The 72,089-nt window shown below is 40.9% G+C and overlaps 1 protein-coding gene across 1 annotated transcript; it reads left to right on the top strand.

Annotated features, from left to right (window-relative positions):
• The first annotated feature begins 43,175 nt into the window (after positions 1-43,175).
• On the top strand, positions 43,176-60,645 carry IDS (iduronate 2-sulfatase). The gene is made up of 9 exons (XM_031945276.1): positions 43,176-43,435; positions 43,865-44,001; positions 45,346-45,523; positions 49,100-49,188; positions 52,301-52,501; positions 53,737-53,907; positions 56,908-57,034; positions 58,514-58,687; positions 60,118-60,645. Exons 1-9 carry the CDS (start codon positions 43,285-43,287, stop codon positions 60,567-60,569), a joined length of 1,680 nt encoding a protein of 559 aa, XP_031801136.1. The 5' UTR covers positions 43,176-43,284; the 3' UTR covers positions 60,570-60,645.
• Positions 60,646-72,089: the final 11,444 nt, after the last annotated feature.

Here is a 72,089-nt window from a genome sequence, read left to right as displayed (position 1 = left end):
TATTAAAAAAACCCTCTATGTATTTGAGTTTTCAAAACACTGACCAAGGATTCTCGGGAAGTCACTTCATTTCCTCTGAAAGAAAAGTTTCACAAAATATTTGTCAAATAAGTCTGCTTTTTCCCCCCTGTAAAACAAGCCACGTGGTTTAGACGGCTCTGGATTGGGAATGAAGAAGGTGATGGTCCCACCTGCAGCATCTGGAACTCTTAAATCTGCAACTAGAAGAATGGGACTGTCTCAGCTTAGTGACTTAGACAGAATGCAGGGTAGAGGGGAAGGAACACTTTGTTATCTGAATCATCGGGCTTGCTACTCTAAGGGTGTCCTGAGGGCCACCACGGCACACCAAAAGTCTGCTGGGAAAATCCATAAGGACCATCACAGCACACCAAGCCTCTGCTGCGAAAATCATGAGCGCACAGAAACTCTCCCGTGTGAAGACTGTTCCCAGTCAGGCTTATTTGGTTCAGTTCCTCTTTGCAGAGTCCAGCCAGTTTTGCTCAAAGGCAAGAGGGTTGGGTCCTGACATAGCCACAGGCCACAGTCGCAGCTTTCCCTTCTTGTTAACCACTCTGTCTAAAAATGGAAAGGACTGGGTATTTACTCTTAATGAAGTCAATCTGCTTTTTGGAGTGTTTCTGCTAGCTTTCCTTTGTGATGGTGTCAGTGCTGACAGAGGCTGTTCCGAGCAGACCACACGGGGAGTACTTTATTCATTTTGGAGGGCTACATTTTAGGAAGGTCAGAGACAAATGTTCAGAGGAGGGTGATGGGACTGGAGGCCATTCCATGCAGAGATCTTTTAAGGAAACTGGAGTTTTTAGCTTAGAGAAATGAAAATGTGGGGGACATAATAGCTAACTTCAAGTAGTTGAAGGCCTGTTATTGTGTATGACACAAAAAGCCCAGGACTTGGAGTCAGGAAACCCAAGTTTGAACACCAGCTTTAATTTTTACTAGCTGTGTGACCTCCGACAGATGTCTCTCCGAGATAAGTTTCCTCATCTGTAAAATGTGAATAATGATACTTGTGTTTTGTTGTTGTTTTATAGGTCAGTCATTTTTCAGTCGTGACTGACCTTTTGCGACCTCACTGGGGTTTTCTTGGCAGAGATACTGGAGTGATCTACCATTTCCTTCTCCAGCTCATTTTACAGATGAGGAAATTGAGGCAGGCAGGGTGAAGTGACTCATCCAGGGTCACAAAGCTGGATTGAACTCAGGAAGATGAGTTTTCCTGACTCTAGGCTCCTGGCTCCAGAGCTCCGTCCACTATGGCATCACTTAGTGGCTCTTTGTTTGAACTACCTGTCTCATGGGGCTATTTGAGGAAATCAGTTTGTAAATTTTAATATTTTGAGTGGCTTTGATTTCATAGACCTGAGAATTCTCTTTACTCACGCAGATCACAACCAGTCTACAAGTAAGTAGATAAGCTTTGGAGTAAAGATTCTTAACCTAAGGTTCCCTGGGCCCCTGTGGATATGGCTTTCAGGCAGTCTGTGAACTTGGAAAGGAAAAAAAAAACATTACATCTTTCATCTCACTAATCTCTAGCCAAAATCTAACATTTTCTTCGATCATGAAAGTAGACAACACATTATTCTTAAAAGGGATTCATAAGCTTCATCAGACTTCTAAAAGAGTTGATGACATAAGAAAGCTTAATCGTCCCTGCCTCTGAGAATTGGCTAAGGCTCCGAAATGATAAATATAATACATCTCAGAGAGCTACATGTAATAAACTTCACAAGCAGTTTTTCAACTTAGATTTTCCTGATTCCAAGTCCTAAGTTCTATCCATTAAACCATGCTGCTACATAAATGTGAAATATTATTATGTCTTCAGGGGAAAGATGGAAGTTTCAGAGACCAATTGAAATTTGATAAAAGCAAAGTCTTCCTTATGGTTAGGGACTGAAGGAGCCACCCACTGTAGGAGGGGTAGTGAGTTTCCCCTCACTGGAGGTTTTTAAACAAAGGTTACGGGATGGTTTGACAGGTATGGCATAGGGAGGATTCTCAGTCAGGTACCGGTTGGTTGAGTTTGTCCCTGAGCTTCCTTCCTGCTCTGAGAGTCTGTGATTCTAAGGAATATGTTTCTCCACTTTCTGTATGGAAAGAAAGAAGTTTTCTGCTGAATTTTGGTTCTCTTTGATCTATTTATCTATTCATATCTTTTGCTGCTCCTCAGGCAAAAAATTTCAAAAGATGAATAGGAATAACGCAAGCTACAGATGATGTTCCAATTATAGTTTGTGTAATTTTCCGTCATTTTTTATTACTAGTACCTTTTATCTTTCCTGATTTATTTCTTCTTCTTTTATTTCATTATCAGATTATTGTTTCATATTTCTTCTTGCTGTCTTTCTCAGCTACATCCTGCCAGCTCTCTATCCTAAGATTGCCTTTGAATTCTTATTTTTGCTAATATGGTAAGGGATAGGGATAAGGGATAGACCTGTTATTTCATTGGTATAGGACAGAACTTTTTTAAACTAAAGCTTTTTATATTCAAAATATATACAAGGAGGCAGCTAGGTAGCATGGTTGTTAGAGCACCAGCCCTGAAGTCAACCGGACTGGTCAAATCTGGTCTCAGACACTTAACACTTCCTGGCTGTGTGACTCTGGACAAGTCACTTAACCCCAGTTGCTCAGGAAGAAATATATATATATATATATATATATATATACACACACACACACACACACACACACACACACACACACACCCCTCAATCTACTTTCTGCTCTGGACAGAGTAACCAATTGAGAAACAGTATGGTGACATGGCTTTCAAGCAAGTCTTAGAATCTGGAAGTACTAGATTCAAGTACCACTTTGAGACATGTTGGCTCTGTGACCGCTGTCCCCCTAGATGGCAAGCAATCCAAAATATGTTAAACATAGACACTTATTCTATACATATTTCTACAATCATCATGCCACACAAGAAAAATCAGACCAAAAAAGGGGAAAAATGAGAAAGAAAACAAAATGCAAGCAAACAACAACAGAAAGAGTGAGAATGCTATGTTGTGAACCATACCCAGTTCCCACAGTCCTCTCTCTGGGGTGTAGCTGGCTCTCTTCATCACAAGATCATTGCAACTGGTCTGAATCATCTCATGGTTGAAGAGGGCCACGTCCAACAGAATTAGCCATAGTATAATCTTCTTGTTAATGTGTACGATGTCCTCCTGGTTCTACTCAATTCATTGAGCTTCAGTTCGTGTAAGTCTCTCCGGGCCTTTCTGAAATCATCCTGTTGGTCATTTCTTACAGAAAAATAATATTCCATAACATTCATGTACAACAACATGTTCAGCCATTCCCCAATTGATGGGCATCCCCTCAGTTTCCAATTTCTTGCCACCACAAAGAGGGCTGCCACAAACACTTTTGCACAGGTGGGTCCCTTTCCCCAAGCCACAACTTCTTAACCTTTTTCTACTCACTACCCCTTTTCATCTGAGAAATTTTTATGTGACGCCAGGCATATAGGTATATAAAATAAGTGTACAAATTAAATATTTCCTGATAATAAAACTAATAAACCCCACATTCAGTGAAGAGACTCCATATGAGGTTATGCCCCACAGTTTGAGAAGCTGGGGTAGAGGAACGCTCACGTGAGGGAATTCCCTATGTCAGCATCTTCTCTACCTCTTAGAATCTTAAGCCAGAGCACTGAGAAGTTAGGATACTTGGCAGGGTCGCACAGCCAGAATCTGTCTTCCTTTTCACTGTACAATGCTGCCTCTAGAAGAAGGATAACAGTAGTTTCCTCCATCTCCATCTCTCCTGCATGTAACTATTGAATAGGGAGGGGGGCAGGAAAGGGGAGGGGGACATTTCTTGCGCCCATCAAACACTTTGCTGCTATTTCTCAAGTCATTGGGAGATTTGACAATTCAAGTCAAGAGGATTAAGTGTTCCAAATGCAGTCTCTGAACAGATGAGAATTTCAGAGCTAGAAGGGATCTTAGAGCTCATCTTGTCCACCTTCTCATTTTACAGCCATGGAAACTGAGACCCAGAGAGGTGGGAGTCTGAACCAAGACAAACAAGGAGCCAGTTGCTTTAAGTGGCCCAAGTGCACTTTACTTCCTCTCCCTTCCTCTGATGGTAAAGTTGCAATGAGTTTGTGAAAGGCCTGGAATTCAAGCCTCATGGATGAAGAGAGAGAAAAATCTGTCCTAGTTAATTCACAAATTCCAGAATAGACTTTGGAAACCAGCAGCAGCTGACTCGTTTGTCACCCGGTCCACAACTTTCTTATAACGGAACAGAGACCTCCCCTCGTGGTGCTTGTGCCTAGGAGTCCTGAGAGAGGGGAGGGCAGCTCTAGCCCTCATTGCTGAGGCTTCAAATCACAAAGAAATTCTCACCCTTCTTTAAGATGCTTTCCCATCGCCCAATGTTCCCTCTAACTGATGGTGCCGTCAGCCCGACCTCCTTGGGCAGTGTCTGCCTGGCTGCCCTCCCGAGCTTTTTATTAAGAAAGTTACCTCTACATCAGCTCCTCAAATGGAGGGGCCATTTGAATACATGTAGCAATAGGGAGTTTTTCTTCCTTTTTAAAAGATCCCAGTAGTTATTGCAAGACCCGAATCCATTTTTCCTTTTTCTCAGGTTTCAGCAGCCATTCAGTTCTCTCAGAGAAGACCAGCTCAATAGGGAAGACTCAGAACCAGAAAAAGATAACATCAATGTTTAATTAATTAATTAACTGACTTTCCTAGAGTGTGACTATGATTGACCCTCGTATCTCCATTTAGTTTTGGGTCATGGCATTTTGGAGGAGTCCTTTTTATGACTTGAACACCTAGTGGGTAGATAACGACAGCATTCTAAATGCACAGTCTTAATCCCTTCCCCGGGCAAGGGGAATGGGGATGATTCACCCACTGGGGAATAAAAACTTCACTCACTCTTTTGCTATAGTGGCAACCTGACTGCTACTCTTAGGGCAATCCAAGCACGTACGGCTCCTCCATGGCAGGCAAGGATAAACAGATCTCTCGGTCCCATTTGACCCAAAGGTCCTGTCATTTGATTATGACAATATCAAAAAAAAACCCCATAGTATGTTTGATAAGGAGGTTTGATTTTAAAGTCTTGAAATACTATAGTCCCAGAATAATAAATACTCCATCTGATATTAAATGGTTTGTTCCTAAAAGATCAAGGCATCCTTCAACATACTAAGCGTTGGATGGTGAACATATGCAGCGAATGTGGAGTAATCTATCCACTATCTTGTTGTCTCATAATGCTGTTCTTAATTAACTTTATTGAAAACGCAGCTCTTAATAACTGGACATCGAGTAGATATATTGTCTTGTTGTTGTCTGGACGTTAGACCATCTTTCTCGTCGTATGTTTATGTTTGTGATTCTGGGTTGGCCAAATAAAGTTGTTTAGAGCAGGGTGCCTGACTTTGGATAAAATATTGCCTGGAATGTTTTTGTGTTTCATGGGATAACGAGGACTGTGGGTCATAAATTATTGCAAGCTTTCAAAATATGTTTGCTCTCCAAAGGAGAGGGGAGCATCAGGCCCCAGTCCTGGGTGGTCCCAGGCAATTCTCACATCCCCTTGGACCTGCTGGCATTTCCAGGCTGAACTGGTCCTCGACATCAGGGCTCTTTCTCTTTGTCTCTTGGCATCCCCCAATGGCTGGTCCTGGTAAAGCAGCCCTCGATTTCTTCAGCTCAGTAACGCTACAGGCTATCTCCAAAGTCTTATTGCAGTTTGCAGTTTTACTAGCTTTTAAGCTTTCATAGTAAAATTTCAGGGTCACTGTAGTGACCTTATGGTCTACACTTGACCTATTTCTTTCTGCCCCCCCCAAATTTCCACTTCTCCTACCTTCTTTCCTATTTTCTCTCCCCCTAACCTTTTTCGGCACAGATGACAGGAAGCAACAACTCCTGCTTTAATTCAAGAGTTCTTTAGACTTGCAGGAAGTTGACTCTGCCTTTGAATCCGAGTGCCCTGCTCCCCATACTCGTGTCTTAAGGTTCTACTCACTCCACTTAAGTCGTGACCCCACTTACCTTCTTTAGGAATATGGTTTTCATGCTATTTCATAGAATAATGACCAAAATCACATGAAAACTCAGAGATCATTTGGATCAAGGGCAGTTCTCATTCTGATATTTAATGTGGTCCAGTGTCCTGTCAAAGAGCCCACTGTGTTTATGCACCACCTCCCTAAGCACTCTGCCGCACTCCTACCTACAGCAAAGGCACAGGGGAGAAATGAGCATCTTTGTAGCCATCGAACACGGTCCTGGTATTTCTGAAGTTATTGGAAGGTCTGTCTTAAGCCACATTTCAAAGCAGCAGGAGTAAATATTCAAAATGCAGCCTCTGAACAAATATTTGCCTCATGAAACCTCCTTTTCTCCACTGCTGAAGTCCAGTCTAAAATTGTCTCCAAAGTCAACGTCCTTGACATTTCAAGGCACACATTGCTTCAGGCCATGAGCAGACCAAATAATAACACAGATTCAAAAGGCAGCCCCACATTCTATCAGCCTCTGGCTCTGCAGGAACTCCCTGAACTGCAAACAGCAAGGCAGATAACAAATGACAAGTGGAGATGTGCTTGGATAACCAGGTGTTTCTTGTCGTGGCAGTTTGCTTTCAGAGACCACAAATCAGTTATTTTCAAATTATTTATGAATAAATTAAGATCTGTTGTAAGTCCAAGGGAACAATATTTTTATTTTATTATTTTTACATCTTGTAAGACTTTGAACGCATAATATATCCTTTTTCCTGGCAATCATTTGTTTTACACAATTTGGTGTCAAGGTCACAAGATTCTTTTTTTCCCATAAGGTTCTATGTGTCTATAATTTATTTAAAAATTTTTAATAATAGCTTTTTTCCCCCAAAATATACACAAAGATAGTTTTCAACATTCACCCTTGCAAAACCTTGTGTTCCATATTTTTCTCCATCTCTTCCTCCATCCCCTCCCATAGACAATAAGCAATCTAATATAGGTTAAATATATGCAATTTTTCTAAACATATTTCCACATTTATCATGCTGCATAACAAAAATCAGATCAAAAAGGGAGAAAATGAGAGAGAGAAAAAACAAGCAAACAAGCAACAACAAAAACGGTGAAATTACTGTGTGGTGATCCATATTCATTCCCCATAGTCCTCTCTCTAGATACAGATGGCTCTCTCCATCACAAGTCTATTGGAATTGGCCTGAATCACCTCCTTGTTTTTTTAATAAAGCTTTTTTTTTATTTTCAAAACATAGGCATGGATCATTTCACAACACTGACCCTTGCATAGCCTTGTGTTTCACATTTTCTCCTCCTTCCCCCACCCCTTCCCCTAGATGTCAAGCAATTCAGTATACGTTAAACACATTAAAATATATATTAAATCCAATATGTATAAACATATTTATACAATTCTCTTGCTGCACAAGAGAAATCAGATCAAAAAAAGAAAGTAAATGAGTAAGGAAAAAAATGCAAGTGAACAACAACAAAAAGAGTGAGAGTGTTGTGTTCTGATCCACATTTCATTCCCACAATCTTCTCTCTGGGTATCAATGGCTCTCTTCATCACAAGATCCTTGGAACTGGCTTCAGTCATAACATTGTTGGAGTCACGTTCATCAAAATTGATCATAGTATAATATTGTTATTGCCGTGTACAATGATCTCCTGGTCCTCTTCTTTTCACTTAATATCAGTTCATGATAGTCTCTCCAGGCCTTTCTGAAACCATCCTCCTGATCATTTCATATAGAACAATAATATTCTCTAACATTCATATACCATAACTTATTTTTTGGTTGGTCATCATATAATCTTCTTGTTGCCATGTATGATGTTCTGTTGGTTCTACTCACTTCACTCAGCATCAGTTTATGTCTCTCCAGATTTTTCTGAAATCATCATGCTCATTATTTCTTCTAGAATAATATTCCATAACATTCATATACCATCATTTGTTCAGCATCCTAACTGATGGGCATCCGCTCAGTTTCCAGTTTCTTGCCGTTACAAAGAGGGCCGCCACAAACATTTTTGCCCATGTGGTTGCTTTCCCCTTTTTTATGATCTCTTTGGGATACAGACACAGTAGAAACACTGCTGGATCAAAGGGTCTGCAGTTTTATAGTCCTTTGGGAACAGTTCCAAATTGCTCTCCAGAATGGTTGGATCCGTTCACTGTTCCACCAACAATGTATCAGTGTCCCAGTTTTCCCATATCCCCTCCAACATATATCCTTATCTTTTCCTGTCATCTTAGCCAATCTGAGAGATGTGAAGTGGTACCCCAGAGTTGTCTTAATTTGCATCTCTCTAATCAAGAGTGATTTAGGGCATTTTTTTCCATATGAGTAGAAATGGCTTTAATTTTTTCATTTGAAAGTTGTCTGTTCATGTTCTTTGACCATTTATCAGTTGGAGAATGGCTTGTATTCTTATAAATTTGAGTCAGTTTATAAATTTTAGAAATGAGCCTTTATCAGAGCCCTTGGATGTAAATTCCCTCCCCCTCTAGTTTTCTGCTTCCCTTCTAATCTCAGCTGCATTAGTTTTGTTTGTACAAAACCCTTTACATTTAATATAATCAAAATTATCCGTTTTGCATTTTGTGATGTGCTCTAGTTCTTTTTGGCCATAAATTCCTTCCTTCTACATAGATCTGAGAGGTAGACTATCCCTTGAGAAGAGGATTGTTAAAAAAGCATTGGCGAGCATATTGAGATATTGAGGTGTTTATGATCCTCTCAGAAGCATCTCTCTTGATAAGAACAGGTGGGGTATGAATTTGATCATCCTTGTAGTGAAAACCTTTCACTTTGTGGTGACTTTTCCTGCTCATTTACCAGTGTTCTCTCTCTCTTCTTCTGCCCATTCAGTAGGAAATACTGGAAACTTGGACTCAAGGGATCATATGGCCTAAGTTCAAATTCTGCATCTACTATTTATTATTTGACTTTGGGCAAATCATTTCAACTTTAAGTCTTAGTTTTCCTCTCTCTAAAGATAAGGATTAGGACTTAAGGACTGGAGCTAGGGAGCTCCCAGATGAGAAGACTCCCTGTTACTATTTCATGTTTGGGCCTTCTCAGAAACTTAGAGTCTTGAAAAATTTATTAAGAGCAAAAGAAGGGTTAAGTTCTTGCCCCGAGGCACACGGCCAGTATAAGTTAGAGGCAGGGCTTCCAGGGCTTCTTGGTTCTTGGGGGCAGTGAGAAGTAGCTCAGTGGATAGAGCACTGGGTCTGGAGTCAGAAAGATGAGTTCAAATCCAGGCTCAGACACTTCCTAGCTGGGGAATTCTGAGCAAGCCACTTAATCTCTGCTTCTCTGACCAAATGCATCCACTGGAGAAGGACATGGCAAACCACTTCACGATCCTTGCCAAGAAAACCCCAAATTAGATCCCGGAGGTCGGACACAACTGCCTGTCACTGCCCCATCTCATTTAAAATGCAGATAGTGTTGCTTGTATGGTTCTGAATATCAAATGGGACGTGTGTGTGTGCGTGTGCACATGTGTACGTGGAAGATGTTTTCTAACCTTAAAGCACTATACACATGTAGGCCGTTATTCTCATTAACAGTGCCCTTGATACAGTTTTTGGGGACAAGGTTGAGGAGGAGGAAGATAACAACTGTAATTTCTTTTCTTGCCTCCTTAATTCCTGAGGAGAAACACAGACTGCATTTGGTATCATTAGTTGAAGTGAAGATAAAACTCCACAGATGCTGTGCTTGAGTTACTATATCAGTCAGATGACCCCGAACAGTAATAATAACAAGACAACAACAATAATAGTTGCCATTTACATAGATGATTAAGCTTGGTGGAAATGATCCTATCTGGTTTCTATAAGGACCCCCTGAGTTAAGTTTGTGTGCTGTTGTGCCTTTGAGAGTGCAGGAGCACCTACACACCCTAATGAGGTCTCAGAGGAGAATTTCAGTGCCGGGGATGGTGGGAGGGAAACCATTGCTATGGGAAGGAGGAACCTCGAGCTGGCTAAGCTCCTATCCATCTGAAGTTCCCTAATCAAGGACAGATCCAGGGGCTTCTGCATAAATCTTGGGATGATACGTTAATTGTTGCAGTTTGGTTTTATATTGTAAGAATTTCTGGAAAGACTCCCCTCCTTCTCCCTGGAAGTGAATCTCCCCGTGTAATAAAGAAAAGAAATTAAGCAAAAACACTGACAAGAGTGACCTTGGCTGATAAGACGATACAGTATTGTATCCCATCAATCTCTTGCTTCTCTTCTGAAGAAACAGGATGTTCTCTGGGACCATTCCTCCTTTTTCAGTGAATTAAATATTGTCTCTGTCCCTTGGCACTCATCTTTCTCCCATGCTTGGAATAGACGCCCTTGCCGTCTTAACCCCGTAGAGACCCTCCCCTCCTTGTAGATTCTGCTTTTGCCGGGGCCCCCGACTCCTAGTGCTCTTCCTGCAAATGACTTTGTGTTTACATATTTGCGTGGATTCACCTTGTATTTCTATTCTTCCATGTACTTTTCTCCCTCTTTAAAATATCAGCTCCTCAGGAGTAGGGCTGGATTCATTCTTTGTGCTCACATACCTGGCTCACAGCAGGCGTTTGAGGAGTACCTGTTGGTCGGTCGATTGCTTTTCTGTATCATGTGGTTTTTTTAATCGCGTGTTAAGGGTTCTAAGGTTGTTGAGGGCCAGCATTTTGGCAACACGATGTATATGTTCCTCTGCTAAGGCTTCCCATAATGCCTCATTATGGGGTGGAGGCGACCCTGAGGTTTGAAGGCCAGGTCAGTGGGACGAGAGCTCTGGCAGGTCCCGCCGTAGCGGAAAGACACTGACCGTGGCCCCGACACAGGACGGAGTCTGTTTTCTGAGCATCGGCCCCATTGTGTACATCATGTACGTTTATCACCATGGTTTGACCACTTGGGGATGAATTCCTTGGCTGCCGGGATCCGTGAAACTAAGAACAAGGCCAGATGACTTTCAGTATTCCCCAGCCCCCGGGGGTGATGGAAAAGGGGCAGGAGGTACAAATCAGCACATAGTTTTTAGACAACCTAGGAGATTGCTGGCTCATTAAACGTGAGATTCTTATCCACTGACCAATGAGCAGACACACCAGTAATGGGCCTGGATCATGTCACTTTTGACGTTCTTGTTAGGAGTGAAAGCAGGAGAGAGGAGGATGTTAAAGCCAAAGGGAAGAATGATGATGGAAACTGCCTGGAAAGGCAAAGAACTAAGTGGATGGAGCTGGTTTGATCTAAGATCCAGAGACCACCACAAAGTTTCGATCCATGGGGTTCTTGGTCATCTCATACACCCCTGCTCATGGGTTTTAGCAAAAAGACTCTGGGCAATGACTGAAGTTGATGTAGCCATGTTGGTTACAAAGGATGGAGATGTAGAGAAATGGTATAGAAACTCAGGCCTCTCCAAGGAATGATAATAATAATTATATATTATATTGTATAACATATAATATAATATAAGAATAAGAACATTTCTACAGTACCTCCTATGTGCGAGAATGGCATTAGGTGCTCTACAATAATTTTTTTTAGTAAACCTTTTTATATTTATTTATTTATTTATATATATTTTATTTTATTATTATTTATATAATATTAAATATATTAAATGGAATAATATTTTAATATATATATATATATATATATATATATATATATATATATATTTATTTTTTTTTTTGCTGAGGCAATTGGGGTTAAGTGCCCAGGGTCTCACAACTAGGAAGTCTGAGATCAGATTTGAACTCAGGTCCTCCTGACTTCAGGGCTGGTGCTGTATTCATTGCACCACCTAGCTGCCCAAATCTTTTTATTTTTCAAAACATATTCATGGAGAATTCTTCAACATTAGCCCTTGCAAAATATTGTGTTCCAATTTCTCCCCCTTTCCCCATGCCAACCCCTAGGTAGCGAGTAGTCCAATATATGTTAAGCATGCTAGAAATATATGTTAAATCCAATGTATGTATATATATTTATGCAATTAGCCTGCCGCACAAGAAAAAAAAAGAGAAGCAAAATAGCAAACAACAAAAAAAGTGAAAATGCTATGCTGTGATCCATATTCAGTTCCCACAGGCCTCTCTCTGGGTGTAGATGGTTCTCTTCCTCCCAAGACCATTGGAACTGGTCTGAATCATCTCACTGTTGAGAAGAGCCACGTCCATCAGAACTGATCATCATATAATATTGATGTTGCTGTGTACAATGATTTCCTGGTTCTGCTCATTTCACTCAGTGTCAGTTCATGTAAATCTCTCCAGGCCCCTCTGAAATCATCCTGCTGATCATTTCTTATAGAACAACAATATTCCATAACATTCATATACTATAACTTGTTCAGCCATTCTCCAGGCATCCATTCAATTTTCAGTTTCTAGCCACTACAAAGAGGGCTGCCACAAACATTCTTGCACATGCAGGTCCCTTTCCCTTCTTTAGTGTCTCTTTGGGATATAAGCCCAGTAGTAGCACTGCTAGGTCAAAGGGCATGCACAGTGTGATAACTTTTGGGGCATAATTCCAGATGGTTCTCCAGAATGGTTGGATCTGTTCACAACTCCACCCAGCATCCCAGTTTTCCCGCATTCCCCCCAATATACATCATTATTTTTTCCTGTCATTCTAGCCAATCTGAGAGGTGTGTAGTGGGCATCTCAGAGTTATCTTAATTTGCATTTCTCTGATCAATAGTGATTTGTGCTGTAAATTATTATTTTACTTAATCCCCACACCAGCCCTGTCAGGTGCTATTATTATCTCCATTTTACAGATGGAGAAACTAAGTGACCTTCCCAGGGCCACACAGCTAGTGAGTATCTGAGGCTAGGTTTGAACTATGACCTGTACTTTGCTCCTCAGTGACTTCGCCAGAAAAGGAAAAGGCGAGGATGGGCCCCAAATGCACACGTGTCAGAACACTTGGTTTAGGAAAACGGCCTGAGAGAAGTCTGAGCCTTGTGGCCTCCACAGAAGCCTTATGCCTTTACCCCATGAGTTTTCATACAAAACTCCAATAGCTGTCAATCAGTGGCTGTGAAAAAGCCCCCAAGGTGCCTCAGCCAGCCGGCTCTCACTTGGCAAGCCCACAGCAAGGGTGGTCAAGGACGGCACCGGTTTCTAATATAAAGTCAACTGTAAGGACGATGGATGATGGCGGGCAATATGACTCCAGAAGGCAGAGAGGAGTGGAGGTAAACCCAGTTTAAAGAGCTCTCGCTAAGCAAAGTCATCCCAATGGCGCTTGAGAAAGGACAGGGAAACAACACAACAAACCAAGGAAAAATGGAAAAGGCCTGTGAGGGTGATTATAGCAAAACTGTGCCTCCATCAAGGACAGTGGAACCAGCAGACTGGACTGTAAGATGGACTTACAGGAAAAGTAGAGCTAAAGAGAAGACAAGAAGGATAAGGAAAGATTGGATCAACAGCATTAAGGAGATGTGTGCTGGAGATGACCCAATTGTGAGGGCCCCGAAGGAGCAGTTCACATGATATCTAAAGGAATCAAAAGCATGGAGACGATCTCTGACTGATACATCACATCCCAAAAAAGGTGTCTGAAGGAATAGTCAGCTAAAAGCCCATGGACCCATTGACACACAATCATGAGACCCATCTCTCAATTAATTGAGGAACTAGTAGGGAACAGGAAGGCTTTTGCAAGTGATATTGAAGTCATGGATTCTCTCTTTCTTTTTCTGTCTGTCTTTTTTTGCAATTGATATCAAAATGTAGAGAATATAAGATCCCACTGTGTTTATGTTTATTTTACCAAGATATTTAATATAGTAGAGCAAAAACAAATGAATGATTCTTTCAACAAAGCGTCTGCCATCCATACCTCTACTTCACTCAAGATTCTTTGAAAGATATAACAAGAGAAATGAGTCTGTCCAAAGACTCCTCTGATCATAAATATTAGGTGAGGCAGAAAACTGTGAGCCAAAGGTGTTCACTCCTGTGACAGAGGGGATCTAGGACAGAGTTCAAGATGAAGAAAGTTTTCCTGTGGATGCCAAGGTTCTGCAGATTCTCCTGTTTGGGCTGACATTGTCCTAACTGCACCAGTCTCCAGAAGCTTGTGGGACATCCATAGAGACCCACAACCACTCTAGAGGGGATTGGCTTGACCAAGTGGATGACAACTTGGCTAGCCAGCACATAGAGCTTGTCCATCAGTATGTACACTTGGAATAGTGAGTACAAATGGAGAAGCCCAGAGTCAGGAGGAGCAAGAGAACAAACTGAATTGTCTTCAGAAAATTGCAAAGCTCCTTTAATCACCCCAATGTTTTTTGGAAAAAAGATCCCCCTTTCCTTGTCCATTACACCACCCTGCCTCTCACTGCCCCCCTCATTTGAAATGAAGATAACAATAGTGTCACTTCTGTTGTTCACAATGCATTTGTGTGTGTACAAGTGTGTGCACAGCATATACTTTTTAACCATAAAGCACTAAAAAATGTCAGCTGCTATTCTCCTCAGTAGTGACCTTGACACAGTTTGAGGGGACCAGGCTGAGAAGGAGGAGGAGGAGGTGGAAGATAACAACCAGTTTCTTTTCTTGGTTCCTTAATTCCTGATTAGAAACATAAACTGTGCTCAGTATCCTTAACTGAAGCTAAAAATGCATTGTTTCTGTGCCCGAGTTATAATGTAATCCAGTTGACTACAGACAGTAACAACAATAACAGTTTCCATTTACATAGATTATCAAGGTTTGAACAAATGATCTCATTTGGCTCCCACGAGAACGCTCTGAGTTAAGCGTGGCAGGCATTTTGATGAGCATTTTTACAAATGAGTAAATTGAGGTACAGAGCAAAGCAGGTGATATGGGGCCAGGTTCTTTGGCTCCAAGCCTTGTGATAATTCGATAGAAGATTGGCAGCAGACGTCACTCTCGGGAGCACTTCTCTGACTGCCCCAGTTCGACTCCAGTAGCCTTTGCTCAATCCCCAGAGCTTGCAGGGAATATCTTTCAAGATGCTGCAGCACCTTGCCTTACCTGCAACCCCTAAAGGTGTAGCCTTTCCCCGAGGTTACAAAAAACCTTTCTCGTTGCTCTCTGGATTAATGCGAAGCTGGCATCTGGTCTCTGCTTCCATAGAAATCCAAATCCTTGTCTGATATGGTATTTGGGGAGTTTTGAATGCCTATGTTTAGTAGATGCCTTTTTCCTTTTTTTATTATAGCTTTTTATTGACAAAACCTATGCATGGGGAATTTTCCAACACTGACCCTTGCAAAAACTTCTCTTCCAACTTTTCCCCTCCTTCCCCCCATCCCCTCCCCAGATGGCAGACAGTCCCATACATGGTAAATATGTTAAATACAATATAGGTATACATATTTATACACTTGTAAGTGCTTTTTCTTAAGGAACAAACACTATCTAGCATGGTGAAAGAGCTTCCAGTAAGGACTTCACAACTATTGCAATGACTGGGAACAATTCACTTAATATCTATGAGCCACAGCTTTCTCATCTGTTAAATGGGAATGTCTAAGTCAAGGAGATGTTGTGGGAGAAGTCCTTTAGAAGGACATTCTTATATCTAAATCTAAATCTACCTTAGCAGTAAGCACTGTTTTGCTGCCTATGCTTATAGTACTAGTAACTTAAAGCTAAAAGAGAGTGGAGAACTTTTTTAATCGGTGGAAGCATATGGTGGTGGACTGAGAGAGAAAGACTTGAGTTCAAATCCAGGTTCAGATACTTCCTCGCTGTGTGACAGTGGGCAAGTCACTTTACTTCTTTCTGCCTCGGGTTCTTCAACTGTAAAATGGGAATAGCACCGACCTTGCAAAGTAATTCTGAGGATTAAATGAAATGCTAAAGCACCTTGTGAACCTTAAAGTACTATAGAAATGTTAGTTCTTATTTTAGTCTACTCCATTATTTAGAGGATTGATTAATTTGGCCAAGGTCACAAGTGTTGGAATCCTTACAAAGTGTTAACTCATTAGAATTGATAGAGACAATAATTACCTAATTTAGCATGGTTCAGAATTATTGATCTGATCCTACAAGGAGATGCTATGGGCCAGAGCTTGAAACTAGGTAGTAAGTGGAATTGATGGAAGCAATGCTTGTGTGCTTGGGTTGGCACCTTTAAGAGTTTACACATTAGAGGTCACACATCAGAGCTCACACATTGGGGTTCACAAGTACGGGAGATACACAAAGTTAACTTTGTAACTCTGTGAATTCACACCTCCCATAATCCCACTCTCGGAGGAGAAGTCAACCTTTTACACCAAGCATAAAAAGAGGTTCAGTCAGTCAGCCAGAAGTCAGTTCGGAACATTGCCAGGAGTCGAAGTTGAGCTAGAGGCAGAAGCTGGCAGAGGCAAAAGACTAGCAATGAGAGCTCTTGGAACCAGGCAGAGAGATAGGCCTCTAAGAAAATTAACAGAGCTATTTTGGAGGAAGCAATAAAAGATCTGAACTTTTACCAGATGGATGAGATTTTGGGTGATTATTTACTTGTAACTGAAACTAAGGCTGCCTCCAGAGAACCTCCCCTGAGAAACCTGCTCCCAGAGAACCATTATATTATAAAAAAGAACACCACACACAAGGATTGAGAAAAAAGTCTTCAACTCCAAATTTAGCACTATTATTCTCGTACCTTACAGAGTTCTGATGAATGAATGAATGAATGACTTGTCTGTAATTCAGCCAATGATTCCACTTGAGAAAGTTTCTTCAATACATATAAAAGACCCTGTGCTAGGACTCCAGAGATAATAAATGACTTGTATTTTCCATCAAGGAGCTAATATCTCAATAATGCTGGAAAATATGGAGTAGGTCACTATCAAGTTGGAAGTCCTTAAAAATTGTTGTATGTGGCACATCAGCCAAACTCCCCCGGTGGAAAGGTTAAAGGAGGGCCCCATTATTGCTTCTTCTTAGCCGAGAATTACTTCTCATTACAAAGAGGGACCTTAGCAATCATCTACGCTAGCTCTTACTTGAGGGACGAAGAAGTTGATGAAATTATTTGTCTAACATTCCACAATGACAAATGTTGGGATGGAACCCCGGCTAGTCCCAGCTCTTTTCCTTCTCCTGTGCAGTTTTTCATCATTTGGGACAAATAATAACATCCAACAAGTAGTCGTTCAAACAGTGCCTTGGAAAAAGAACTAGCTTTACCAAAGACTAGTTGTGTGATCTTGGTCAAGTCACTTCCCTGCTCTGCATTCCCATTTTCCTCCTAGATTAGAAGTGGAGCTTGGATTAGATAATTAGCTTTAAACCAAGGATCCTGTCGGACTCCTACTGTGCACAAGGCTCAATGGTAGGTATTGCAGCTTCAAGACAGTGTCTGTTCTGAAAGAGCTTATTATATACTGAGTTCATTACAAAAATGATTTCTTATCCTGCCAAACATTACTCTACTAAGTCCTGTCTAAATTTATCTTGCCCGATGTACCGTTTGGGAAGCAGCTGATATAAGCCGGGCTGCCATCAGCCCCCTAACTTACTAGGCTTGGGGCTTTTGTTCAGTAAGGTAAACTCCTGTTCCATTTTATAACATGGTTGAAAGCATCCAATTTTAAGTATGCATAATAATGAAAAATGAGTGCCAAATTATAATACCAACTCACTAGGGTATCCAAATGAATTGCAGTATCAATAGTAATAGCTTTCGCTAAGTAGAAATGGAAAACGAAATAGCAGGTTCAAAATGAGGCGCGTACTTCTCGACAGGCTCTTAGGTTCAACAACAGTTCCTTCACAATGGAGCGTGCCCTTGTGGACCAGGCATTTTGTATTATGCGGGCTTTGGATGTTGACACAGAAATCTTCCTGCAGAGTTTTGCTCCAGAAAATTCATAGCAATGAATGACTGGCTGGTACAGTGGAGAACTCTTTGCTACAAGTGGGGAATCAGGCTTTGTGCATTTTGGATTTCATTATCTCTGATTGGGAAATTTCATGCTCAATGTGCAAAGCTCAGTCTTCTCAGCTCTTACACCCACAGCTTTAATAAAAGCTGATCATCAAGTACCAAGCGGGAGATATGCAGAAGGGATTGGGTTCAAAGGATGCCTTCTCAGATGCAGTAAATGAATGAGTCAAAACTATAGATTGCTTCATTGGCACGAAGCACTTCATAGCTCACATCCTTGACCTGCTTTAGGACTTGGAAATGATTGGGAACAAGAAAAAGGGCCTTAAAGACGTTCCAGGTAGAAAAGTTTTTAACAATTTCCTGGCAAGATTTGCCTACTGCAAGGAGTCTGAAAAAGGGTTCCATCAGCCTTTCCGTTTACCTGCAATCAACCTAAAAAGCCAAGTTCAAGTGCTCAGGGAAATATGTCCAAGACCAGGATAAACCATCGTATCTCTCCCTCAAAGCCCACTGTCCTTTTCCAGAAAACAGCTGAGAACTTTTTTAAAAATCTGAAGACACCCACTAGATTTGTGAAAATGTTCCAATGGAAAGGCAACAGTAAGGGATGCAAAACAAATTTTGGTGCTGAGCAAAATCGGGGTTTTCCTTCAGTCCTTTATTTTCAGAAACTCCTTCAAAACCCTTCACCACCAGTTGTGAACGAATCCAACCATTCTGGAGAGTAGTTTGGAACTATGCTCAAAAAGTTATCAAACTGTGCATACCCTTTGATCCAGCAGTATTACTACTGGGCTTATACCCCAAAGAAATTATAAAGAATGGAAAGGGACCTGTATGTGCACGAATGTTTGTGGCAGCCCTTTTTGTAGTGGCTAAAAACTGGAAACTGAATGGATGCCCATCAGTGGGAGAATGGCTGAATAAATTGTGGTATATGAAAATTATGGAATATTACTGTTCTGTAAGAAATGACCAACAGGATGATTTCAGAAAGGCCTGGAGAGACTTACACGAACTGATGCTGAGTGAAATGAGCAGGACCAAGAGATCATTATATACTTCAACAACAATACTATATGATGACCAGTTCTGATGGACCCGACCATCCTCAGCAATGAGATCAACCAAATCATTTCCAATGGAACAGTAATGAACTGAACCAGCTACGCCCAGAGAAAGAACTCTGGGAGATGACTAAAAACCATTACATTGAATTCCCAATCCCTATATTTATGCCCACCTGCATTTCTGATTTCCTTCACAAGCTAATTGTACAATATTTCAGAGTCTGATTCTTTTTGTACAGCCAAAATAACGGTTTGGTCATGTATACTTATTGTGTATCTGTATACTTATTGTGTATCTAATTTATATTTTAATATATTTAACATCTACTGGTCATCCTGCCATCTGGGGGAGGGGGTGGGGGGTAAGAGGTGAAAAATTGGAACAAGAACTTTGGCAATTGTTAATGCTGTAAAGTTACCCATGCATATAACCTGTAAATAAAAGGCTATTAAATAAAAAATAAAAATAAATAAATAAATAAAACCTTCACCACCCATTTCACAAGCATTATCTGGGCAGGGATTGTGACTAAAGCAGATACCCTTTATGTGGCTCCTATCAAAAGGAAAGTAGGCCCTTTGATGATCATTGTCACATGTAACCTTGTGTATGTCGCTTAGACTCGGAGTAGAATGCGAGTAACCAAAACCTTATTGCTCAGGCTATTTTGGAACTTTCTGTCTTTGCCTTTCTTGCCGAATATATCTTGTAATGGGATCCTAGTACTTGGAACAGTTGGATCATTTGCAGAACTCCAGGTTGCTTTCATTGGACTAATCCTTTATTCCACCTATAGTATTTTGGTGTGCCTGGCTTCCCACAGTTCCTCTAACGTTAACACTTCCACATTTGTCACTTCACCAATTTGCATGGTGCAAGGGGAAATCTGAGTTGTTTTAATTTGCATTTCTTTCACCGTTATTGGAGCTGGTTTTCATATGATCATTTATAATTTGCAACTCTTGAAAATTCAATCACTTTTCAAATGGGCCAAATATGCCCAAGAGAACATTAGCTTTGGTAGTTTGGATTTCCTCTTTGATTAATGGGGACCAACTACTACATCAATAATTTGAATTTCACTCTTTTTTTAGACATGGCAGTATGAGCTGCCAAGTGCTTACTTACCATGGGTCCCTCCTTGCTGATCATTCATCATCTCAAAAATTGAAGGCAAGTATGAGCCAGACAAGCTCTTCAAGATCATCTAAACTGAGACAAGGAGAGGAAAAATGAGAAGCCATGTGGTGGAATAGACAGACTTGACTCAAGAGGGCGGAAGACCCCTGAAAAGTACTTCAAGTATTCTCCCTGCTCCATGCGACCCTGGACTACTCACAACTCCTGTTTGTTTAGGCTTCTTCATCTGTAAGAATGGTTATAATATCTGTAGCATCGACTTCACAGGACTCAAAGGAAATCATGTCAGTAAATCCCTTTGCAAACTTTAAAGCTCCATGTAAATGTCAATTAAAGTGACTTGAACAAAGTCATAGTTAGGGTGGGGGTGGGGGCAGCATTAGGAGTGCAAGCACACTTTATTGTCCCTTGCTCACTGGTGACAAGACTAGCATAGTGACTTAGGTTTGGTAGTTTCTATTATACACTGAAATGCCTTTGTTTTTTCTGGTTTCTCTCAAAGATTATTCATTAAATATCTTGGTACTGATATAAGAAAAGCACGTGTGTGTGTGTGTGTGTGTGTGTGTGTGTGTGTGTGTGTGAGAACCACTTCCTTGGTGGTAATAGAAGGTGTAAAATAATATATTTCCTTTTCTAGAGCATTTATTCTCTTGAAATTATCAAGAAATTCTATAATAATAATAGTAGTAGGAATAATGGCTAGTATTTATATAGCACCTAATATATGTCAGGTACTGTGCTCAAATGCTTTATAAATACTAGCTCATTTGATCATCACACTGACACTAGAGGCTAGGTGCTGCTATAATCCCCATTTTACAATTGAGGAAACTGAGGCAAAGAGAGGTTAAATGGATTGTCCAAGGCCAGATGGTTTTTAGGTGTTTAAGGTTGGACTCAAAGCCAGATCTTTCTGAATTTGTGTGCAGCTCTCCATCCACTGCCCCGCCTCACTGCCCTGAGGACAGTCATCTCAGAGCACAACTATCACACACGATAAAAATCTGGGATTTTGTTAGTGGGGGCACCTTGTCAACTGATGGAGACTGTGATCCCTCTTGGACCTGTAACCAGAAAAACCATCCCACTTTCCCTTTCCAGTCACAACCAGTTTAGTCTTTGGACAACACACTCTGACTCTATCACCCCCAAACCTTTCCCACTTGGTAGGATCTGCCCAAATTTGTGCTGTTGTGCTTTTGAGAGTGCAGGAGCACCCACACATCCTAATGAGGTCTCAGAGGAGAATTTCAGTGCCGGGGATGGTGGGAGGGAAACCATTGCTATGGGAAGGAGGAACCTTGAGCTGGCTAAGCTCCTATCCATCTGAAGTTCCCTAATCAAGGACAGATCCAGGGGCTTCTGCATAAATCTTGGGATGATACGTTAATTGTTGCAGTTTGGTTTTATATTGTAAGAATTTCTGGAAAGACTCCCCTCCTTCTCCCTGGAAGTGAATCTCCCCGTGTAATAAAGAAAAGAAATTAAGCAAAAACACTGACAAGAGTGACCTTGGCTGATAAGACGATACAGTATTGTATCCCATCAATCTCTTGCTTCTCTTCTGAAGAAACAGGATGTTCTCTGGGACCATTCCTCCTTTTTCAGTGAATTAAATATTGTCTCTGTCCCTTGGCACTCATCTTTCTCCCATGCTTGGAATAGACGCCCTTGCCGTCTTAACCCCGTAGAGACCCTCCCCTCCTTGTAGATTCTGCTTTTGCCGGGCCCCCCCGACTCCTAGTGCTCTTCCTGCAAATGACTTTGTGTTTATTTTGTACATATTTGCGTGGATTCACCTTGTATTTCTATTCTTCCATGTACTTTTCTCCCTCTTTAATATATCAGCTCCTCAGGAGTAAGGCTCGATTCATTCTTTGTGCTCACATACCTGGCTCACAGCAGGCGTTTGAGGAGTACCTGTTGGTCAGTTGATTGCTTTTCTGTATCATGTGTTTTTTTTAATCGCGTGTTAAGAGTTGTAAGGTTGTTGAGGGCCAGCATTTTGGCAACACAATGCATATGTTCCTCTGCTAAGGCTTCCCATAATGCCTCATTACGGGGTGGAGGCGACCCTGAGGTTTGAAGGCCAGGTCAGTGGGACAAGAGCTCTGGCAGGTCCCGCCGTAGCGGAAAGACACTGACCGTGGCCCCGACACAGGACGGAGTCTGTTTTCTGAGCATCGGCCCCATTGTGTACATCATGTACGTTTATCACCATGGTTTGACCACTTGGGGATGAATTCCTTGGCTGCCGGGATCCGTGAAACTAAGAACAAGGCCAGATGACTTTCAGTATTCCCCAGCCCCTGGGGGTGATGGAAAAGGGGCAGGAGGTACAAATCAGCACATAGTTTTTAGACGACCTAGGAGATTGCTGGCTCATTAAACGTGAGATTCTTATCCACTGACCAATGAGCAGACACACCAGTAATGGGCCTGGATCATGTCACTTTTGACATTCTTGTTAGGAGTGAAAGCAGGAGAGAGGAGGATGTTAAAGCCAAAGGGAAGAATGATGATGGAAACTGACTGGAAAGGCAAAGAACTAAGTGGATGGAGCTGATTTGATCTAAGATCCAGAGACCACCACAAAGTTTCGATCCATGGGGTTCTTGGTCATCTCATACTCCCCTGCTCATGGGTATTAGCAAAAAAACTCTCTGGGCAATGACTGAAATTGATGTAGCCATGTTGGTTTTAGGGGATGGAGATGTAGAGAAATGGTATAGAAACTCAGGCCTCTCCAAGGAATGATAATAATAATTATATAATATGTTGTATTATGTAATTATATAATATAATTTAATAATAATAGAATAAGAAGAACATTTCTACAGTATGTACTATGTGCCAGGATTGGTGTGAGGTGCTCTACAATTATTATCTTACTTAATCCTCACACCAGCCCTGTCAGGTGCTATTATTCTCTCCATTTTACAGATGGAAAAACTAAGTGACCTTCCCAGGGCCACACAGCTAGTGAGTATCTGAGGCTAGGTTTGAACTGTGACCTGTACTTTGCTCCTCAGTGACTTCGCCAGAAAAGGAAAAGGCGAGGATGGGCCCCAAATGCATACGTGTCAGAACACTTGGTTTAGGAAAACGGCCTGAGAGAAGTCTGAGCCTTGTGGCCTCCACAGAAGCCTTATGCCTTTACCCCATGAATTTTCATACAGAACTCCAATAGTTTTCAATCAGTGACTGTGAAAAAGCTCCCAAAGTGCCTCAGTCAGTCAGCTCTCGCCTTACTTGGCAAGCCCACAGAAAGGATGGTCAAAGACAGCACTGGTTTCTAATATAAAGTCAACTGTAAGGACGATGGATGATGGCGGGCAATATGACTCCAGAGGGCAGCGAGTAGTGGGGGGCAAACCTAGTTTAAAGAGCTCTCGCTAAGCAAAGTCATCCCAGTGGCGCTTGAGAACCGACAGGGAAACAACACAACAAACCAAGGAAAAATGGAAAAGGCCTGTGAGGGTGATTATAGCAAACTGTGCCTCCATCAAAGACAGTGGAACCAGCAGACTGGACTGTAAGATGGACTTACAGGAAAAGTAGAGCTAAAGAGAAGACAAGAAGGATAAGGAAAGATTGGACCAACAGCATTAAGGAGATGTGTGCTGGAGATGACCCAATCGTGAGGGCCCCGAAGGAGCAGTTCACACAATATCTAAAGGAAGGGAACGTTTCAAAAGCATGGAGACAACCTCTGACTGATACATCTCATCCTGAAAAAGGTGTCTGAAGGAATAGTAAGCTAAAAGCCCATGGACCCATTGACACAAAATCATGATGAGACCTATCTCTCAATTAATTGAGGAACTAGTAGGGAACAAGAAGACTTTTGCAAGTGATATTGACATCATGGATTCTCTCTCTTTCTCTCTCTCTCTCTCTCTCTCTCTCTCTCTCTCTCTCTCTTTCTTGCAAAGCTCTTTTAATAACCCTAGATGTCTCTTGGAAAAAAGATCCATCTTTTAAAATAATATTCTATCATTGCTACCATATGGCAACAAGATATGGAACACAAGAATCTTTGAAGAATTAAGAATGAGTGTCATATGCAGTAATTAGAGCCACTGCAGAACTTTGAGGAAGAGTAGTAGTAAAACATTTCATCAGAGAAATATACGATGGGAAGGAAAGATAAACTGGTTATAAGTTGAAGGTGAGGATGGCAGGTGGTCAGCCAACATGTTTTACAGGAGAAAGTGTGAAAGGTCTTCCCACATTGGGAAGACATCCATGGTTAATTTATGGACAGAAGGTGCACAGAATGGTCAGGAATATAGAGCAGATAGATGCAGTGGCTAGAGCACCTGACCCTGAGGTCAGGAGGAGGAAGAATAAATTGGTTGCAGTTTGTGTGCGAAAAACAAAATTCTAAATGATGCAGTCACAAATCCATTTGAATGTTAAGTATTTATGTTATCGTTTATGGTTCTGTTACCAATATAAATGAGTTTGTACTTTTCCAAGATTTCAAGTCAACCAATTATGTTATAAGATTTGGGGGAAAGAAATCCTGGATGCTGGCTTAGAAAACATCTAAAATGTATTTTATGGCTGGATATACACATCCTTTAGCAAGAATCCTTGCTTTGACATTTTACCTTCACTTTCTTCTCCAAGTGTTATTTTTGAACTCTTATTGATTCTTAAGATATTTCTTTATATTGACGGACATTTTAGATATGTTACAGAAATCTCACACATCACATCAATTCCAGAAGGGGCAAAATCTGCTGCTTCCCCAATTCTTCAGTACACAAACCACACAACAGAATGTAACATACAGGGGTTTAATATCTTGGTAGAGACATAATGGAAATTTTTGAAAAAGGATGGTAGTTGTTTTAATCAAGTCTTGTGTCATGGAACATGAATGTTGGTCAAGTTGGTCTCCTGAGCCATATGCATGATTCTGACAATGAACAAAGCTTCTTTGTGTGCTATAGAGTTTTGGCTTAATTTTGCCATCCTACTGCTTCCTTAAGTGAATCATTTTTTAGTATCATTTTAGATACCAATTCTACGCATGAACAGTTCTGATAGGAGCCCCCTTGTCACTGGCATCCTGTCCCAGCTGCCCACTTGCCAGGGCCAGGCAAATTATTAATGGGCTTCAGAGGCAATTGATAGTCTTGGCCTTTTTCGTTATTCCAAACAGGAAGTTGATGTACACATCAACATCATGATCTACATACAATATCAGTAGTATTAACATAATATGTAAAGACTTATCCCAGACCTTTTTTTTTTGGCTGCTCAGGCAATTGGGGTTAAGTGACTTGCCTAGGGTCACACAGCCGGGTGTTAAGAATCCGAGGTAAGTTTTAAACCCGGGACCTCCTGACTTCAGGGCGGGCTCTCTATTCCCTGCGCCACCCGGCTGCCCCCCAGACTTCTTGAAAAAGAGATTGTTTCATTTTTAGAACTTGTGTCCGCAGCATCTAGCATAGAACCCGACATGTAACGTGTCCTTGGTAAACACTTATTGTTGGATCAGTTGGCCACCGATCTACCATTGATCCACCTTCCATTTTCTTTTCTCTTTCTTTTGTTTTATTGCTGCTTTAAAGAACATCCTTGTCTCTTCTCGTTGGCTCCCCTCTCGCCCTACAGACACCCTCTCTCACAATGAAGAAGTAGAGCTAACACACTGGTTGTATCTGACAAATGTATGCTTTGTTATGTACCTATAGCTGGGAGGAAGGAGACAATCCACCTTTGCTTTTGCAGACCCCTAACAACAGTTCTTATTTGTCCTTTGTTTTTGAAGAGGATCGATGGCATTATGGAGTGATGTCTTGACTCGTGTGAGAAATGGATTTAAGCGAGGCTGAGTTGCACAAAGTCATTAGCTTCACTCTTTCTTCCAGAGTTAGTGAAGGTCAGTGAAAAGACAAAAGTCAAGATGGTTGATGTTGGCCAGGGACACAGGAGGTGATCCTGGCATTTTTGATATCGGGCCAGGCTCTAAGCACTGCACGGTACCTGCTTCAACCGCCTTCGTGGCCACGGGAACACTTTGTTTTCATCTGCCCATTGTACTGGGGAAGTTTTCACATATTTGGCCAAACATCCCTTTGCCTCTCCTATGGATTTGAGGCCCGCCAGTCCCCCTCAATCTGGTTTTACTAGGATGTGGCTGCTCTGCATGCTCTGGCTTCTTGAAGGTGAGAGTCCCAGGTAAACACCAAAGGTGGACGAGCAGCCCTAAAAGGGGCTCAGCAATCTCTCCCACCGCAAGTGCTACTTCTCGGAACACCTCACGCACTCCATTAGCTACTGCCTTTATAGATATAGCTTTCTTTTTAGCTCTGTTCCACTATTTACTCCAAAGCATTCATATAACTCCTACTCTGGTGCTGAATGTTTTACAAAAATTATCTCATTTGATCCTTACAACAACCCTGAGAGGTAGATGCTGTTCTTCTCCCCATTTTACAGTTAGGGAAATTGGGATAAGCAGAGGTAAAGCGATTTGCTCAAGATCACACAACCAGTAAGTGTCCGAGGCCAGATCCAAACTCAGGTTTTCTTGACAGAAGGCTTAGCACTTTAACCCCCTCACCACCTAGGTACCCTTTCGGTTTAGTGTTTGTATCTAAAGTGCCCAGACAATACTTGGTACATAGCAGATACTTAGTGGATGCTTCATTCAGTCATAATACAGATAGGGAGAAAAGGAGTGGAAGTGAGAGACTCTATCCCCACAAATGAGGGAAGGGCAGGGTTGGGGGCCTTGGTCTTGCTGAGAGCTTGTAGAAGAAAAGAAGATAGAAGCCCAAGAACTTTGAATTGTCTAGTTAACCTCCCCCTAGATACTCTGAGGAATTCATTTCTCCACTGGGGTTGGGTGCTGAGGAGAGAGTATTAGTGCAAGAGTGATTTGATCCAGACTGAACTAAAAATGAGAGTACATGATTTCATACGACTAGGTACAGTAAAAACTTGATTTGATCAAGGGATTATGGAGATCGGCTGGGGGTACATGCTCATGCTCCTCCTGTCCTTGTGAGAGTGGACAAGGACAGGGAGTCTAAACACCTGTTGTTTTTCTTAAATTTAGTTTTCGGCATTATTTTATAAGATTTTGAGTTCCACCGGACACATGTTTTATGGAGAATCTGGAAAGCAAGGACAAGGTCAGCCCCGGGATGGTGTGGGAAGGTCTTAGCTGAAGAGCCAGAGCACACAGAGTACACATTTATTCCCAGAGGGGATTGTTATCATCTAAGTCCTAGAAACCACCTGAGAACAGGGGCATGTGTCCCCTTAGTAAGGCCATGTGTACATCTCTTCTGTGGACCGGTGACAGTACTCGGTGACCCTAGGATCCTGGGGGCCAGTGTGTTGGATTGCAGGCCATTGGGATCCTTCACCATCTGTGGGGACTCAATTGAATTTCATTCTTTCTGGTTGGGGAGCCCGGTGGACTCCAATGTAGCCATAGAGTATTGAGCATAGAGAACAACCATGAAAGCCTGGCTCAAATCCTAGCCTCCAAGTGGGCAATGACGTATCGAGGAGAGGAGTGAAAAGGGTTTTCAGTAACTAAAACACCACCTTCATGCCAACAAGCTGCTGATCAGATGTCCACTATGGCCCTAGAACTTGGTCCACGAATGATTAGGAAGTAAGTCTCCAGGTTTTTCTCACAGAATGATATTCTCTGCTGTATACAGTGTGGGGTGGTCCAACTTCTGACAAAAGCTGTGTCACCCTGGACCAAGCACTTAACTTGGTGCTTAAGTTAACTCACTAAGATTTTAGAGAAGGTCATGGACTAGTTTGGGTGGCCCTGGGCAAATCACTTAACCTTTTAGTTCTCCAGACAACTCTTTGAGACAATAATTTATAAAGGAATTGCTGGTCTGCCTTAGTGGAGGTACTTTTTTTTTTTAATAGCCTTTTATTTACAGGATATATACATGGGTAACTTTACAGCATTAACAATTGCCAAACCTCTTGTTCCAATTTTTTACCTCTTACCCCCCCACCCCCCCCTAGATGGCAGGATGACCAGTAGATGTTAAATATATTAAAATATAAATTAGATACACAATAAGTATACCTGACCAAAACGTTATTTTGCTGTAGAAAAAGAATCAGACTCTGAAATATTGTACAATTAGCTTGTGAAGGAAATCAAAAATGCAGGTGTGCATAAATATAGGGATTGGGAATTCAATGTAATGGTTTTTAGTCATCTCCCAGAGTTCTTTTTCTGGGCATAGCTAGTTCAAGTTCATTACTGCTCCATTAGAAATGATTTGGTTGATCTCGTTGCTGAGGATGGCCAGGTCCATCAGAACTGGTCATCATATAGTATTGTTGTTGAAGTATATAATGATCTCCTGGTCCTGCTCATTTCACTCAGCATCAGTTCATGTAAGTCTCTCCAGGCCTTTCTGAAATTATCCTGTTGGTCATTTCTTACAGAACAGTAATATTCCATAATTTTCATATACCACAATTTATTCAGCCATTCTCCAACTGATGGACATCCATTCAGTTTCCAGTTTTTAGCCACTACAAAAAGGGCTGCCACAAACATTCGTGCACATACAGGTCCCTTTCCCTTCTTTATAATCTCTTCGGGATATAATCCCAGTAGTAACACTGCTGGATCAAAGGGTATGCACAGTTTGATAACTTTTTGAGCATAGTAGTGGAGGTACTTTCTATATCAGGAGTTCCCCATATAGTTTAGAATCCAGAATTATACTTTAAACCAAAGCTTCTCAAACTGTGGATCATAATCCCATATGGGGTCACATAAGTGAATGTAGGGGTTACATAATTAAGATGAATATTATCAATAAATGTTTGCTTTGTACACCTATTTGCTGTACCTATCTACCTGGGGTTGCATAAAAATTTTTTAGATTAAAAGGGATCATAAATGGAAAAGTTTAAGAAGCCTTGTTTCTTTAATCCTGCTTCTTGGCCCCCTGGCACTTAACCTGAGATTTATGAACTTAAAATAATTCGGATAACTATATTTCAGCATAATTGGCTTCCCTTGCAATCTTATGGATTTTAATTTATTTCAGCTGTTATTCTGAGGAGACCCCCTAGTCTGTCCCCTTACCCCCCACTCCCCAAAAGCACACTGTAGGTATTACTCAGTGGAATTTTGGTAAATTGAATTTATTTCTTCAGTTTAGGAGGCTGTGGAAGATGAGCAGTTTTAGAAATACCTAAGTCAGCCGACCTATCCCGAAACACAGTCCCCTGTGTATATTTGACCATTATTAATTCGGTAGTCAATGGTGTGTCACATGCTAAGCCAAATGTAAACCAGATCTCTGGTGCCCTCTGTTGACTGAGAAAACCACAAATGAACATTATCTGTATTGCATCACATTTTTACTTTGTTAAACATGGTGCAGTGACATTTTTATCTGGTTGTAGGCCACACTGGGGATTGCATTGGGAGTTTGATACCTCTAATGTAAACCACGGTTTCCAGAGAAGTGATAGTGAAAAGGGCTATGTGGGGAACTATCTTGAGTGGAATGGGTTAATAGTACTGGTAGATTAAATAGCTTTGATATCAAAGGCAAATTGTTAAAAGTAGGAACTGCTAATGAACATGTGTGGTTAGCAAAAGCCCGAGTTATAGAACTTAAAAGATACTTCAGTGGGTCAGGGCAAAGCAGACATTCACCTGAGCAAGATTCAGTGCTCTATCTGGGGGTTACCTGAAACTCAGTTCAAATCCAAACCAAGAGTGGGTTCTAGTCTTTCCGGGAGTCTGCTGATATCTGCAAAATGGAACCCTATACCCTCAGCTCTTTTTGTTAATTGAAATTTTATTGAGACCTTTTTTTTTATATTATCACAATCATCTCTGCATGCTTCCTTCAAAGCTACTCTTGCCTACTCAATAAGACTTCTCTTATGATCCCTCCCCTAAATAAAGTTAAGCAAAACCAATTGATGTAGAACAACCATACCAGATGTACAGTGACCCTTTCTGACAAGACATGCAGCATTTTACACTTACGGCCCCCACCTTTCCAAGGAAAGAAAAGATCTAATCACCTCTTGTGGAACATGACCTCAAGTTTTAGTGGGTCCCATGTTATTTAGTCATTTTCAGCCATATCTGACTCCTTGTGACCCCATTTGGAATTTTCTTGGCAAAGATATTAAAGTGATTTGCCATTTCCTTCATTTTATCGATTATTTTATATTTTATAGATTTTTTTAGAGATTAGGAAACTAAGATACACAGGATTCAGGGACTTTCCCAGAGTCATGAGTGTCTGAGGTTGGATTTGAACTCAGGAAGATGAGCCTTCCAGGTCCAGCACCCTGTGTACTATGATGCAACCCAGCTTCCCTCAGTATATGAGCTCTTTATTTATGATCATGAAGTAAGTCAACATAAATGAGAACTATGATATTTGAAAGAGACCCTTACCATTGAGCTGAAAATTTAAGACGCTCTATATTTTCTCCTCATAATGTAAATAGGAAAAAAGATGCAGTCTCTTACCCTCCTATAGCAGAAAAAATTGTAACCATGACAGATCTTATCATTCAGTGATCTGGAATCAAGGGCTGTGGGTTCAAATACTGACTCTAAAATAAACTAATTTTCTAGGGGACTTTGGAAAACTTATTTCTCTTCTCTGGACCTCATTTTTCTCAACTATAAAATTATGGAGTTAAGCTAAATGATCCCGTAGGCCTCTTCCAGTTTTTGAACTATGAAAGGTAGAAACCTGATACCGTGTAATGGAAGTGAAGAAGAAATCACCACATCCATTGATTACCCTTTTCTGGGCCCCTTCATTGGACATTGATTTAGTCTAACTTGAAAAGCTCCAATCCCACAGAAGAAAGTATTGGTGGCAGTTGGAACCTCTGAAGACCACTACCCAAGTGAGCAGGAGGGCATTCTTGCATAAAAGGGAACTAGCCAACCATATCAGTAGTGGGAGCTGAGTGTACAGAACAAAGTTTGATAGGCTCCTTTATTATCTTGCTACAGGCCATTTATATCGTGTTACTTGTGTAATTTTATTGATACAATTAAATGAAAAGACTTAAGGACGATTAAAGACTTGATGAAGATTCTGACTCTTATACTGAGATTCGCAACAAAGACAGCTACCAAGGTCTTAAGCACAGAAAATTAAAACCTTGAGATCCTTCTTCACAAGGGAGAAAGGAATCCAATAAAAGAACATCTTGAGAACTTCCTAGGGCGCATTCTGGGACAAAACATACAGAACAAGAGGAGATAAAGTTAACCACATGTCACATTTTGCAAGTCAATGCTTTAAGTTAAAAAAAAAAAACCCAAACGCATTACAGAAGGATCTGGACAGTAGCCACCATTTGCTCTCAGTTATATATTTAATATTATATACTTCTTGATTAGCAGCCAACTTTGTACTGGAAGAGTAGAAATTGCGTGTGATCCCCAGAAGACAAGGGACCCCACAAGTTTGGTCTTTGTCTATCCAGATACTAAAAAGGACATCTTCAATATGCAGAGCTTTGGGGAACAGTACACAGATACTACTTAATGGCAGCCATTACTGTCTAATATCCTTTCCTTAAAAACTTTTCTTTCTTTATTATTACTATGAATATAAGAAAAATAAGCAGTGCCAAACAGTTGGGAGTCAAGATCCTGCCTCTGACATATACTGGCCGGTTGACTATGAGCAAGTCATTCGACTTAGAATCCTAGGCTTGTAAATTGCAGAGAAGATGCTGATCTACATTGGTAGAGGGAGTCTACCATCTGAGGCCATCTGAGTTGGTCAGTCAGAAGCTCCTTTCTATTCTTCCAGTTGATCATCCTAGAACATGGCTATTATTTTATACACAGTACATTTCACTTTGCTTGAGTTCATGGAGGACTTTCCAGGTTTTTCTGACAGCATCCTGCTCATCATTTCCCATAGAACAATAATATTACATCCTAATCACATACCACAATTTATTCATCCTACTCTCTATTCTCAAACATCTGTTTCCAGCATAGTGAAAAGACTATTGACTCCAAAGTGAGAAGACCTGGATTTTAAAATCCAGCTCAATTCACTCAATTCAGTTTATTTATATATTTAGAATTTACCAGGGGCAAAAGACCATATTAACTGTAACCTCAGAGGAGTCACTCAATTTCTCTAAGTCTCAGTTTCTTTATCTGTAAACTAATACTGATCCAGCCTGCATACAGGATGGAGGGATTCAAATGAAATGCTGAAACAATGAAATTCTATACATGTAATGAATAGCATTATTTCTGTTGCCTATCCTATTTGGATTCTTGCTGAAAAGCCCCTTCAATGATAAGAAATCAATTCGTGATTTCAAAATTAAAACTAGATTCATACAAAAAAAGGAAATGATATATTCAGGAAAAAATTGGTATGTTAACTATTACATTACCATTATTAGCAAAGCTAAGTAGTTGAGTCATAGAGGAAGTTGGTGAAGGAAGCAGCTGTTAGCAAAGATCTTGAAGAGAATGCTAACCTTTCTCCTGCTCTGGAGAGACCACCAGTCAGCAGCAATTTACCATTATAATTCTGTCTCTTGTTGACAGCTTTTGTGTGAGAATAGCAACAGGAAACAGGTAAGACTTGAGTCTGCTTATGAATGATTGTCTGAGTATGGAGTATCAAGAAAGGTGCTCTTGAATGTTCATTCTAGTTATGAAAAATGTGCTTAGAGTCAGTGGAAGCTGTATCCTTGAGAATATGCTCTCTGACTCAATTGTTCATTCATTCATTCTTTTAGTTGATATTTTATGGGTATGCTAGAGGATATTGGACGCTGGTAGTCAGAGTCTTTGGACTCTGACAATTCTTGTCTGTCTCTCTACATGTAGGGGAAAAGAGGTAGTTTCCAGTAGTGGAAAGTATTCAGTTAACTGGAGCCACTAAATAGCCGTGTGACATTGGACAAGTCACTTTATGTCTATAGGCCTCATATTCCTCATATAGGAAATGAAAGGCTGTGATCTTGAGCAAATCATCTCTCTGGGCCTACAGTTGACCCCTCTGTAAGATGACAAGAGTGGCTAGCTGGACTCTAAATCTGCAATCCTATGTATGCTCTTATGACTAGAAGACTTGTACAATTCTTTCTAATCCTATATCTGATCATCCTGTGCACATTTTGGATGGGTTTGGATGCTCCCTCTTCAGTTCTCTTGATCCACTGTAAACACTCATCCATGCTGGAGCATTTATCCAATCTCCTCTGTTGGAGACAGTCACCTAGCTTGGTTAGAAATTGGTTCCAAATGCTATTGCATTTGTTGGTTCTCCCTCTCCCCCACCTCCAGGAGTCAGACAAAGTGTTTGGGCTACTGGAGTAGAAATTAATGCATCTTTTGTGTTCACATAGCTCCTCTATACCTACCATGGTCCTCCATGGCTTCCTTCTTTTCAAATCCTTCTCTTCTTTTAAGGTTCAGTTCAGGTATCCCCTGCTCCCTAAAGCTCTGGCTCTTCTTTCCTTAATGAAAGTATTATCTCCTTTAAATTTCCCTCTTGAGGATCCCAGAGTATCCACTGGCATCTTTCTACATTGCCTTATCATGGTATGGAGGTGATTGGATTTGAGAAGACTATGCCAGTGGAGCACAAGCTTTGAATGAGGGTTTGATGTGTCTGTGAATCAGTCTCAGCAAGGTAAGAAAGCCTTGCCATTGGGTGGGTCATCAGTATATGAATTTTTCACCCATAGCAACTTTTAAAGACCCTCACTGAGCCATAGAAAAGTTATGAGTTATAGACCCCTACATAGGTTGAGGAGACTCGGGGTGCTAGCATCTGAAGTAGGCCAGTAGACTGCTTCCCTCAGCCCTTGGGAGTCTGCTGAACGTCCCCATCATGTGGTATAGCCTCCCAGCACGAAGGGCTTCTTGTTACTTCCCCTTTGCTCCCTTTTTGGGAGAGGGGAGCACTAGCTGTGCTTTGGGGGCTGGGGCTAGACGTTGAGAGATCCCTAGGCTCCAGACTTCCTGGTTCTGTTTTCCAGGTGGAGAGACATATGTATAGACTAAAATCACAGATCTTTGAGTATTAAAGCTGGTCACAGAGAACATGTTCAATGTGTTGTTATTGGTTTTTTATCTTTAAGTTTCTCCTTCAGACAATCTTTGCTTCTAAGTTCTTGGAAAACTGATACATTTTGTTTAGAACCAATCACCCAAATTTCATTGTGTTCTACTGCAATGCATCCCTTCTTAAAAACCTCATTTGTTTACTTCTTGTGTTAATTTATTCCAGGCTATTCTTTTTAGACCCAGGAATCACTGAAGAACAAGAAACACAAGAAATAACACTCATAGCCTTGCCTGGACTATTGACAAATATTTTCTGAGCTTTACCAGAGACATTCCATAAAGGAGATCAAAACAAACAATGGAAATAAATGTCCTGCTTGCTTGATTGAATTGACCAATAAGCTCCATCAAAGAATTTGAGCCAGGAACTCTGTGATACTCTTCAGAATGTTTAAGCAGGTCTCAAGTGGGTTACATATTTGAGCTCATCCAATTCATTATGGAGAAAAAAAAATCAAGTTTGCTTTAAAACATATATCCATAACACAAAATTCTGTGGAAATAGGTCTGTTATCTCAGATATGAAAAGGTGGACTTGGCCTCAAAAGTCCTGGACCCTTGGACACATCATTTAATGTTAAGTTCTTTGAGCCTCAGTTTATTAACCTATAAAATGAAAAAAGGTTCCTCTTTGGAGATGACCAACTATTAAGTCAAAAGAACTGATGACTCAGTGCTCTCACTATTCTCTTTCCTTATAGTTGAGAGTCTTGTCAGGATTGTTTCTACCTGTTTTCCATGAGGGGGTAAAAAGAAAGTGGTTCTTCTTATCATCTAACCCGGACACCCCACAGCTATGAGCACATGGTAACTAAAGCACATATCTTGCTTGAGTAACCACTAGCTTGGGTTGGGGGTAGCCTCATTTGTGCTTTTTCTTTCCTGATCTTAGATGTCTGAATGTCTAGCCTAAGGTAAATCTGTTCAGGCTTGGGGACCACCTCTTTTATTAATTTTATTTTTTCTGGTTATACATATATAGTAACTTTTTAAATACACATTTCTTTATGAATCATGTTGGGAGAGAAAAATCAGAAAAATCAGAGAAAAGCCATGGGACAGATAAAAAACAGAAAACAGAAGTGAACATAGCATGTGTTGATTTACATTCAATCTCCATGGTTCTGTTTCTGGGTGCAGATGGCATTTTCTATGTGAAGTCTATTGGGATTGCTTTGGATCACTGAATCACTGAGAGCAACAACCAAGTTTTTCATAGCCGGTCATCTCACATTCTTGCTGTTACTGTGTACAATGTATTCCTGGTTCTGCTTGTTTTGCTCAGCATCAGTTCATGTATCTCTTTCCAGGCCTTTCTAAAATCAGTTTGTTCATCAATTTTTTAATGGAACAATAATATTGTATTACCTTCATATACCACAACTTTGTCATTCTCCATTGATGGGCATCTACTCATTTTCCAATTCTTTACTATCACAAAAAGAGCTGTTATAAATGTCTTTGTACACGTGGGTCCTTTTCCCTCCTTTATAATTTCCTTGGGATTCAGACCCAGTAGTGATGCTGCTGGGTTAAGGGGTCTACAGACTTTGAGAGCTCTTTGGGCATAGCTCCAAAATACTCTCCGGAATGGTTGTATCATTTCACAACTCAATCAACAATGCATTAGTGTTTCAATTATCCCACATCTCCTCTAACATTTATCATTATCTTTTCCTGTCATCTTAGACAACCTGAGAGGTGTGCAGTGACACCTCAGGGTTGGTTTAATTTGATACCTCAGGATGGTTTTAATTTGCATTTCTCTACTTAATAGTTATTTAAAGCATTTTTTCATATGACTATAGATGGCTTTAATTCTGCTGTCTAAAAATTGTCTGTTCATAGCTTTTGACCACTTATCAATTGGAGAATGATTTACATTCTTATAAAGTTGACACAGTTATTTATATATTTTAGAAATGAGACAGTATTTGTTTTTAATTTTTCATTTTGTTTGTGTTGGTTTTGTTTGTGGAAAGTCTTTTTAATTTAATGTAATCAAAGTCATCCATTTTGCATTTCATTAATTCCCTTGAGATTCTTGCCCTTTTGTTCTTCCAGATGCAGTTCATTATTTTGGGGACCACTTGGTGAGCTTGAAAGGATCTGTGGATCTGGATCCTTTGGAAAGAGCTGAATGATGACAGAATCCCTAGAAAACTTCTTCAGTGTTCTTAGGAAAGAGAATACTTGGCTAAAGGTTGGGAACAATCTCTGACCTGGTGTTTGAGAAGACATAGGTTTAGAGAAAGACTGTGCAGAGCTGAGGTGAAATGTAAAATACCTAATCAACAGATTTCTGAACCATCTTGTATTTATATGGCTTTAAATGTCTATCACTGCACACTGAATATAACAATAGTTATGTTATAAGGCACCATATCCTGATTTGTCATTCTGTTATGAGCTTATTAAGCATTTCCTTAATGTGGTAGGAAATTTTTTTTTATGAAAAATGCTTCTAAATCACTATTGAGAAATGCAAATAACAATAATTGAGGTAGAACCTCACATGGATCAGAAGAAACAAATGCTGTAGGTGAGGTAGAAAAATAGGTACACTAAGAAACTGCTTGTGAGAAGTGAAATGGTCTAATCATTCTGGAGAACAATTTGGAACTATGCCCAAGGCTATAAAACTGTGCATTAGCTTTGATCAAGAAATTGCATTACTAAGTTGGTACTTCAAAGAGATCAAAGAAAAACAAAAGGACCTTTTTACAAAAATATTTTTAGCAGTTCTTTTCACGGTGGCAAAGAATTGGAAATTGAGGGGATACCGATCAATCGGAGAAATGTATGAACAAGTTGTGGCATATGATTGTGATTTTTTCACATGACTATACATGGCTTTAATTTAATCATCTGAAAATTGCCTGTTCATATCCTTTGACCATTTATCAATCGGGGAATGACTGGTATGCTTATCAATTTGACACAGTTCTTTATATATTTTAGAAATAAGACCTTCATGAGGAATACTGGTTGTGCTACAAGAAATGATGGCGTGTAATTTCAGAAAAAAAATGACAAATACTATATGAACTGGTGCAAAATGGAGTGAAAAGAACATGAAGATCATTGTGCAAAGTAGCAGCAATGGAGGAATAATGATTAACTTGGAAAGACTTGACTATTCTGATCAGTACAATGATCTAAGACAATTCCAAGGAGTCATGATGAAAAAAATGCTATCCACCTCCAGAGAGACAATAAGAACTCAGTGCAAATTGAAATATAATTTTCTTTCTTTCTTTCTCTTTCTTGCTTTTTTGTGCTATAGCTAATGTGAAAATATGTTTTGTATGATTTCCTATGTATAATTGATATCGTTCTGCATGTCTTCTCATGGCTGGGGGTAGGAGGGTAAGAGGGAGGGAGGAAATTTGGATTTCAAAATTTAAAAAGAATGTCAAAAGAAATAATAAATTCAAAACAAAACAAACAAAAAAGAAAATAAAGAAGGCAGAAAAAACATTTAAAAAACCCAGAAAACAAAGAAATACATATGGGGAAAATGTGATAGTCTTCCTGGGGAATGAAAAGAAAAACCCAAAGCATGATACTTATTAATAATTTTGTGATATAAATGATAAATAATCATGATGCTGATACTTTAAAACAAAGGTTGTTATCCTGGGGTTTATGAGTTCATTTAAAAAAATTTTGATAATTACTTTTTATATTTCAAAATAATCTATGACTTTATGCATTTTACAACATTGTTCTGAGAAAGGGCTCTGTAGGCTTCATCAGACTGCCAAAATGGGCCACGGTATGAAAAAGAGTAACAAGCTCTGGTCTCAAACATATAGTTTTAGAATTGGAATAGATCACTGAGGTAATCAAATGCATCCTGTTTCTTTTACAGATGGAGAAATTGAGGCCTGAGAGAGGTTAGGTAATTTGGCCAAGTTCACAGAGGTGGCAGAGGGCAGAATTTGAATCCAGGTCCTCCAAAACTGGTGGTCTTTCCATTGCACCAAGGCTGACTTTTTATCTTGGAGCGAGTAATTTGGGGGGAAGAAAATCAGCATAATGGTTTGAATCATCAATCTTTAAAAATGATGAAACAAAGGTTTGCAATTTTTATCCAAATCTCTTCAACTAATTGTGTAACAGGAATCAGCTGTCCTGGCTGCTGGACTAACCACACATAAGATTTTGGATGAGTTACATTGTGTTTCTGAGCCTGTTTATCTCTTCTGTGAAATGGGTATAATATAACAAGACATTGGAGATAGAGTTGAATTTCCATTTCTAATTTCAAAGAGCTAATTTTTAAAAAAAGGCTTGTAACCTTCAAAATAGCATAGAAACCTTAGCTTTCTTGTTCCTTCTAAGGCTTGTTCCAGTAATGATACTGAATTTTGAAAAATAGAAGAGATCTCACCAATGTAATGATTATCCATGTCTTCAAAGGACCTATGATCAAGCATGTCACCTACTTCCTAAAAGAGAGGGGATAAACTCGAGATTCAGAAAGACACATATTTTTTTATGAGACCGTTGTTTTACCTGTCTAAGTGTACTTGATACAAAGACTTTCCCTTCCACCTTCCACCTCTAGGTTTGCCCCTAGAATCTTTGAGAGAGAAAGGATCCTAGATATAGAGCTAAAAGAGACATCAGAGACCATTTAATCTAACCACTTAGTCTCTTGGTATAAACTCCTTGATTTCCTGCCAGTTGGTGAAGAATTTATGCAGGTAAATAAGTCAATTATACTTTTGTGCATACCATGAAAGAGACGGATGAATGAAATATCTATCACCTTTATCCTGAAGAGCCAGTGAGAATGATTTAGACTATCAGGGAAGGGCAGAGCAGGATTTAGAGTCAGGTTTAGATTGATTGTAAGAAGGAAAACAGATTAGGTATGGATAACTAACAGAGCTTTCCTCCATTACCCCTTTTAACTTATCCTTCAAAGATAAGACAAAAGATAGTGAGAATCCATCCACAAAAGCACTCGGAGATCTCATATTCAGCAAGAAGGTTGATGAGATGGAACCTTCAAGAAAATTCAATATAATGTCATTGTCCCTTTAAGAAACTTCCAAATCTACTCAGTTAATCTGGAAATCGGAATGTTCCTTTGGACTTGTTAATGATGTTGGACTGATGTTTCTACTCCATTGGGCCCTACTTTCCTCCTCTGTGAATCCTTAGGGAACCAGTCTCCCAGACTGTCTGTGCTACATATAGTAACAGGATGAAGGCAGAGCTTGGCAATCTCCTGAATCCACATTACTTTTCCCTGTCCCCAAGCCTAAGCCTCGTCCAGGGCCTTTGAAAAATCTAAGCATTTTGCATTAGAGCTTTGCTAGATTCTAGATTCTGAGTTTAAGCATTAATGAATAATCACCAATGACACTTTCAGTGCTGATTGCCTTTAATTTTAGTTCTCACAATTATAGGCTAGCTCAATTTTGAGCTGCTTCAGGATGGAAGAGCTAACATATGGTGGTAATTAAAAGGCTTATGTGCTCGTTGGACATCATTTCTTTAAACATCTGGACTAATGTTACACATCGAGAACCCGGATTTGACCTAACCTTGACTGGAATCTAAGTGGAAAAAGGGAACTAGCAATCTGGAAGGGAATGGGAAGAGCGGTTCATTTATAGGACACTTGGGGAGAAATTTCACTAGGAGCAGTGGGAATGTTATAGTCTTGTAATTCAGGAAGAAGATCTAGCCCCTTGGGTTTGTGCTGATGTGTTTATTTCTCATCTACACTGACAGTGTCTTGTGGGGTTGGGGGTGTGGAAACACCTTCCTGGTCTTGGTCTCTTTCTTCCATCCAGTAAAAGCAGATGTTGCATCAATTACTGTAGCTAAAATAAAAGTGATTTCATAATTCAGAAAATGAGACTAAGCAGAACATGGAAATTTAATTCAATTCACCAAACATTTATTAAGCAATTACTCTGTGTTAGATTCTGGGGATACATAGATGATAAATAATAGTCCCTGTCCTCAAAGTACTTACAATCTAATAAAATATACAGACTTATTCATTTATGTGTTAAAGAGTTATTAAGTGCTTCCTTTAGGAAGCACTGAGATCGGTGATGAGGACATAGAGACAAAAAAATTAACACTAGTCCCTTCCCTTAAGGAGCTTCCAGTCTATTGACAGAGGAGAGTGCACATAGATAAGTATAACGAATGTAGTGAGAGCAAAAGAGAGATCCAGATGAAGTGGCTTAAAAATTGAGGGGGGGGGGAGCAGATCCTTTTTGGCTAGGTGAGATTAGGGTGTGCTCTTCAGGGCATGGACAGTATTTGGGATACAGTAAGCAATGAAGGATAGGGATTGGACCTTTAATTTCTTTGGTATAGGAAACTCCCAGGTGATGAAAAAAGCAGCTTCAGCAGCTTCTCTGCCACTTAAAGTCTTCGAGAGTTAGCTGGGGTTCGAAAAATTAAATGACCTCTCAGGGTCGCCCAAACAGCATATCTTAGAGGTGGGCTTTAAACACAGGTCCTACTGTTTTTCAATCCAGCTGTCTCTTCACTATGTGAAGCTGATTCTCTTAATTATCAAATGTATTAAATTACTAAATTTATTTATTAAATTTAAATTATTTTTATCAAATTCCATTTGCTTTTAGAATTTCGGGTCAAGCATTAACTCTTAAATTGAGATGATCTAAGAACATTAATTCCCACTTCCATATGTGCAGTTGACCAACTGGTAAAGTTCTCTCTCAAAAGGACTCACTGAGAGGTCTGATAGGAGCCATAGGCTAAAAAGGCTATTCTGTAAAGACAAAGGCCAGAATGATAGGAAGTGTAGAGAGAAAGCCACTTCCAAGAAGGGAGGGACATTGCCTTCTTCTTCTTCTTCTTCTTTTTTTTTTTTTTAACCATATACCAGCCTAACACAGACCTAACCAATGGATTCTCCATTCTCCTTCCATCCCCATTTCCCCAGCCCCATTTCCAAAGCCCTCCCAAGGGGTCTGGGCCAGATCCTTTAAGCAATGGCCTATCTAAACCATTAGATTTCTATTTTGAAAAATTCACCTGCCTAAACACATAGCTTCCTAAGTAAAGTCAGCATGTTGCTGTGGAAATAGCCAGATTTGGAGGCAGGAACCTTGGGTTTTTAATCTTAGCTCTGCTATTCAGTACCATATGTTACTTGAGGAAAGTCACTTAATGTCAAAGTCTGAAATGTGAAATGAGGGGCTGAACAGGATGAATCTCCAAGGCTCCTTCCAATTCTAAATCCTATTCTGTCCTGGGACCTCATTCTTCCTCCAATGGAAACATGTTACTAAATCTCCTGTGCATGGTCCTTCCAAGAATTTTTTGAGCTAAGCATCTTTCAAATGATAATAGCACATCTTGGCCGGCCTTAGCCAACAACTCACACAGATCCTTCTTGGAAAACAGAAACATGAAATATAGGTGGATTTCTTAAGGGAGATTTGAACTAAAAGACAAATATGGAAATCATTGTTTATCAATGAGGGGAAAATGGTTCACTGAGAACCAATTTTTCCTGAGGAGTTCATTGCTTTGATAACTCTGAATTCGCTCTGGAGGCTGAGTTCCCCATCATTGTACTGTCAGGAATGCTATAGACCAGTGGTTCTCAAAGTGTGGTTCCTGAGGCACTTTTAGGGAATTGTAGAGTTCCAAAGCATTTTCATAAGAATACTATATTTTGTTTTCTAATATGGTAAATATCAGCAGTTATAACCCACATTTAAAAACACCTTTTTGCTGGGTATGGGGTCTTTAACAACTTTTTAAGAGTATAAAGGGGCTATACGATTGTGGTGGTGCTGTAAGAAATGATGAGCAGGTTGAATTTTGAAAAACATGGAAAGACTTGGATGAAATAATGAAGAACGAAAAGAACAGAACCAAGAAAATCAATGACTGTTATTCTGCAAATCATAAATATTCAAATACAAAAGAATTGTGTGTTTGAGCTACAAAAGACCTATTAAAGAAGATGCTAATCTACCTCTAGAGAAAGAACTGATAAATAGCAGTTTGCTTAGTATGGTTTTATATCCATCCAACCATCAGTCCATTCTTCCATCTACCTATCTATCCATCTCTGTCTCATCTTTGTTTATCTATCTATATGTTGAACGGTTGCCTCTGCTGCAGAGTGGAGAGGGGGGACAATTTGGAACTTAAAATGTAACAAAACAAATCAGTGTAATATAACATAACATGATCTGCATGATATGATAATATAACATAGCACGACACATGCATGATTATGATGATATAATAGAATATAACATACATTTAAGAGCGTAAAGGAGTCCTGAGACCAGAAAGCCCGAGAACCTCAGCATCGAGAAAGGGTGACATTACAGAGAAGTGGCTGTGTCTGAGGTCCCGTTCTCCCGGTCTCCTGACTGAAGGAAACCCCAGAACGCCCACGAAACAGCCACAAAAGCGGCCTGGGCTGCGTGCTAGTTTATTTCTCTGGTCCCTCTCCCCACAGCTAGGCAGCACTTCTTTCTTTACTGCTCAGAGTCAGGTGCATGGAGCATGCGGACTCTTAAAGCGGCCCACTGAAGTGCTCGTTTCCCCTTTCTCCCCCTCGGGCGGGCCTGCCTGCCTGCCTGCCTGCCTGCCTGCCTGCCTGCCTGCCGGGCCCTCCCTTTTCGCTCTCGGCTTCTGGCGCCCGAGTTCGGCCCGCGCTGGCTCCCGCTTAGTTTGAGGACAGAGCAGGAGACCTCTTCCCGCCCCCCTCCCTCCTCCCGATTCATAGATAGCCCCATAAAACCCTCCCACGCCGAATACAGGAGATAGAAATCAGTAACAAAAAAGGGGGCAGGCTGGACCGAGCCGGTTCCCCAACTTCCCCGTGGCCTTGGGGCACAGGGCGCAGGCGCGGGCCCGGTGGGCGGAGCCAATTAAGTCAATAAAGAGCGCATGTTCGGCACAGCTTCTCCAATACCCTCGAGATTGGAAAAAGTTCCATCTGAGGATCAAGCCCCAGACTCGGACCCGGAGGGCAAGCAAGCCAAAGATGACGCTGCCAAACCTGGGCCTGCTGTGGCTGAGGTTCGCCGTTTCGCTTGCCGTCGCGCCTTCCCTGCTCAGCGTTCCTACAACCGAAGGCCTTAAGTACATGGAGCCCGAGCATCTGCTGGAATCCGTCAGGAACGGCTCATTGAAAGGTCCCGCGGGCGAACCTGGGCCCCGAACGGCGGGCGGTGGGGGGGGGGATGGGAGGGGGCAGCGGGAGGCGCAGCGGCTCGGCTACCTTTGGGCCCGCATCCGAGGACCCAGAACCCCGAGGCTCCATCCCCCCCCGGGCTTGGGTTGTCTCGTCCTCCCCTTTGCTTTTCCCTCTTCTCACCTGGTTTAGGGGGAGGAGCTGGCGCCCAATTCCCCTCTCCAGCTCCTTCCCTCCCCTATGCTCCGCCGCTCTAGTCTAGCCCCCTCCCCTCCTCCTGTCTTTGGGATGAAGAGTTTCCATTAAAGACGGTCTCAGACATTGGAGACTTTTGTGGCTGGACCATTCAGCCTGACCTCCCGGGAGTAAAACTTGTTACGAGTTAGGGCTAAGGAGATAATAGCTGGCATCATCTCTTTGGTCCACTTAGATGGCCTGAACGTTCTCTTGATCATCGTGGATGACCTGAGGCCCACCTTGGGCTGCTATGGAGAGGATTTCGTGAAATCTCCCAACATCGATCAGCTGGCCTCCCACAGCGTGGTGTTCCAGAACGCCTTTGCCCAAGTACGTTAATAGAACTCTCAGTCATTCGTAGATTTCTCTAAATTGGCCAACCTGTAGAGGTGGCGCCCAAGTAAAATGTTAAAGTGGCGCATTCAACTGGGTTGGAGAAATTGCTAATGCAGATTCGTTCCGGCTTCTAAATGTTTTCAGAACTTTAAGATCTTTTTCTAGGAATTGAAACTGGGGCCATTTACATAGGGGAAAATTTGCTGTGGCAGGGATGTTTGTGTGTGTATAAAACGTCTATCTATATCCATAATAAGCTATAACTGTCTCTCTGTGTCTCTGTCTCTCCTCTCATATAGCTATTTTATATACCTCGGGTCACAGAAAAAATTTGTGGGGGAAAAGGGATTGCAAATGGAAAAAGTTTTAGGAATTTCTGGGAATACATAGAAGTCAGGAAGATTCTTGAATTCAAACCTGGCCTCAGACACTTACTAGCTGGACAGCCCTGGGCAATTCACTTAATGGCTGATTGCCTCAGTTTCCTTCACTGTAAAATGGGGATAATAGTAGCACCTACCTCTCAGACTTGTAAAGGTTAAAAAAAAGATAATATCTGTAAAAATTACTTAGCACAGTGTCTTGCACATGGTGTTTATTAAATGCTTATTTCCTTTCTTCCCTCCATTCACTCTTATACTATAGGATCTCTCAAATCATTTTGCCCACTGCCAAATAAGTGCTCATCTGAAGTACTCTGATTTCGTTTGAAAACTTATAGTCATCCTAAGTTTTTGAATTAGATAAAGATTCGTTCTCTAAAGGCCCTGCCTGAGCAAAAAAGCAGGATTTTTCACAGAGAAGGGGTATTACAGTGACTGGCACATATTGGGAGCTTAATAGTTGTCCATTAAATGAATTCATGAATGAATGTTGTTCATTGTTAAGTCACCTGGCTTGCTTCTGAGCCTTTGGGGAGCTTAGTTAGTTTCACCTAACAGGCAGGATCCTACAATACTATTAAATCACAGCGCCGGTTTTTGATTGACTGTACCAAAGAGTCATTTCTTGCCACTGATATAATTTAATGACATTGAGAAGTAACCAAGCCACTTAAGATGTCACACATTTATACGTGTGACATCTGTTAGTGTGGCACCTTTGATATTAGACTATCAAGTGATGATTAATAGTATTTTGGCTTGAGTTACTAAATTCAGAACATTTGTATAGTTAGGCCAGACACTTTTATTTCTGGAGACTGAGCAGGTAAGAGATCTGTGTGCCCTAGATGCTATTTATCTCAGTTTAGCAGATTGCATGATAAAGCTTCACCAGGAGCCAGGGAAATCATTTGCTCCTTAACACTCCTGTGTCATTTTGTTTCCTCTTTAACAGCAAGCCGTCTGCGCCCCGAGCAGGGTGTCTTTCTTAACTGGCCGGAGACCAGACACGACCAGAGTGTATGACTTCAATTCCTACTGGAGAGTCCATTCGGGAAACTATTCTACAATCCCCCAGTATTTCAAGGAAAATGGTTACATCACTTTGTCAGTTGGAAAAGTGTTTCATCCTGGTACTGTATGCTTTCAATGGCCATAAAGTCAAGCTTTTCCTTTTTTTTTTCTTTCTTTCTTTCTAAGGGTTTCAGTGAAGAATTCTCCATGTAGTCGGTCAGGGTTATTTCTCACAAGAACTCATCTGGTTTTATAAGAACCAGTTGTGATTTCTTTATCGTCAGTTTTAAATACAAATCATAAAGGTAAGTTAGACAATCGGCTTTCTGGTCCTAGCTTGGCCACTCACTAGCAATATGACATCATTCCACCTCTGTTGGACTCAGTTTCCCTAACTGTCAATGAGAAGTTTTAGACTGGAGTTTTCCAAGCTTCTTGGAATGCAATATTTGGGGACTTGAATTGATGGAACCTATAAATTCTGCTCTGGGGATAGAGACTCTTCTTGATACAAAGAAGGTGAGGGTATCTGAGAAATTTTGAAGCAAAACTGAAAACTCAGCTTCTTTTCTAAAAATTGCCCACATAAACTTTTTGAGACATTCATATTTGTATATTTCACAGGTTAGAGGAGCAACACATTAATATTAAAATTCTCAAAGAACCCCTAACCATACAAACTGTGGAATGGCAGGGTTCTACAGAATGCGGTTTCAGAAACCTTGGCCTACATGATCACTAAAAGATCCTTCTAGTTCTGATGTGGGATGGTCTTATGAAATGTCAGAGCTTATGGCCTATGGAGGCTTTACATGACTTACTTTTGGTGTCTTGAAGGCATTAGGGGGAAGCACTTTATTTATAAAGGGGCTGTTGCTACTGTATACTTGATAGCTGCTTCCTCCTGAGCTCTAAATTTATGTAATTGAATCATTTATGGAATTGCCTTTGATTCTGATGTAATGTGGGGAGAAGTAGGTGCCACAGTGGATAGAGTACCTGGTTTGGAATCGGAAAAATTCCTTTTCAGACTCTTACTAGCTATTTGACCCCGGCCAAGTCATTTCACCCTACTTGCTTCAGTTTTCTCATCTATCAGATGAGCTGAAGAAGGAAATGGCAAACCACTCCAGTATCTTGCCAAGAAAACTCCAAATGGGGCCATGAAGAGTCTGACACAATTGAATCGACTTAACAACAACTGGTGCACTGTGGATTTTGAGGTTCTGAGGGAGGACCTTATTAAAATACAAGGAGTTCTTGATCTCTTAGAGAAGAGAATCTCAGATACAATATAGTAGTGTCTAATCGGTTTACAAAAAAGAATGCACTCTGCAATTAGCATCCTCCACAAATGGGTATCAGCTTTGACTTGATTCTCTCTAGAGAGAGCCTACCACTTACTGAACCTTTTATGATGGTAAAGAAACTCTGCCTCTTCCCTGTAGGATTTGGTTACGAAGAGAAGATGATATAGAAATGTGGAGTTGGCCATGATGCTGAAAACTTTTTCCACAGAAGGGGAAATTGAAGCTTTAGAGTTGCTTAGCTACCAAATGGGAAATTTGGAACATAGCCTAGTACTCTTTAAAAACCATTTTCTAACTCTAACATTATATATCAGTATAGATAATTAAGTTTATATTTACATTAATTAATTTAGTGAATAAAATATAACAAGTTTTTTTAGTCATTAGATTCCATTCGAATTCTCTAGTCTATTAACTTTTCCTCTTGTATTGGTCATAGTGTATAGACACTGTTCTTGCTTTTTTGACTTTGCTTTATTTTTGGGTGGTTTGTGATCAACATTTATTTATATTCCTCATACTTCTTATACTTGATTACATTTCAGGAGTCCAATTTATCCATGAAGCACAAAATAACCATTCCCCTATTTTTTATATTTTGTTTCCTTCCAGGTTTTTGTTGCTATTGATTATTGTCTTTGTAGAGGTAGCTTTCTTTTGTTTTTGATAACTTTCAGAGTATGTTCCCAATGATGGAGTCAAAAGGTAGGATTATTTTTGTCATGTTACTGTGTATTGCCTGTTATTTTTGCTTGTGAAAACTTCCTTCCCCTACACTGCTCTCCCTTCGAAGGGCTCTTTTTTTCTCTCCTCATCTCTTTCCTTATTGAACTTACTGTATTTCTGTACAAAACCTGAATGTTTTGTTGTATTCTTTCAAGCTTTGTTTACCTGGTTCACCGGAGTCCATTTCCCTCACCTCTCTGTATGTAAACTCATCTTTTGGTATACCCCAATTAGGAAAACTAACAAATTCCTTCCTATTCCTCATTTTCTCACTAGTGTATTTCTTTCCCCCTCTCTTTTGTTCTCTCTCTTCAAACCAGCTCTACATTTGTCTATTTCTTCTGTGAGTCTTGAAGGTAGTGGAATTCTGGCAGGACAGTTGACCTTTCTGCCATTATTAGAATGTAAGCATTTGTTCTCCGTTTAATACTTTCCTATTGTTTGAGTGTATTAATCTTTCTAGCTTTCTGTTATTTCTTGTTTTCATTTCATAAATACTATCCAGCCCTATTGTTTTTTTCCTTTGGGAAGGCTTGAAAGTCTTTCCTTGCTTTCAAGGGAAATGGATCTTTTGATTATTCGTAGTTTGGCCGGAAACAATTATTTTTGATGTAAGTATTTTTTCTTTTGCTTTTTGGTATATTGTATTCCAAGATCTCTTTTTAAAAATGTGATTGTCATATAGTCATACAATTCTGACTGTGGTTCCTTGACCCTTGAACTCATTCTGGCTACTAGCCATATCTTTCATTTGACATGAAAATGCTAGATTTTGCTCTGCCATTTCTGGATGTTTTAATCTGATATTTCAATAAGAAAATGACAAGTGGGATTCTTTCAATTTTTGTTTCGTCCTCTGGTTCTAATAAATGTCAGCCATTTTAAGGATTCTCAAAAGTTATGCAAATTTTCTGTTTGGTTATAGTTTGAAGGGCATAGAGGATGTTTAAAACACCTTTCCTGTTTTCCAAAGCAGTTGTTTTTTATAATCGATACCTCATATTATTTTAATTTTTCAGTCTTTTAACTTTGTTCTAATATTTTTTTATTGTCTTATTGAATCCTTGAGTTTGCATATTCTGCATTGTGATTTGTGCTTTTTCATGACCCTTTATTCGGGGACATCTCTCATGCACTGTTGTTTGCAGATGCCCTCCTGTTTGTTCTTTGGCAGGCTCTGGCTGTTCCCTTTAAATATGGCTCATGGTTTGCTTGCTCCAGGAAACTATGACTAACCTCAGTTTTCACTGATGATTCCTTTCCATCGGGTTCTTCAATCTATTCTGTATCATTTACCAGTTTATTGGCAGGACATTTATCTTGTCTCTGCAAACAGATTGTAAATTATTTGAGGTTAGAGACTTTTTTTTTTGCTTTTTTTTTGTTCCCTTTAGTGTTTTTATAGGGCTGAATATCCAACAGGCTCTTCACAAAAGCTCAGTTGATTTGGATGTAAGTACAAGGAAGTGGTTCTCTATACCGAATTGAGAACTAGAAAGGGACTTTAGAGATCATCTAGTCCAATCTCTACCCTGTCCCACTGTAAGATGAGGAAATAGATCCATAGAGTAGAAGGAAGGGCTTGTCTGTTTGTACACAGTCTTAATTTTCTGTGCCTTGGTAAAATTCTAACATTTTCAAAACCATTTTTTCTTCAAGGAATTTCTTCCAATCACAGTGATGATTTTCCATACAGTTGGTCAGTTCTACCTTTTCATCCCTCCTCTGAACGATATGAAAATAGCAAGGTAAAGATGTTAATAAATCGACATTTTCAAGAGTATCAGCTTTCCTTCTTGCTTAGAAAATGAGTGCTTGGGCTAAGTCCAATGTACATTTTATTTTATACATATTTTAAAGTTTATGATACGACTAAATGCTAATTTTATGTAATTGTATGTGTATACATATACTCACTTTACACATACAAACACACACATATATGTATGTAAAAATCTGTCTGTGGACAGCCTTGCTTTGAAAGTGAAAACATAGTACCTCTCTAATCATTTTTTTAGTTTTTTCCACCCATGTTATCTATCCTCATTCCCCCCTAAAAAATGCCACTCTAGTAGTTCCTTATCACCTCCAGGATGAAATACAAAATCATTTTAAGTTCAAAGTCCTTTATTATCTAGTCCCCCCCTTAGCATTCCTCTTCCCCCACTTCCTGTTATTTCTTGAATAAGACACTTGATTTCTTGGCTCTGGGCATTTTCATTGGCTGCCTGTCACACCTGGGAAACTCTTCTCCCTTCATCTCTTCTTTGTTGTCCTGGCTTCCTTCACATCCCAGCTGAAATTCCACTTTCTAAGTGGAATTGCTAAGTGGAAGCCTTTCCAAATCACTCAATTCTGTCTTTCCTCTAGCAATGATTTCCTATTCGTCCTGTCTATAGCTTGTTTCTGAAGTATTTTTGCATTAGATTGGGAGCTCCTTGAAGGAAGTAAATAACTGTCTTATATCGCCTTACTGCAGCTTAGTGCCTAGTTTCTGGTAGGTACTTAACAAATGTTAATTGATTGACTGGCCACTGGGTCGAATCCCAAAGTAGCTGCATTCTAAAGGATGCTGGATATGCTGTACAATACTGGTCTACAGTAAAGTCCTGTGACTGGAACCGTGGGGGTTCTGGAAATAAATAAGCCATAGTCCTCGGTCTTCTGGTACTTACAGCCTAAAAGGGAAGATGATATCTATAAATCACTCGATTGTTTATAAGTCACCCTTGATAATTGGGCTCTGAGGTAAATAGAAAGGTCCTTAGCTTAATATATTAAAGTGTTTTTATATGTATGTTAACATATCTTAATTTATTAAGGGCCTGTGGCCTGATAGGTTGCACACATTTAGAGTTAGATGGGGGAAAAGATGATATGTGAAGAAATAGAGCTCTCTTCAGTGGGTCTTTGGCCCTTAGTTAATGTGAGGGAGTTCATCCTTAAGGAAGCTTGTAGCTCTGGCATATTGGGGGTAAAATCAGAGGTTGCAGTCAACTTGTTTTTTTGTTTGGAGGAACAACAAATCTATACTGAGACCCAAAGCTGAGGGATCATAATTAGAAGGTAATTTAGAAAATCAAATGGCGTTTGGGGAAATGGTCTTTGCCTAGAAAAGTTTTGAAGGACATGGCTTTAATGTTGGATTTTCCTTTTCTTTCTTTTTCTTTTTTTTTACTTATCCCTTTTCCTTTTTTCCTTTCCCTTGGAGTGTGACACAGTAATACCATCCCACTTCCTTTTGCGGAAGGTTTCATCGGTATCTCACTACCTTCTAGGCCTTCAATAATAAAGATATTGGATCTGAAGACAAGAAAACAAAGAGTTTTCTGGTAGCAGTCAGCTCATCAGTGGGATGAACATTGTAGGTGTACATGGGTCCATATACACTCAACATTACTCTTGATGCCCCAGCAGCAAGATTGTGAAACCGGCTTCTTGTATTCAGGAGAAAATCTGTCTATGTCAGTTAAGGGGCATTAGTAATTGTGTGCCAGGCACTGTGCTGAACAGTGCAAAAGCAAAAACATTGTCCACATCTTCAGAGAACTTTCATCTGGGGGCAGATTACATGCAAATAATGTGAGAGAAATACAGTATAAATGGGAGATCATCACAATAGGAAGGAACTAGGGGGAGGGGAAGGAAAGCTTCCTGCAGAAAGTAAGATTGGAGATAAGTCTTGAAGGAAGCCAGGAAAGTCAGCAGACAGCTCAGAGGAGAGAGAGCAATTCTAGACATAGAGGATGGCCAGAGAAAAGGCCTAGAATCAACAAGTGGAGTGGAAGGAACTTTCACTAAACCAGAGAGTGCTGGGTGAGGAAGAGGCAGGTTAGGAAGAAAGGGCTTTAAAGGGTCAAACAAAGTATTAGTTATTAGGTCCTGGAGGTGATAGGGAGCTAGTGGAGTTTACTGGAGAAGGAGGAGTGTGGTATAGTCACATCTGTGCTTTAAGAAAATCACTTTGGCAGTTGAGCAGAGGATAGACAGTGAGCAGAGCTGGTGCTGGAAAATGAGCCGATTTCTTGGGGCCAATTTGGCCTGCAGGGGGAGGCAGCAGTACTTGATAAAAACAAACTGATAAACGAAATCAGTAGATATTCCTTTTTCTCTGTAAAAAGCCAGAAACTGCATGGAAGGGGAACATGACTGATCCTAGTAACTCCGTCCCAGCTGATTCATCTAAAGTCATTCCCGAGTCACTATTTTTGTCATCTTGCACAGATGGTCCAGTTACATTTTTTTGGGCTTCTTTTCATTTAGACTGGAACATTTGTAAAGCAAAAGCTTTAGAAAATTAGCACCTTGTTGAAGGAAATTTGATTTTGTTAGCAAGAGTGCTCCCTTTGCCCACGGAATGCTACTTCTCTGACTCGGTAGAGCTCCTTAGGGGGTTGCCATGGCCCACACGTTCCTTAGCCAGTATCCAAACCTAGCCCTGGACCTCTCCTGGCTTAGTTAGTGTGATCCTCATGCAGCGGATTTGTAGTTCATCCTAGGAGGCACAGCTGAGGCTTTTTAGCTTGCTCTGGGACCAGCTGGGTATTATACTGATGGCTTAGCCGTGGAGAACCCAAAGCAACCTTTATAATTTGGACTGCCTAGAAGTGAAAGAAATAAAATTCCTTACTGAAATGTGGTTTCTCATTTCCTTAGCAAATTCCACTACTTGAACACAGTGATTTGCTGGCAAGGTGTTTTGTAAAAGTAATCATAATAATAGGTGACATTTATAAAGTAAGTGCTTTTAGGTTTGTAAAGTCCCGAATATATATTATCTCATATGATTCTGTAAACCTTAGCGATTTTTAAAAACATATTACTTGACATTAAAATGATCTCATATGTATTTTCTGAAAGACGTGTAAAGGTCAGGATGAAGAACTTCACGCCAACTTGATTTGCCCTGTGGATGTAGATGAGATGCCTGAAGGAACCTTGCCTGATAAACAGAGCACCGAAGAAGCCATAAGATTGCTACAAAAGATGAAAAAAAACAAGGGTCTTTTCTTTCTGGCCGTTGGCTATCATAAACCTCATATCCCATTCAGATATCCCAAGGTAACAAAGTGGATGAAAATTATCCCTCAAATTATAAATATTGTCTTTTTTTGGGTTTTATTCCAAAGGGATAGCCTGGACTTCTCGCTAGGACTTTCTTGAATTGCTTTTTCGAAAACATTCGATTATGCTTGGCTAGAAGGCAAGTAACAGAGAAAGATGGGGTTAGGGTAGATTGGAATATGGTCTGCAAAAAACGAGAATAATTTGCTGGGGTCAAGAATAATTTTAAAGAGAGGTGAAAGGAACGAATTTTCTGTAGAAAATCTGTACCTATTTCTTATATGGCAAGTCTGTTTGATGTTTACTAACCTGTAAAATACTGGAAGAGATGGCTGAGAGGCCAAATCCAAAAAATAAATTGCAGAATTGAAGAAACCTCTCAGAATGAGTTCATTTTCTTTCTTCCCCTAAAGGATTTTCTTTTCTTTCTTTGTGCTTTGTGAAAAAAAAGTTGGGTTTTGATGGCAAGAGAGCCTTAGAGAAGAGTGCCAGAAGCAAGAGGCAAGATACAAGAGATAAATGATGGGCCTTGGGAAGTGATTCTAAGGATACCACACTGTTCTCCACAATTGAAGTATTCCTCTGACCTTGTCAGCCCAGATAACTTGAGCTAAAGGAAGTATTGGAACCTTGGACAAATGTCAGAGCGTACTTTAAAATAAAATAATAGTATATTGTGCCAGAGTGTACTTTTCCTAAAACGTGACATTTCCCCTATCCCCTTTCTTTCTGACCGACTGAATACTCTTATCATTTTCAACTTTCTGGAGAGCACTAATTATGTGGAGAGTCGTGATCAAAAAGTTCTCCAAAACTGTCTTGTTTTCATTGGTCCAAGGGGTTTTGCCTCCATAGTAAGACATTTTCGTGCCTGTGTTACTACTTCTTCCCTGCTGCCTCTTACCTTCCCCCTTTTACTGCTTCTTTTTGCACAGAGAGATATGGGATAGTGCTTCTTATGGGATTTGAGTTTTTCTGAAGGGTCCTGACTTTGGAAGGCTTTTCTGCATTTTCCCAGGCCAAGAAAGATACGAAAATGGTCACTGCTTAATTTGTGCTGTGCTGTTTGCAAGATTGCGTGATGAAAGTTCTAGTGATATGGGTTGAAGTCTGAGGACCAAATTCTTTGATTAAAGTGTCAGTAAAATCAAAAGGGTTAGGTATGGGTCTGTTTGAAAATCAAAAAGCATACCGAAAGCATAATAACCCTGTGTGACTATCGTTCCTCGAAGGACTTTCAGAAGCTGTATCCCTTGGAAAATGTTACTCTGGCTCCTGATCCTCAGATCCCTGGTGGACTACCTCTCGTAGCATATACTCCCTGGATGGATATCAGGAAGAGGGAAGATGTCCAGGCCTTAAACATCAGTGTTCCCTATGGCCCAATTCCTAAAGAGTTTCAGGTACCAAAGACTTTAAAATGTGTTTTGTTGCTGTTTTATTATTGTTTGTTTTTTTATTGCGGTCTTTTCTTTCTTCCTCGCGCCCCCCATGGAACCCTTCATTGTGACAAAGGAAAATATGTAAGCAAAAATAATCATAGTCACTGTGATCGACAGTAACAACAAATAATAATAATAATAGCAATCATTATTATTATTATAACTGTCATTTATATGGTGCTTTAAGGTTTGCATAGCAGTTGACAATTATCTAATTTTATTCTCACCACAACCCTGGAATGTAGGTGCTGTTTTGATCTCCATTTTACAAATGAGGCAACTGAGGCACAAAGGGTTGTTAAATGACTTGTCCAGGATTTTTGAACTTGGGTTGTTCAGGCCTGGCACTCTATTTTGTGTAGTGCTACATAGCTATACCAGAGTACACGCTCAAATTGCTCTTGCTCCCCTCCCCTCCTTGAATGGAGACAGGGATACGTTTTATTATCAGTTCTTCAGGTCCTGGATTGGCCATTACTTAATCAGATTTTGACTGCCTTTTAGTGTTGCTTTTTTAAATGTTAGAGTATTCTCTGGTTCTGCTTATGTCACTCTCTTCATAGAGTGTTTCTCTCGAGTTCCTCATATTCTTCATTTTGTAGAACATGACAATTTTCTATTATATTCATGTGTCAAATGACATTCGTACCGATAAAATGCCTCATATGTCCTTTGTGGAAAAGTTGAGGACGTGTGAATGCAATGATATAATCAGATGGCCTCAGAAGGCTGACTGTTGATTTGGTTGGAGCTCTCCAGGGGAATGTTCCCGGGGATCAGTACCATTAATCATTTTCATTGATGATTTAGATCCCCCTGTAGTGACATGATCATGCAGTTGCCAGAAAAGACAGCTAATATGCTGGTTAACTGAGGCAGAAGCCAAAGAGATCTCAACTAGCTTATTTCCAAGTTTGTTGTGTGGAGAAGGTAGAGACTTGTGCTATTTGACCTCAGAGGATGGTCTCAGGAGCACTTTTCTCCGTCCCTTCATGGTTCATCACTACCCAGCAGGCCATGGTTCTTGTCCAGAGCCACCAGAAGGATGGTCCCTGTTATTTCTGGAAAATTTCACCTTCTGCTTAGAGACCTAAAGCTCTTTCTCTGCCCTTATTCTTAATCCAGGCTTCTCTTCACAGAGTGTTGCTTCAAAAGAATATGCAAGTTATATTTATTTATGTACTCAGGATGGGGAAAAGAGTCTTGAAGACAAAAAGTACAGAAAGCTTGGATTTGGGCCTTCTCAGCCTTGAAGCTAAGGCCTCATTCGGCCGTGGGATCAGTGGTCAGGGTTGGATGTGCTTACACTGGCCAAGGTAGCTTTTGGTTTTCTGGAAGGGAGCTGTTAGGCTGTCTGGCTCTAGAGTTCTCTTCCTCTCTTCCTGGGGTGTGGAGTCTCCTTACTTAGCACTTTTTCACCGAGCTTGAGGAGAGAGAGTATGGGAGACTAAAGCCTTATTTGACGTTACTCTCACATGTCCACTTACGTGTGAACTCCCTATTACTCATTTTTTTCAGTCCTTGCCAGTTTAGACATGATTCTCCTTGTCAGGGAAAAGAAGCTTCATGAGACTTGTGGAGTCCTCCCTTGGTCTCATCCCCCTAGAGCAGCAAGTCCTGTCCTTGTGATCGTCACTCTTTTTTCTTCTGTCCTTAAAACAGCCCGAAGGCCGTCTGAGTTGGCCTTGGTCCTCCTCCTCAGCTTTATCTCATTAATTACAGCATGCTCGGGCCTCTGGGGATGGCCTTCAATTCCTTTGTCAGTGTTTCTAGGTACTGAGCCAGATGATAAACTTTTGAGTTGGAGTGGCCATCGAAGTACTCCAGAATATTATTTTACAGAGTGGGGAAGCTAGCCTTGAGAAAGGAAGCACCTTGGCTCAGCTGATGCAACCAATTAGCGGCAGAACCGGAGCTAGAACCAATTCCTCTAACTCTGTCCCGAATTGTTTTCCACCCAAAGTTTTGTTTATTTGGCTGGCTTCAAGAGTACACGGGTTGCTGGACAATATCAGTAAGAGGCAAATTGACCTGAGAATAGTGGACAGATGCAAGCAAGAGATATTGTGGAGGTAGGAGTTCAGCATCAGTGCTGAGCTTGTGAAGCTAGGGGATGTGGAGGAGATCAGTACTCTCCACAGAAATGGGGAAATTTATTTGAGGAGGGAGAAAGATACTGGGATTTCTTTTGCACACGTGAACTTGAAATCCACCTTGAAATGTCCACTAGGCAGTTGGTAATATAGAATGGAACACGGGCGACAGCCTGAAACTGGATATACATAGATGTGGAAGTCATCTGTATCCAGATGATAATTGAAATGATGTGAGCTAATAGGGTCATCAAGGGAGAGAATAGAAGGAAAGAGAAGAGGGCCCAGGACAGAGTGTTGAGGAGCTTCCACACTTGGGGGGAGTGGGATATAGAGAAAAGGACAATGGGACAGGTAGAAAGAGAACCAAGGGTGTCTAGAAGGGGTCAATGGTCAATGATAGATGTTGCCGAGTATTAAAGAAGACTGAGGGCTGAGAAAAAGTGATCAGATTTGACATTTCAATTACAACCAGTAACTTTGCAGAGAGAATTTTTCAATTGAGCATGAAGTTGGAAAATACCGTGGGATTAAAGATTAGAGAGAGCGAAGAGTGGGGCAATGATCAAGGAAAAGGTTTCTAGAAAAGACGGGAGAGAACGGGTAGAAGGGCCACCTCTCTGAGAGAGACTTGAAAGAGAGAGTGGGGGGTATGGGCTGCTGGCAAAGGTGTGTGGGATGAAGGGGGAGTTTATGGTGAATGGTTTGTATTTTCTCAGTAAATTCAAAGTAAAAGGATAAAAGGGGGCAGAGAAGCTTCTACTGTGTTTTAGCTGAGAAAAATAAAGAGCCCAAATTGGAGGGAGGTATTTAAGTGAAGTCTGAATTGAGGAATTTTCACTTTTTTTTTTTTTTTTAAACTTTGCAGCGGAAAATCCGTCAGAGTTATTTTGCATCCGTTTCTTACTTGGATTCAGAAGTTGGTCGCCTGTTAGATGCTTTGGATGAACTTCAGTTCTCAAACAGCACAATTATTGCCTTTCTGTCTGATCACGGTAAGCATTTTGAAGGGTTTTGGGAAGTGATTCGACATTCTAGAATTGTTCTTGAAATTTTTTCTCGCCTCGGAAACGTCACCCGTGCTCTTCCTTGTGCAGCGAGGCACTCCCCTCTTTGCCAGTGACATCTCCTTTTGATCCACCTTTTTACCTTAGAGAATTGCTCACGGCTTTTTTTTGGTTACTGAGTGGTTATTGATGAGAAGTAGCCCTTTGCTAAAGCACTAGCCTGTGGGCTTTCTAAAGCAGAGAATAGAAGCATCATTAGACCAAAAACCATGTGGGTTCCAAGTGCTCCTGCACTGCCTTTCAAGGCCTTTTGTGAGCCATTCCAGGAGCAAGCAGTGTGGAGGGGACTCTCAGGTTTCAGTGAAACAATAATCTGTTCGATTATTGTACTTGTCTATTAAATTTCTGCCTACCGGGGAAGATTATTGTCCCTGAGGCTCTTAAAAGACCAAGTGGAGTTGATGAGTTAGTGAGTAGTGGAAACACTTATTTGCTTAGTGTGTAGGACTTTGAGTGAAGTGCCAGGATTCTGGGCAAGCATCATGCTCTTACAGGGGAGGAATTAGTAAGTGGGGAATAACAGTTGATGAGTAATGTAGTTGTCTATACGTATACACACATATATGTATACATACACAATCTACATACATACTGACATGGAGAAAATATCCAGAAACATAATCTCTACACAATTTACACATATACACATGTGTCCGTGTACATATTCATGCACATATACGTACATATGGGCAATTGAGGCATATGTGTTTATATAGATATACATACACATATATACATGCATATCTATATACATTCATTGTCATTCCCCATATACATACACATATACATGTACACATACATAAATTTTTAGGCAAGTTTGGGAACCACAGATAGTACATGCTTTATTCAGAGAGACTTTTAAAACTGCATAAGCCCCTTATTTAGTTGTGATAAGTACAATTTCCTATTATTTTAGGATCCTTTTTTTTCAAAACAGATGAACAACTTAAGAGTATTGTTACCATTTTTAAAAGGTTTAGCAGTTAGGCTGAGTAAAGAAGCTAGAAGCAGAAGCTGTATTTTATCATTAAGCTGTGTGACCCAGTAGGAAAAAAAAAACCCTTAGCTGATAATTTCCTGTTCTTTCTTTGGAAATGTAGACTCTCCTCTGGCCATTCCTTAAATATCTGCCTTCATATAAGTCTCTCTCTGATGCTTCTTCATGGAGTTGGGGGAATCTTCTGTCAGTGGCACATTGATTCGGGCACTGCCTGGCAAACCAGAAAGGCCAAAAGCCTTGAAGAACCATGATGAGGCGTTGGAGGGGGACTTTAGCAGGGACATAATAATAGGAATACTGTCAAAACTGAACTTGAACTGTGATGTGATTCTACTTGTGTGTGTGTGTGTGTGTGTTTTTTTTTTTGTCTGTGAGTACGGGTTTGACTTGTGCTCCTTATCGTCCAGGATGGGCTCTGGGTGAACACGGAGAATGGGCTAAGTACAGCAATTATGACATAGCCACTCGAGTGCCTTTGATGTTTTACGTGCCTGGAAAGACTGCTCCATTTACTTTTCCCGGAGAGAGGCGTTTTGCTTACATTGATCCCTTCGATTCAGTAGCCGAGTTGATGGTTCCAGGTAACAAAAGACGAGTCTTATAAAGTTAAACTTAACTGCTCTATTATGGCAAATCTGTCTTTTCATTTACATAGGATTGTTCTAGCCTATTGAGACCTCTCTGAATCCGGATTTTATTTCCTATGTGATATTAGCTATTTCTTCTCACCTTGCTATCATCTGCAGATTTAGTAATTGTGCCTTTTGTGTCATCATCCAAATCATTGCTTAAACAGATTGAACAAGCCAGAGCCACGAAGAGAGCTTGGGAGATACTGCTAGATAGTACCTCTCTTCTTCCCTTCTCCACTCCCCACAAATCAATAGTGTTTTGTGGTTCGGCCAGTTGCAAATCCATGTTAACCATACTGCTACTTGGCCAACTTTTCTCTTCATGAGAAAGTCAGTAAAACGACTCATAGGATCCGTAGTTAGAAGAGACCTCAGAGGTGATTTAGCTCAGTCCCATCTCGATCCCAAATCTCTTCTACAATGTCTCTGATGAGTAGCCACTCAGCCTCTGTGTTAAGATCACTAATGTTATTTTTCTGTGCTTGGAGCCTTGAACTCGCTTAACACGAAAGGCAGTGTGGCACAGGAGATAGAATACTTGACTTGGAATCAAGGATGAACTGGGTGCAAACCCTAAATACTAACTTCCTGGGTGACCCTGAGCTTATCTGTAAAGTGAGAGAGTTGAGCTAACTGTTCTCTAGGCTTCCCTCCCACTCTCATGTCCTATGGTCCTTAGAAGCTGATTAAGTTTTCTCTCATAATTTTCTTCTATATTTGGAGCTTTCTCTTATTTCCGCCTTTTTCATTCTGCAAGGTTGGTGCTTAGACCCTAGACATTCGGTCCGCCCCTGGGTCTAAATGTATAGCCTTTTCAGCTGGCTACTGTAGCTCTAGTGAACCCAGGGTTACCTTCGTGCTGCACTGAGGTATCAGGAGAAGACTTGGGTGGCTCTCCCTTTTACTGAGCTAAGTGTATTCTCCAGCAGATGGAATTGGACCCTTTGCATGTACATCCTGGTCAGGACTGAGTTTACAGAGAATGTTCCTTTATGGGGCAGGGCCTAAGTGAAAATTGATTATTCTCTTCTCTTTTCAGCTGGGAGGCTTAGTATTAGTGGGCTTTGCAAATGTAATAAGTAGCCTTTTAATCCTCCCAAATTTAAATCCTCACACAACAAAATGGTGGTTGAAATGGCTTTACTTCAGCCTTATGGTTTTTCCTCTTAAAGAGTCACCCGGGCTATTATATCATTCCTTTATCACTCAGCTTTTGCAGAATCTGATACCTAGTGCTCAGTGCTGGAAGAGGGAGTTCCAGGCTAAGATGACTTCCTTCTAAGTTAAATAAAAAGAACATGCTGCAACAAGCTAGCTCTGATTATTCTATTATTCTTTCCGCCTCACTTTCTAAACTTGTCGCTTTTTTGTTCCTCTAGGAAAGCAAGCCAAGGAGCTTGTGGAACTTGTATCTCTTTTTCCAACTCTCTCCGAACTTGCCGGACTGACTGTTCCCCCATGCTGCCCGTATGATTCATTTGATGTTGAGCTGTGCAGAGAAGGACCAAGCCTTGCTAGGTTTCTAAACTTCGCCACATGGGAAAAGGACCCTTACAGCATCAGGAAACCCAGTGAATTCGTGGCATATAGCCAGTACCCCCGGCCTTCAGACACCCCTCAGTGGAATTCTGACGAGCCAGATTTAAAAGATATAAAAATTATGGGCTATTCCATGCGTACAGTAGACTACAGGTTTACTGTATGGGTCACCTTTGACCCTGTGAATTTCACTGCCAATTTTACTGATATCCATGCAGGCGAACTGTATTTTGTCGACTGTGATCCCTTGCAAGATCATAATTTTTATAACCAGACCTTAGGCATGTGTTAAAATTCCTGGGGTCCTGGGTCCTGGGTACTGAGTCCTGGGCTTATAAATTTTATATCATTAAAAAGCATTCTATTTACAACTGTCTGTCTGTCTGTTTTTTTTTTTTTTTAACATTTTCTGATTTCTAGCGTGTACATGATAGATGTGAGAATGAATTGGAAATTTGGGAATTTGGGGAGGTTTTAGTGCTAACAGAAGTGACCTGAAGAGTACATGGTTGAAAAGGAGCTACGTTTCAAAGATTAGTAGTTCATTAGAGTAGAACCTTAATAATTGGAATTTAATTTAATTTTGAATTTGTGATAATTTGGACTGAAAGCTAGCTGGCTACATTACTGATGAAGAAAAGGTTTGCCAGAAAATGAACATCCTCAAGGAAAAGGAGAAATGGATTAACTAGTAAAGAAAATTGCAATGTTTTCAAACATCCACTGATAAACAAACATCCCGCTACCATTATGAAAGCTTTCTGTGAGCGATATCGGGATTCAGGCTTTATAAAAATTCATTTGTCTCCCTTATAAATTTAACATTTTTGAGGTCATTCATGTTTATAAAGTTGTGAAGGTGACCATGGAATTTAGCGGCTGCTGTAATGGATGACTGTTTTCTTTCCTCCGGCCTGTGAAAATATTCATGCAGTTTCATCCATCAGGGAACATGCCATTTAAAGGTGTCTGTCTGATCCTCCAGCAAGGCTTTGCCCAGACAGAGATGTCCCATTATGACCGCCGTTTCTTGGGGTGTTAATATCGCACTTCTTACTCTTAACCCTGACCGGTCATCGTTCAGTTCCGACTCCAAAAAGCTATGATCGGGGATTCTGGGATGCTATTCACCAAATGATGAAAAGGCACCCACGTTTCAAATGCCTTCTCCCCTGAATGTGTGTCTACCCTGCTTCAAAGCAGCCCGAGTTTTTATTCTGGAATGTGTGCGACGGGCCTGGGTCTCAGACGCGCCGCCCTGCCCCCGAGAGGGTGCCTGAGCTGCAGACGACAAATGGATCTTGCGGTTGCTCGGGGTGAAGTTTTGGGAGCCTCCTGAAATGCTTTCCTGCACATCCTGTTGTGTGCACGGCCCAGGGTATTGTTCCAGCCGAGCAGCAGGCTGAAAAAGAATAGCCTAGTCAGTGGCGAGAACAAAGAATTGAGATCTAGGGTAGTGCTTCTGGATATAATAGGAAGAAAGGGTTAGGATGTAGACAAAGTAAAGAGCAAAGAACAAAAGTTAACCAGTTTTTCTTCTACGGCCTCTTAAGTCAGGGACTATTATTTATGAGGGTAAGAGGGGTTCACAGCTATAATGAGACTGACATTTACAAAACCCTTGCTCTAATTTATCGTTGCCGTTGTAGTATTTTCTAAAGCCTTTGCTGGTGATTTATAGGCAAAACTCATTATTTACTTAACGGGTTTTGTGAATTCATCTCTCGTACACTTTTGAAAAATCTACCCCGGTATTTGGGTTAAGTGCGTCATGATTTATCATATGAATAAATCATATTAAATCCGCCATTATCACCGTGTGCAATTCTTGCTGGTGTTTTTAGTACTGGTTGATGCTACGTTAAAATAAATAAAGCCGTTAACTCCTATGACTAGCATGCCACAGGTTTTTAACCCCATCTCTGAAGTACCCAATTTTCTCATTGCTATTGATTTTATGAAAGACTTAGCAAAGACTAACTTGGAAAATACCTTTGTAGAGAGAGGAAGTGGACTCGTCCAAGAGCATCCAGCTGAATTCTAGATTCTAAGTGACGGATGATATCTGTACTTGCCAATGCATCCTTGATCTGCTGGGAAACCTCTCCGAACGCCATCTGGAAGTTGGCAATATGGGTGGGCTTGCCTTGAGAAATCCCTACATACGAAAATCTGAATGGGTAACTTGGGGGATGATTATTTAGCCTCTGTAAAAGGATTCAGCCCAAATTTTCTTTTAGCAAGGCCTCAGTGTATGGATTTGGAAAAGTTCAATTTGCACTTCACCTTTTGCAAGAAACCCTAAAGTGGAGTTTCCAAACATCTGATTTGGAAAATATCTTCTAAAAAGAACAATAATAACAACTGACAATTATGTACAACTTCTAGGTTTGCAAAGTACTTTACATAGGTTATCTCATCTGCTCCGAACCACAAGGACCTTGCGAGCTAATTCCCTTAGGGATTATCCTTCTTACAGATAAGGAAACAGGAAAGGTACAGAAAGCAACCAGAAAGCTAAAATAGATGTTAGAAATAAGGCCTTTTTGATTCATGGCACTCGGAAACTATCCAAGTTCCTTCTCTGAACCCTGTCTGGAAAGATCCTATCCCTAGTTTCCCCAGCTTTGAAGTGATAGGACTAGAGTAGATGGCCCCTCAGCTCTCCTTCAGGTCTTCCGCTAGATAAAGTATTAAATGCTAGGACCTCATGGAGGCCATTTGTTCGGTATATCCATTTCTGGAAGAGAGACTGGGAATTTCTGTGTGCTCTCCCTTCCCCTCTGCTGATAGCACCCAATAATAGTAATTGTTGATGACTTTCTTTGCTCATTAGTTCAGAGTCCCATCTCTTCGAGGTGAGCGTGCTTCTTACTGTTAAGAGGACTTTGAGATCCCAGCAACACGATGTTATATACCTAAATGACCCAATTCAAACTTCCACCTGCAAAAAAGTAATATCTAAAAATAATGATCTTTATCATATCTTCTCTGAGATTGGCTCTTTCCTAGAAGCCTTATTAGATGCACAGATACCCTGTGAAGTTAATTAGAGCAAAGCTTCTTAAACTGTGGGTAATGACCTCATATGGGGTCACATAACTGAATGTGGGGATCACGAAATTATGATTCATTATTATCCTGACTGTTTGATTTGTTTACCTATTTTATAGGTATATCTCTATATCTGGGATCACAGAAAAATTTCTTGAGCAAAAAGGAGTTGTAAGTGGAAAAAGTTTAAGAAGCTCTGATCTACAGGAAGAGATTAAATCTCTTAACAAGGATACAACTGTTGCTGCTCCTCTTATGTTTGGCACACGCAAGTACCTCAGAACAGTCTGATCTTTGCCCGGATGGAGTTACTTCCCTTTGTTTGGCTCCTTTTAAATTCTGAGAAGTGGGTTTTGCTTTTTCTCCTTCAGGAGGCCAGCATCTAGTCTAGAGTAGTTCTAGAATAGCCATATTTTTCTTCGTTTGCCCTGACGGAAACATCTGACACTTGGGTGAAACAGTTGAGATGGAACAAGAGAGTTTCCTCATTCTCTAGTAGAGAGTTTATGTTGCCCATAAACTGAACTATAGACCGCTAAGACCTGAGCTGCCCAGATCAATGGCACCCAATCCAAACTTAGGTCCAGAAAGTCATGACGTACCTCAGGTACGTCTTTCGGAAGCTTATCATCAAAATGAGATAAAACAATAGGGAGATGACACATGTGGCAGCATATATCGTGAGCCATGAGAAATACAAACCAATGATGGTTTTGAGGAAGGGAGCATCACCTCCAGTTAGCTTGGGAAATCAGAAAGGGGTCATGAGAAGAATATATATGTGTGTGTGTGTATGTGTGTCTGTATACATACATATATATATATACATTTTTTTTGACTTTAGTAATTGGGGGTGAAGTGATTTTGCCCAGGATTACATAACTAGGGAGTGTTAAGTGCTTGAGGCTGGATTGGAACTGGGGCCCTCCTGACTGCAGGGCTGGGGCTCTATCCCTGCGCCTCCTAGCTGCCCCGACGGGAGTAGTATTTTAAGCTGGACCCAGAAATGTAGAATTTCCACAGGTGGAGAATTAGAAGTGGGGGCAGGGCGTGGTCCTCCCCCTCCCCCACAACTGGGGCTGACTGCCGAGCAAAGGCAAACAGATGAGAAAATGAAACGGTCATTCAGTTTGACGGGGCTGAGGCATGTAAGGGGGAAGGAAAGGCAGAAATCCAGTTGAATTTCCCAAGCGTTATGTGCTTACTGTATACCAGCTGTTGCAATGATAGATGGGAGACAGATAATAGAAGGCCTTGAATACCGAGCTAAAGGACTTTGGTCTTCACTTGTAGAGGAGATTTTAAAGAGGGCAATGAGATGGTCAGAGTTCCAGGGCAGAGAGGTGAGCCCAGTGAGGGGGGGGTGCAGAATTGATGGAGAGGAGAAACTGGGGGCAGGCGGCAGGTGAGTTAGGAGACTAATGACAGTGCAGGTGTGAAGTAATTAAGTCCTAAACGGGCAGGGCGGGCGGGGCGGGGCGTGAGTGGGCATGTGAGCGTGCGGACCTTGGAGATAGTTGCACAGGGAACATTTGGCGGGATTTAGCCAGGGATTGGGTGTGGGAGGGGGATGGGCAGAAACAAAGACGACTCGGGGGCTTCTTCTTTCAGCCTCTCACGATTAGGAGGGCGTTTCGTCCTTGCTTTCCATAGAATTTTACAGTTTAGAAGCACCAGCTAGCCAAGGGAAGAGGATCCTAGAGGAAGGGCCCCGCCAATTCCCAGAATTGACAGACAGCTTTACAAGTAAGAAAAACTACAGAAAACCAGTATTTGCTGGGGTGCAGCCCTTAGGAATGCTGCAGTGATAACCCCCGGGCGACTTGGCCTTGAGGGGGATGTAATAGCAGGAGAGACTCCAATACTTATCTGGATGCCTCCCCCCACCCCCCAGCAGGCCTTGGGAACGGAGCTCCTGGGAGGGATGTGCGGGAGAGAAAGGGAGTTGGGCCTGATAGCTTTATTGCACTCAGTTACTCCTCAAGGATGCCCGCTTTGTCACACAGGAGTCCGGGCTGCTATCTCGCACCTGGACTCCAACAATGAGCTCTTGTTAGTTTCGTGGTGGAAGAAGAAAGGGGGTCATTAGCCCCGGGTACCAAATACTGATGCTCTGACCCCTAATCCCTTGCTGTCGGTCACCCCGCTCTGGTCTTTGTCCCGGGCTCCCCAAATCCCTCTAACTGACTCGCTTGCTCCCAGTTCTTTGCTGTCGGCCTCTCTTGGAATGGAGCCTGCTTCAGTAAATGTTATCATTGTAATAAAAATCTGCCTTGGAGAAAGAAACCTCCGAATTCTTTTTGGACAACTTGCTCACGGGCCCCCCAGACTGCTGTTCTGGGGCCTTCCTGGATCCCAACATATTCAAAGAACGGAGTTGCTGGAGGCTATGTTAACGTAGAGCCGGGTGCTACTGGTCCTCATTACCCCTCCCCCCCAAGAAAGAACCTTACTCCTTTTTCCTTGCTGTAAGGGCCCATCCTCACCCTCCTGGGGCCTATTCTCCCCCATCCCAAGTGAGGGAAAACTCTTAGCTGCTTCCCGAGCTTCTGGGGGCAGGCTGGTCTTAGGTATGGCAGGGATTGGACTATTTATTTCTTGAGTATAAGAGGAAATACTTTCTACTCATGAAGATTGGCACCTTCTCTCTCACTTAGACTTAGAAGTTTGCCCGTAACAGGGAGAGGTCAGTGATCTGGCCGAGGTCACACCGACCATCTGTGTCATGTCTCCCAGGCCAGCTTTCTCTCCACTGAACTGCCTTTCTGTGTTGGGTGACTTAGGAAAAGAATATTCACAGTAGTTCCCCCGAGCACCCCAAAAAGACTGGATTATATTCAGTATCTCTTCTTCAGGGAGGCAGGGAAATAGGTGGCTAAGAAATATTTTCATGGGGAGGCTAGGTGGCCCCAGCTCTGAAGTCAGCAGGACCTGATTTCAAATCTGGCCTCAGACACTTAACACTTCCCAGCTGGGTGATCCTGGGCAAGTCACCTAATCCCAAATGCCACAGCAGAAGAAAAATTCATTTGGAATGGCTAAAAGAAAAGAGGTAGAATTTGGAGGGATATTCACTACCATGAGGCAGTTCATTTCCTGGCAATGGCAGGAAATATGTGTTGTGTGCTTCAGTTTTTAGAATGATTTTTCCCAGGGGATGGCACTTAGTGACTCAGGAGCCTCATCCGCTCTCTTCTTGCATTAGCGTGGCACTCGGCCAAAATGGATGAAGGAAAAACTATGATTAAACCCTTACCTGGGGCCAGGCATGGGATGCGCAAGCAAGACAATCTGTGCCCTCAAGGAGCTTATAGTCCAACATGGGAAAGTGACGCTTATATCACAGGGGTGGTCAGGGAGTGTTAGGGAAGCCAGAGAGCATTAATTCACGGGCACTCACTTGTTTATTTGCCTGCTGTCTACTGTTCTCAGAAAAGACAAGCATTGAGGGCTAGAGGCATGCATGTTGCTTAAGTGGCAAAGAGCTGGTAGGACTGAGACTGGGCAGGATGAGGTGAAAGCTCACGGGTCAGAGCCCAGTGGTCCCAGAACAGGGCTAGACACTTCCCAGTACCAGCCCGGGCTCACCAGTGAAAGAAGATGGATGTAGGAGCTAATTTATCTTACCTAGGCAACAAAGCTCAAAATTTGGTACTCCCGATTGGATTTGGTTCCTCCAACCACCTCAAATGAAGAAAAACTCATGTATTTATTTTTTTTCTATAAAGCTTTTTATTTTCAAAATACATGCGTAGATTTTTCAACATTCACCCTTTCAAAACCTTGTGATCCATTTCTTTTCTCCCCCTTCTTCCCGCTCCCTCCCCTAGATGGCAAGTAGTCCAATACATGTTAAAATATCTATACAGACATCCAATATGGCTCTTTTATACATATTTCCATATTTATCATGCTGCAGAAGAAAAATCAGACCAAAAAGGGAAAAAAATGAGAGAAAACAACATGCCAGCAAACAACAATAAAAAGTGAAAATATTACGTTGTGATCCATATTAAGTTCCCACATCCTCCTTTCTCTTTCTCTCCATCGTAAGAACTTTGGAACTGGCCTGAATCGCCTTGCTGTTGAAAAAATTCATGTCCATCACAATGGATCATTGTATAGTCTTATTATTGCCATGTAAGTCTCTCCAGGGCTTTCTAAAATCATCCCGCTGATCATTTCTTATAGAACAGTAATATTCCATCACATTCATATACCACAATTTATTCAGTCATTCTCTAATTGATGGGCATCCATTCAGTTTCCAGTTTCTAGCCACTAGGAAAAGGGCTGCTACAAACATTTTTGCACATGTGGACCTTTTCCCTCCTTTATGATCTCTTTGGAATACAGATCCAGTAGAGACACTGCCACATCAAAGGGTATGCACAGTTTGCTAGCCCTTTGGGCATAGTTGCAGATTGTTCTCCAGAATGATCGGATCAGTTCACAATTTCATTAGCAGTGTATTAATGTCCCAGTTTCCCCAGATCCCCTCCAACATTTGGCATTATCTTTTCCTGTCATCTTAGCCAATCTGACAGGTGTGTAGTGGTATCTTAGAGTTGTCTTAATTTGCATTTCTCAGATCAGTAGTGATTTAGAGCACCTTTTCATGCGACTAGAAATAAAGTCATGTATTTATTGCCGCATAGGACCCCGGACTCTAGCCCAGATGGATTTTTTCCTACTTAATCTAGGGGTATTAACTTAGAGGCCTATGAAATTTAAAAAATTTTTGTTGCCATATTTCAATGCAAACCCATCCTTTTATTATCTCTCCAATGGCCCCATTCGCACCAAAAGCTCCCTTTTGTGTACCCGTCTGTGTATTTTTTTTTTTTTTACCTCCAAAAGGGACGTCTTGAGTGAAACATGTTACCAGGGCTGTATCCCTAAAGGAAGACTAAGAGGAGACAATAGCTCTTCTGGGATGAGCATCCCACAATATCCATTGCTGAGTAGTTTTCCAACCTGTTCTAAAATTACCCACTGAAGGAAAAGCCACTCCCTCTTTAGGCAACTTTTGAGTAGGTCTAATTTTGCTTAGCATGTTTTTTTCCTTCACATCAGTCCCAAATCTGCCTTTTTGTTGCACCTAACTATTTTTACAGGTCCCACCCCTGGAGCCAAATGGAATAAATCCAATCTTTCTTCAAAATACTTGAAGGCATATGTATCATAAGATAGTATGTTAAGTTCCAACATCTATCTGGTATACTGCAAGCACTTAATAAATGCTTGTTGAAATATTCTTTATAATCCCCATTCACGTCTCCCTTCTTTACTCCCATTATGGACAGCCATTACCATACAGTGTTTCACTGAATCATTTTTTAATTGTCTCATAGCATTAAAGTGGGAAGGGACCCCAGAGAGCAGCTAGATCCCAAAGGAAAGGCTTTGACATTATCTCTGACAAGTGGTCCTGTGCTTATCTTTAAATGGAGATGTAAGATGCTCGAAAGCAGGGAGCATTTTTCATCGTTTCAGTTTCTACCGCAGTGTTGGGCACAGGGTAAAAGACACTCAAGATAAAGTTGTTTATTGATTGATTGACCTGTCAATCTGGGGAGGTTCCATTTATTTATGTAGCTCTAGACTTTGATTATGGTGAATGAATGAGAAAGCATTTAATAAGTGCTTATTATGTGTATAGTACTGGAGATGATACAATAGAGAAGACAATTCCTGCTTTTAAGAAACATGTCCTCATGGGGGAAAACAAAATGTGTATTTTCCTTTTGGGTAGTCAGGTGATTTAATCAAGTAGAGACTTCAGTCCCCAGAGAAACGTTTATCTGGGAGCATTCCCGTAACTGTTGATTCTCTGAATGACGGTTATGGGCACCTGGATGGCAGTCAGGACTATGGGATCCTGTTATTCCTGGGAATCTTGGCACTTGGTTAGGAGTTGGGCCTGTGTTGTCTCCACCCAGGTCTGAGGGAAGATGGCAGTTAAGACTTTTCATTTAGGCTGGTCTGTGAGTAGGAGTTGGTGGGGATGGCAGTCTAGAAGATGTAATAAATAGATCAGAAGTCAGGAAGACATAGACTTAAATTTCATATCTGAACATTAACTGTATAACCTGTCACTAATCCTTTGACCTGTCTGTGCCTCAGTTTCCTCCTCTGTAAAATAGGGATAACAGTACCCATAGTTCATAGGAGGTCCAAATAAGATGATGGATGCAAAGCTCTTTGCAAATTTTAGAGTACTGTAATTACTAAACTAAAACTACAGTAATAATAATAAAATGATAATTAGTGTTATTGTTCAAAGTTTGAAGAGAAAAGGTATCAAAATTAGAACCAGAGAATTCAAAGCATCCTGGAACTGTAAGGAATCTTATAAATTGTAGTCTAGAACCTCCTCCCTCACTGTGCAGAAGAAGTCATCGGAGCCCAGAGATGTTAGGTAGATGACGTGCCCAGTGTCTCACCAAGCTAGCTGGGGCAGAGCTGGAAGGAGGATTCCCTCTACGGACTTCTGCTGGGCTCTCCTTCTGTCTCCCATCCAGAGTCTGGGGGAGGCAGTTGATCTTTATTTAAAGCAAAAATTCCTGTTTGACATTAGCAACATTCTGTGAAACAAGATGGCGTCCTAGGTGGCGCAATGGGCTCAGAATAAACAAAGCCTGTGTTCAGATTTTGCCTCTGTCTCCGGTGCTGTGACCCCGGGTAAGAGTTTCATGATGTATAAAGTGTGGATCATGCTTGGAGTATGCGCCTCGTTGGCCATTATAAACATCAAATGATAGGAGCCTGTAGAGGGCCTTATATCAATATCATCTCGTGATTAATGCTCCTGAAGAGACCCCCCCCCCCACCCTTAGAAGGAGGCCTTAGCAAATATAATGCTCGGTGGGACAAACTAGTACCTGGAAGGGTTTTGGAAATTCACCATCACCCATGAATGTGAGCATGAGCAAAACGGTAGGCCTTTGTTCTGTGGACAGGGAGGTCCCTCCATATCCCCCGTGGCACACTCTGCTTTTCTTACGCAATGGAAGTTACGGTGGGAAATAACTTCTTCTTCCCTCTACCCCCATCTTTGAGGCTGTTGATAACTAATCTAGCTCCCCTTAAACACAGGGAATCTTTGAGCTCCCCAGTCTTCAACAATAGATAGGATCTGTTCTGCTGTCACCATCGGGGAAGTGTGCACCTAAACAAAACGGTGCTTTTGGGGAGAGTCCCTACTCTGGGGAACTGGCCTTGGCTGTGCCATGCATGGAAGCCCCTCCGTCTGGAAGCCAGAGACATTTTTGACAGGTATACTCTTTCATATCTTTTGTAACATATGTGTCACCATGGTTTGAGAGGTGGGAAAAAAACATTTAAAAAAGCCGAGACTGTTTTAAGCAGAGGATCTGAAAAATTGGGTCACCGGTTACGAGACATGTTAGCGTGTGAGAGAAAATGCCACTTTTGTCTCGTGCAGGTTTCACAGCCACAGAGCTGGGCTTTGTTGGCCATGACTTGCTTGAAACTGCACCTTGAAGCTTTGATTCACTGTCACAAGAAGAAGCCTAAGAGATTCCCTGAGCCTTTCTCTTCTCTGTTAGAGTGTCTTAATCCCACCTTATGTAGTTCTCATGTTCCACCACTAGAGATCACTAAGACATAAAGATAAAGGACTTGGGCTGGGTGGGTGGATGGGTGGGGGGAAGGAAATATGAAAGGAGGAATATATGAGTCACATTTATGCACCCTCTGCAGCTGAATTGGAGGGCAGGATTTTAAAGAAACTATCCGTTTTTAATAAAATGGAGGCAGTTATATGCCCCTGGAGAGGGCAGAGGCAAGGGAGAACCAGAGAAAGGAAGGTAAAGGCCAAAAAAATTGAGAATAACAGAGGTAGAAATGAGAGAGATATGGAGAGTAAAATTTCAATATAATTCTGATGTGAATCAGTGAGGTAAACTGCTTTTTATTATACCCTTCTGTCCACTTGAATTGTTTGAAAATCCGCTCTTCAAACCAGCAGCCTGTTATTCTGAGCAGAATTTTATATCATCTTACTGGGTTTTTGATGGTAATTGTAACTGACTCACACACCTGTGCTAGTCTCGAGGTCACACAAAAGCTTGTTTATGGGTTTTTTTTGGGGGGGGCACCAGGCTGGGGAATTAAATTATAAACTTTTGAACAGATCATATATCTATCAAGGTCCGCTCCCGTGAGGCAGCTACTTCCTGTGTTCCATAATTATTATGTGTTATTACTATCATCAGCATCCTTCCAATGATAAAAACACATTTATCAAGCATTTTTAAGGTTTGTAAAGCACTTAAATAATAATAATAATAATAATAATAATAAAAATATTCATATGGCACTTTGGGGGCTTAAAGTAAGACACTTCAAATAGATTTTCTTACTCTATCCTCATGAGGTCTAGGGCTCTGGGTATGATACCCAATTTACAGGTAAGAAGCAGAGGTCAGGTTCTGTAACTTGTAAGTTTCTGAAGCAGCATTTGGACCCAAGTCAGCCTGACTGCAGGTACAGCATTCTGCTATGCTATGCTGCCTTTCCATAAGACAGAGGACAAACCAATAATAACCCCGTGTTTAAGAAACCTATCTATTGAATGACTGACAAAGCCTGAATTGGTTTAGCAATAAAGGGACATTAAAAAAATTTAATATATTATTAAATTATTTTCTTGCACATATATTGGAACTGAACAATAACAGCTTCCATATAGGTTTTTCCTGTAATTACTGGTCTCGGGTAGTTGGTAGTGTTA

This window comes from Sarcophilus harrisii, chromosome X (genome assembly GCF_902635505.1).
Source record: "Sarcophilus harrisii chromosome X, mSarHar1.11, whole genome shotgun sequence".
Taxonomy (NCBI): domain Eukaryota; kingdom Metazoa; phylum Chordata; class Mammalia; order Dasyuromorphia; family Dasyuridae; genus Sarcophilus; species Sarcophilus harrisii.
Note: the sequence above shows the minus strand (reverse complement) of the source record. Positions and strands in the feature narration are given on the sequence as shown.

Bases quoted from the DNA above. Each gene is read 5' to 3' on its own strand.
- IDS (XM_031945276.1), top strand. From the start codon at position 43,285: ATGACGCTGCCAAACCTGGGCCTGCTGTGGCTGAGGTTCGCCGTTTCG. The intron at 45,524-49,099 runs GTACTGTATGCT...TTTTTCTTCAAG, and splicing joins TGGAAAAGTGTTTCATCCTG to GAATTTCTTCCAATCACAGT. The intron at 58,688-60,117 runs GTAACAAAAGAC...TTGTTCCTCTAG, and splicing joins AGCCGAGTTGATGGTTCCAG to GAAAGCAAGCCAAGGAGCTT.